This window comes from Podarcis vaucheri (genome assembly GCF_965113315.1).
Source record: "Podarcis vaucheri genome assembly, chromosome: 7".
In the NCBI taxonomy this organism is placed as follows: domain Eukaryota; kingdom Metazoa; phylum Chordata; class Lepidosauria; order Squamata; family Lacertidae; genus Podarcis; species Podarcis vaucheri.
In genome coordinates this window covers 46,421,643-46,493,731 of record NC_138765.1, presented here as the reverse complement: position 1 = coordinate 46,493,731, position 72,089 = coordinate 46,421,643, and the positions used below count along the sequence as shown (strand labels likewise).

The 72,089-nt window shown below is 41.7% G+C and overlaps 1 long non-coding RNA gene across 1 annotated transcript; it reads left to right on the top strand.

The window, feature by feature from the left end:
• Window positions 1–46,458: 46,458 nt before the first annotated feature.
• Window positions 46,459–64,899, top strand: LOC309537522. The gene is made up of 3 exons (XR_014221952.1): window positions 46,459–46,764; window positions 60,213–60,693; window positions 63,358–64,899. It is a non-coding gene; the product is annotated as an uncharacterized lncRNA (long non-coding RNA).
• Window positions 64,900–72,089: the final 7,190 nt, after the last annotated feature.

Genomic DNA, 72,089 nt, shown 5'->3' with positions numbered 1-72,089 from the left:
CATGGAATGATTCATGGGCCATTTTGAACGTACATTGGCAGATAACTGCAGAAGAAAAATCCTGTCATTCAAATGAGAAAAATACATGCTCTATCATATTGAAAAGCCCTTATCTTTGCTGCAAAGCACATCATGTCTGGCACCTCTCAATATACATTCACTGTTGACAGGACAGTGCACACAATTGTCACAAAGTACTCTAAGTACTAAGATCTAAGTGATCCTAATATTCTTGGCAATCATTTATCTGTAAAGCCACTTTCATTTCTACTGAAAAGGAGTGTTCAATTGGTAAAAATTCTGATTAATGTGCAAAAGTGCCCTTTGTTAAATTCATCATCAGCACTATACAGGACCAACAGAATAAGGCTTACAGATGGAAGAACAATGCAGAGTGACTTGGGTACCTCATGTTTCATAAGCAACATATGTTCGGGGAAGTGAAGAACAGATGTGACTTGTTTAATTGAGGAAGCCATAGCCATTTTGACTTACTGTCTCATCACATCAACATTCCTAATTTAGGTTGAATGTAATAGTGTGACCACCCATTTTTTTCCCCTCCTCAAAGCATACTTAGCATACTTAGGGATGCTGTATGTGGTTTTGTGTATGTGTGCGTGCGTGTGATTTCCAATACCATCTGCCCTAATCCACAATTCCTGGACTTTTGTGTTTTCTGTATTCCAGACCTAATAGTGCCACTGAGCAGATTAATGTGGAAATGGAGTTCTAGGTAAATATATGACAAAGTGACAGAAACCAGAAATAGGCAGGTTCTCCCATCCTTAAGCAGATCGCTCCAATCTTGAAACAGCGCCATGAGCTCCCAGTAGATTTGTAATCTACCTGCTGGCTTTGATCTTTATGGCAGGATCAGGAAGCCTCTAGCCCACTGGCCAACTTTGGCGAAGCCCAGGACCCAGTTGGCTTTCAGGCATTTGGAAAGCACAGCACAAACTGTTTTGCAAGTTTGGTGCTCAGCACTGCCCAGGCCCAAAGTATAGGGTTGCCAGAGTCCCTTGCACTGTACTTTCATAGAATCATAGAATGATAGAATCATAGAGTTGGAAGAGACCACAAGGGCCATCGAGTCCAACCCCCTGCCAAGCAGGAAACTTTCCAAGAGCACAACCACCAGCTGACTTTTAGGTGCTAGGGAAGCTCTGCTCAAGGGACTTTCACATGTGGGTTTGCATCCTGTAGTCTCCCACAGAAAATCAATCTTTCTTGCCAGAACGCCAATCCATCTGGAGCCAGGTCTACACCTAGTGTTTGGGTAGAGAATTTTCCATATAGCTTTCTGCCCCATCTCTAAGTTTCTTTCTTCAACATTTTCTTGAATTATGGACTGACAAGACTGAGCCAGCTGAATATACAGTCTTGGCAGAGTTTCAAATGTGAATATCTAAGAAGTTCTATTTCCTTGCTCTCTTCCCTATTATTGATGTGCATAATAATTATATATCTTTTTAAAAAGACAAATCTACCCAAAAGGTCAAAATCATTGATGCTTTTACAGATGGCACCCTGGGGAATTCAGAGTGTAATCTTAGCTCATGTTTGTCTGAAACTGTTACTTGAATGCTTTTTATGAGATTCATCAATTACTTTAAAGGCAACCTTGCTGGACGATGTAGACTTTGAATTGCTTACTAGATTGTAGCTGACTGTGGAAAGCCAACAAGCACCTGCATATATTTAAAAGCATCTCTGTAATTTTGTGGACTAAAAGTTAAGCAAGGATATGGTCAAAAATATTGAATTGTTCAGGGTTATTAAAACAAAAAGAGATTGTGAAGAATCTCTCCAAAGTACAATGACGAACACAATTCAGTGTAAACAAACGTAAAGTGGTGCATATCAGTTCAAAAAGAGAACAATCTGAATTTCACATATACATTCATGGGGTATGAAATAGCCAGGACTGACTCAGGAACAACATCTTGAGCTGATGATAGATAGCTTAATAAATATGTCTACCAAGTGTGTGTCAGCTGTGAAAAATGCAAATTTTGTGCTTGAAATCACTAGGAAAGGAATTGACACTAAAGCCACCAATACCATAATGTCATTAAACAAATCTATAGTGTGACTTCATTTAGAATATTGTGTACAGGTGTAGTCACCCCACCTCAAAAAGGACATTGTCGAATTAGAAAAGGTTAAGAAAGTGGCAACCAAAATGACCAAGGGGATGGAGTGACTCTGCTATGAGGAAAGGTTGCAGAGTTTGAGACTTACAGCTTAGAGAAAAGGCATGTAAGAGGTAACATGATGCAAGTTTATAAAATTATGCATGACATGGAGAAACTGGATGGTGAAAAGTTTGTCTCCCTCTCTCTTTGACACTAGAATGCATGGACACCCAATGCAGCTTAATGTTGGAAGATTCAGGACAGATAAAAGGCAGCATGTATGCTTGCATGGCCCCACATTTCAGCTGCTGCAAAGAACACAGGAGCTTTGGGGGCTTCTAGACAAAGGCAGGAGGCATTGGAACACCTGTAATAAAGCAGCGAAAGGTGGGAAATCTACTCAACACCACATCTAAACTACCACTGAGCTAGAAGGTGCACAATGCTAGTAAATAATGCATGAAAAATAACTTGGGTGATTGTTGGCGAGAGCTAAGTTACATGACTTTAAGTATGTACAGAAACTTGGGGGGGACCCCCACTTTTAATGACTTCATCTTGGTTGATCTTTGGTATCAAATAATTTCTGAGCCTTCTCCTCCCCCCCCCCCCCCGCATATGAAGAGGACTGTTATGGCTTTTTAATGGATACTAATTTATTTTATTTCTCTTAAGTGTTTATTCTCTCTCCCTCTCTGCTTTTAAGGCATGCATGTCTCTAGGGGGAAAGTAGCACAGTACTTTAAATGGTCTGGATTTGCATATGAGCGAGTACAGCTTTTGTGAGCTGCAGAGTACTTTGGATTTAAAATGAAAGTAAATCCACTCATCTAGCTGGGTACTGAATAATGGATGGTATGCTCATCCAGGCTCAGAGCAAAATCCAGACATCAGTGCAGAAGCACTTTGCACCTTACGTCTATGTTCAGTGGCTTCATTTCAACTAGTCTTGGGGGAAAGGTGGCAGTTTCTTTTGTTCCCTCATCTTATTGGCTGTTTGCAGTGGGGACTTGGCTTGGATGGTGACATTCTTTGGACCATGATAGTGACCAAGATCTCAGTTTGGCCATGGGACTCTCCCTAGGCCACATGCCTCACCACCCCTGCTTTACAATTTCCATGCATTTTGAAATCTTATACTACCTCATGTTTGCCTGGATGGAGGATAGAGAGTGGTATGAGCATCTGTAGAAACTAGGCTACTGGACAAAGGTAAAATTTAGATTTGCTGCTCCATCTGCTTTAGCCTCTGGCCACACTCATCACTGACATGTAGTCTATAGAAGGTTGACAATAGAAAATATGACCTTCAGGCTGAAAAGTGTTCCTCACCACTACTTTAGAAGTATTTATATTGCTATCTTCATGCAGTTGCCCAATGCACAAGAGAGTTGTGGGATTGTGATTAATAGTCCAATTTGGCCAATGCTGTACATGCCAAACACAACCCACACTAGCTACATATTTGCTGCCTGAATAAATGAGGTCATATTCAAATAATGTCAGGGCTAGGCTATGAGCAGCAATCTCAGCTGAGCCTCAAGTCAGGGATCAGAAACCATGGAGCAAGCCAGACTGCAGAACAAACCAGCCAGCTGGGTTGAAAAGCAAGCAAGCCATGTCAGGACCAAAGAGCAAGTCAGGCCAGAAGAACTGTCAGAATGAAAGCAAAACACATGTATACACCAATGCTCAAGAAGACCAAAGTGCTTAAGGAAAGCTCAAATGCAAAAGCAAGTCTTTCCTTCCCCTTCCTACCCTGAAGGATCCAGTTGTCAGCTTAGATGGGTAGAGTCAGTCTGGAACATTCTTCCCTAACAAGGCTGTCACCTTCAGTTCAGCGGCTTGCCAGGTGAGGTAGTCACACACATATTGCAGCAGCCACTAAACACTTACAGATGTAAAGCTGCAGCAAAACGAAAGCTGCATAGGCTTTAATCTGGAAATGATTTTGGGGAAATTCTTCTAGTTAACACCAGCATTCATGAATGGTGGAATGCAAAGCAGAGCAAGAGCAGAGAAAAGAAAAAAGAAAAATGAAAGGGATCCACTAATCGTAAATGGAAAAGGATGTGCATTGTGTCTTGTACTTTTCCAACAAGAGCATTTGGCTGCCCTTGCCTATCACTGGGGTTAGAGGTGGGGGGAGGAGGGGAAGAAGGGATATATGAATCACAACAATGGCACAATGGCATTTATTATTTATTTTTCTTTTCATCCATTTTTAATGCTATGTCAAATCAAAGGCTGATGGGGGATTCGATGTGTTCTGTTTTAACATACTGGCTTTGTAATGCTTTCAGTAAAGTAATTATTTATTCCAAGTTTTTACGAGGAGAAGAAAATCAAAGAGGTGGAGGGAATTCAAATCCTATAGTGCATTTCATATACAGTATAAATCTCCCCTTAAAATGTATATACTGAGCAGTATACCTGGGTGTGCTCATTGCTGTCTTTGCTGGTCAGTGATTGACTTGGTGCACTGTCTCCTCACTAGTAGGTTACACCATTTGGGACTTTTTTTCAGTTTAGAGAAAGGCAATCAGTGGAGACATCATAGAGGTATATAAAATTCTGCATGGTATGCAGAAAGCAGCCAGAGAAAAGTTTTTCTGCCTCTCTTTTGTCATGCTAAAACATGGGGTCATCCAACGAAGCAGAATGTTGGAAGATTCAGGACAGACCAAAGAAAGCACTTTTCCACACAGTGCATAGTTAAACTATGTAATTCATAGCGACGGCCACAAACTTTGATGGCTTTGTAAGGTGATTTGACAGATTCATGAAGGATAAAGCTATCGACAGCAACTAGTCACAATGGCTGTGTTCTACCTCAGCTGTTGGAGTTGGTACGCCTCCGAATGCCAGTTGCTGAAAACCATGGGAGGCAAGAGTGCTCTTGTCCTTCTTGTGGATAACATATTGTAATAGGTATGAGTTACTCGTGCGTAAGCTGGTGCCTTTCTCGGTTAATTTGCCTTGTTAAACCTTTCTGACTGCACAGCCCCTTCTCATGGTGGCTGCCTCAGTCACTGGCAGAATCCGTCAGTGGGCGTTTCTTGAACCTCTTCCAACATAAAAGTTGTTTGACACCCAGTCTCCTCCTCCTCTCACTGCACGGGAGTCTTCTGCGCAGGGAAGGCGTGGGTAGCGGAGGACCTGGGCTCTCCTCACTGATGTCCAGTGAAGAGTCCTGGAGCCCTTCTTCCAATTCCCCCGTCTGCCCCCCTTTATCCCTGGTGTTGCGCTGATTGGCTTCCCCCTCTACTGAGCTGTTTCTCCCCCTGCTGCTGGGTCCTTCGCCAGCATCATCTGGGAGCCTCCCCTTCGCCTCTCTCTCCGATGTCAGTTCCCTGACACATATGCTCATCCTTTTTACGATGTTTCTTCTCCTCTCTTCTGTCGAAACATACTGCTTCTCTTAAACCCACTCTTTAACCTTACTTTCCCCTAACTGAAGAAAACTTAATCTAAAAATAGGGTAAGTCTATGTTAAAAAATACTTAACCTCACACAGTAACAGATTTAAGCTACAAGTTTGACCCCAATGTTATAAGGGTTTTGACTGCATTGGTACTATGCTTCACATTTATGGGCATTTGACTTAACAAGCATGACTGGAATAATTTTTTTCACAAAATCAGCTCAGTAACTCTACAAACAATACAAGGCACCCCACAGGTTGCTTTTTAAATCATTTTTCATGGAGAGCAGAAGGACTTCCAACATAAAGAGCTAGTTACTTTTCTTTTGGACCCAGCTCAAAGCTGGAAAAAGTTAGACAATTTGCAAATTCATAACTGGAGACAAAAAGAATGGAAAATTGCATGCATGGAAAAATTCACAAAACAGGTGAAAACATCAAAAGACAACTATCAGATGACAACTTTACTGGTACCCTTTTATAACACATATGAACAAACATAATCAGATTTGCCCCTCATCATCGACACACTTTCATCTTTGGAGCAATGTGCTTCAATAAATCCTTGTTTGGCTTTGGGGCAGAGGGAAATACCTTTGTTGATCTGTGTACTGATGTTTTGTATTTCGGGAACTTATTTATTTATTTATTTATTTATTTATAAACCAGGAGGCAAGGCAACTGATAGAATGTACTGCCTGCTTATATCAGTTAAATTCTGGCCACAGCAACCTCTTAAGGTTTGATGTTTGGCCTTTTGAGGGTGCAAACCCTTTTAGCTGTTAGCTAGAATTATTAAAAGTAAATGATTTGCAGATTAATCTCCATATCAATAATGAAGATGTCCTTTCCAATTTATGTAGGGGATTTTGATGCAGAACCCTTATTTATTTGGTGTCTTATTGTTTAATTAAGTCCAGAGATAAACTTCGCTGCAGAAGAAATCTGTCTAAATCAGGCAAACGAATCTTTTGGTTACCAAATTAATAACTTCATTGATGCCAACGGTCTTCCATTTTCACTCCATTACATTCTGAAATTTATGTTCAAATGGCATAGCAAACAAATGAGATTTTCATTTAGAAAAAATAAGAATGATAAGATTGGAAAGGGGGGGGGAGAGAAGCAATTTAACGTCAATAAATTATTTTTAAAATGATTAAATGACGTATTCCATTAACTATAAAAAGGGAATTAAAGGGCATTGGTTTATGAACAGTCAGTCATCTGGAGACCTTTGTAACTCTGGCCAATTGTACCTGTAATAATTGCATGAGAGAACTTTATGGTGTCTCATTCGATATTTCTTTTCTTCTTCAAAGCTACCACTCTCATCAACGTAATGATTAGAATGTGACAATGAAAAGACTAGAATAAATTATATTTTGTTCCCAGAGTGCACAAGCTAAATGTTTCAAATGGTTATTTTGCTTTGTGTGCCGCATGAATACAGATAGCTGCCTGAACATCACGGAATACCCAACGAGTCTCATTTAAAACAGAATACGAGCCTGCAGAGAGGTGACCAAACTACCACAGAGTAACACAGGTTACAATCCTACACATTCTGCTCTCACTTTAGGAGCATAGGAAGCAAATTATAGCAAATCAGACCATTGGCCAATCTAGCTCAGCATTGTCTATACTGCAGTTCAGGCAGGAGTTCAGGCAGGATTCTCTCCCAGCCCTATAGGAAGCCCTCCAACATTAGAAATGTTGTTATTATTTATTTCATTTATGAATCACTTTCTATGAGGCATAGGAACATATGAAATTGCCTTATACTGGGTCATTGGTTCTTCTTGCTCACTATTGTCTACCAGACTGGCAGTGGCTTTCCAGGGTTTCAGACAAAGGTCTCACCCAACCCTACCTGAAGGTGCCAGGGACTGAAAGCAGGACCTAATATTGGAGGTGATGTTGGACTGAAAGAAAGCTATTGTTGACTATTATATTTAACAACAATTGGAGAATTACCTTGCATCAAAAGAAAGGAATGAACTGGAAAGACCTTGACTGAAGACTGGGAAAATATCACCTAGCAGAATATTAATCTAGATTGAACATTTGACTGTTATGAAAAATTATTGTATCTATAACTGACAGATGGAAAGTTGGAAGTCCTTTTTACCTATTTCTTTTCTTGTTATCTTTCTTTCTTCTTTCTATTATCTCTTATTGTATTTTGGAAAGCACTAATAAATTGTTGGGGTTTTCTTGAAAAAATAAAGAAAGAAACAAGGAACTTTTGTGTACAGAGCAGATGCTGTCCCACTAAGCTATGGCTTTTCTCTATCTCAAAGCGATTTATAATACAGTGAAGAGAATTGTTGGTCTCTCTGTCTTCTGCTCTACCAATCCCAGTAAGCTCCAGTCACACATCTCTCCTCTCTAACACCTAACACACAAACATACATAAGCAAATCAACTTGTGTTCTGTATTAGAATGGCAAAAGAAAAACAACATGTTCCCAAACCAACTGGATATCTCAGCTGGTTACAACATGGTGCTGACAATGCCAAAAGTTTTAGGTTTGCATTGCAGTGGGTTGGACTGGATGATGCTCTCAGGGTTCCTTCCATCTCTACAATTCTCTGATTCTGTGAAACAAGCATTCACTCTCTAAACTCAGTTCTCTTCTGTCATTGGTATTGTTTGACTTCATTATGAACTGCTGGGCTTTTGTGTAATAAAAAGCTTTTTTGGCCAGAATGAATATATGTAATATTTATCCTTTTTTCCATCTATCCCCTTGACCTCCATAGCTTTGAAATCAATTTCAAAATGACTAAGCAGCTCTGTTCATTAAATGTATGCTCCCTTTCTGCATTTAAAAATAAGACTAATCCATAATTACTTTTATTATTTTCATCTACAGTAGAATAAAGATAATTTTTACAAACCCAAAGAAAATATAATCAAACGAAGCACTTGTAATTCCTAACAAAGGAACAAATGTGATTATTATTTTTTTGCTTTTCGGCACTGCTGATTCAATTGAAAAATCCTGCTTTGCAGGGGGTTGGACTAGATGGCCCTTGAGATCCCTTCTAACTCTACAGTTCTTTGATTCTCTGAAATTAATTAAGTGAACTTGGGAAAATATGAAACAAAGATGGTACACCACCACCATCTCATTGAACTTCTTTCTCAGTCAAAGCAAGTGCTAACAGCAGCATCAGCCATATCAAGGCACATTGGGTTGTAATCTTCTGCCCAACAACATCAGGAAAAGAAGCAGCTGCCTTATATCAAATCAAACCATTGGCCCTTCCAGCTCAGCATTGTCTTTTCTGACTGGCAGCCAGGGATTGAACTTGGAACCTTCTGCATGCAAAGCAGATGTTGTATTGCTAAGCCATGGCCCTTCTCACAAGGCTGCTCATAAGCTGTAGCGCAGGGATGGTTGAAGAAAACCAATACACTTCCTAAGGTCCAAGTAAATACAATCTTGTGCCACAGTGCACATTTCCCCCCCCCTTGTGTTCACATGTATAAAGTAGCAGCCATAAGAGTTTGAGCAATACTGGGACCACAGTAATAATAAATAATAATATTTTTTTATTTATACCCCGCCCTTTCCGGTTCAGGAAACCGGGCTCAGGGCAGCTAACAACAAATTTAAAACACTTAATTGATACTACAAAAAAAAAACAGCATAAAATATGGTATAAAGCGTAAAGAACAATAAAATCAAGAATTAAAAATCAATTTAGGGGGGAAATCCATCCAATAAACATTAGATGATCACCAGGGCTAGCTGGCTAAATTAGTCCCACTTGGGCCAGCGAGGAGACCGGGGAGAACCAGCTAGGATCCCAGAGCGGGCAATCTTCACAAAAAGGGGAGGGGGAGGGAAGGAAGGGGAACAAAACATCAGGCCAGGTTCAAATTGAAAGCCAGGTGGAATAGTTCTGTCTTACAGGCCCTGCGGAAGGAAGTTAAATCCTGCAGGGACCTGGTTTCATGCGACAGAGCATTCCACCAGGTCGGAGCCTTCACTGAGAAGGCCCTGGCCCTGGTGGAGGATAATCTAACTTCTTTAGGGCCCGGGACCACTAAACTATGATTACTCATGGACCTTAAGGTCCTCTGCAGGACCTTAAGGTAAATACGAGGGCCCTAAGTCACAAAGGGCTTTAAAGGTCAAAACCAGCACCTTAAACCTGACCCGATACTCCACCGGGAGCCAGTGCAACTGGTAAAGCACTGGGTGAATATGCTCCCATGGCAGGGACCCCTTGAGGAGCCTCGCTGCAGCATTCTGCACCCCCTAGAGCAGGGGTGTCAAACTCAAATTCATCGGGGGCCGCATCAGCAGTTTGGTCACCCTCAAAGGGCCGGTTGTATCTGTAGGACTATGTGTCCACTCTTTATTATCATAAATTATTGTCACTGCATTCAATTATTGATAATAATAAACAGCATCATGAAGCAAAAATATTTCCTGTTTGAAAACAAATATATTTACATCACTAAATTCTGAGCACATTAATTCTACATGATATGTTGTCAAATTATTATAATGGCCACAGATCTTCAAATTCTAAAAACAAAACTTTGATCCAATGCAAGAAAACAAGGTTAGGGCAACTTTAAAACAATTTTAATGTCCAGTCGTTAAAAATATAGCAAATATAGCTTTAATAAATGAAATAAATAATAATAATAATAGTATTGCTACGGGAGTTTCTCTGCACCAAGGCTAAGGGAAGCAGTTGTCAAGAGACTCCAAGGATGAAGATACTGTGGTCCAACATCTGTAGAGCCCCATCACTGACCTAATTGCGCGTGCACAGAACGAAAGCTGTGTTCTGTGGTGCGGCACCATTCAGAAAGTGGGCGGCGAGTGCCTACCCCTTCGTCCACCACTCCGATATGGGATGCCAGTCGCTCACATTCTTACAACGCCGAGAGCGGCCTTCTCTCTCACTGCCCTTGACCGACGAAAGCGTTGCGCGCAGAGTGCACATGCGCACGGAAACCCAGCCCCGCCTCTTCATTCCCTCGCTTTCCTCTGCCATGAATATGGAGAACTTCATGGCCAGCGAGAGGCTCGTGAATGCGGCCTACATGTGGCAGGGGTCGCAGGGGCACCGCGCGCACGAGCTCCGCTTGCAGGCCTTACTGGAGCAGGTAAAAAGCCAGGCTCGTCGTTTCTTTCCCCGCTGAGGGAAAGTGGGAGTGGGGGCGTGGCCTCATCTCCGGAGGCTCCACCCACCCGTCTGCCTGCTTTTCAGGCCGCGCATGCGCTGAAGAGGCGGCTTTCTTGTGTAAAAAAAAAGCGCGAGACTAAAAGGTGAAGGCTGGCGGCCGGCGGCGGCTACACAGGCCACATGATGAGGTCTGTCGGGCCGGATTCGGCCCGCGGGCCTTGTGTTTGACACCCGTGCCCTAGAGTTTCTGGGACAGTTTCAAGGGCAGCCCCGGGTAGAGTGAATTACAGTAGTCAAGCCTGGAGGTGACCGTCACATGGATCACTGTGGCCAGATCAGGACGGGAAAGGTGGGGAGGGATAGCTGCTGCTGCTTTCAGACTGCAAACGATATGTAATGTAATTTATTATGTCACAGCCCCCCCCCCACACATTTTCATTGCATATTCCTTGCATTGAAAAGATTGGGGTGGAATGATGTAATGGCAACATCATTTATGTCATTAAGATTGCATTTAGTGAAACAAATAGGGTGATTTTGGGTGGATGATGAACTGCAGAAGAAAGAAACCACACTGAATTTGATAAATACAGGATGGGGATAGGAAATGGTGCCTTCCTACTTTGCCCAGTGGTGAATCAGTCTTTTCTGGATATAGGATTAGACCTTAAAATAAACGAGCATTTATTTGAAGACACCATGGTTTATTGCTTTCTTCCCCATTAAAACTGTTAACTTCATTGAGCCTTGGGAATAGATGGGACAGACATGTAAAACAGTAGGGCTGCAGTCCCAAACACTTTAACCTGGGAGCAGGGATATAGGAGAAATTCAATTCAGTCCACTTTCCAAAACAATACGTAAACTGCAACACAGCTATACTTTAAAATGTGGACTTCTCTGAATTTTGCAATGTAGCCAAGTATAAAAATTAGGGCAAATTATATTAAAATGCAATTGTTAATGAATAGCATTCAAAATGCACTACATAAGAGGACATTGTTAACTAAAGATGTGTATATTAGGATGTGTATATTAGGCACAATTCCATACAATGATGTGTGTATTCCAATAAATTTGTACTAGAATACTGATGAATTTTGATGATGACTTTGTTTTGAAAAGTGCAAATATATGTAGAAATCCCAAGGATTGAACTGAAGACTAGAAAAAAATGAGAGAAACTAAGATTTAAAGATTTACCTATCCCCACCTAGGACTCAAGGAATTTATTTTTGAGTAGACATATATAAGCTTGTACTATAAAACCATCAATTTGCTGCTGATTTATCAAATTTCTGACACCCTGAGAAAGAATTAAGAACCACATGAGAAAGAAGATGAAAACTTTTTGGTTTTTTAAAGTTTCAGTGAAAGTTGTTTGTTGTTTTGGCTGCGGGTAGAATCTGTGCTTTTTATTTTATAACTTCATAGTTAGGATTTTTATTTTTATTTATAAAACCTTTTGAAGCTCACTGACACACGACCATATGAGTGACTTGTCTGGCATTTTCTTTACAACTTCCTTATCCTTATACTTGGCAAACTAAGCAAAACAAAAGATTTTAAAGAATCATCAAAAATACCCAATGGAGTGAAACTGAACTTTTCTGAAACATCCTAATACTCATTCTGTTCTTTATGTTTGTCCTAAAAATAACCACACTGACTCTCTCTCTCCCTCTCTTCCTCTCTCTCTCTCTATATATATATATTTGTTTTAATTAGAATAAAATATTACTCAGTTTGAAATGCACCAAGCTAAGATTCAGCCCAGAAAGAAGCTTTTATTTTTTTCCCCTTCTCTCTTTGCAAGCTAGGTTACAAACTCTAAAATCCAAGTTAGCAACAAAAAGTGCTGACACTCCTTTCTCCACAGTTTCTTGAACTTTGCTGCTATAAAAACACACAAAATAAGTAGAGAAGGGTGGATAGTAAAAATGTCCTCAAGTAACAAAATGTCCAAGAATGCATAATTACGGATTTCTCAAGGACTTGTACACTCTGCACATATTTCCAGGTTATATTTCACTCTAGAGTAAGCAGCTAGAGGATCTTTTGGCAGCACACTGTCAATGTTAAGAGCTATAAAATGTTTCAGACAACAATAGCCAGAGGCAATTTGTGTAATGTGTACTCTTTTACAAGATGCAAACAATGGCAAAAACCCACAGACAGGAATTGACTTGAAAGCAAAGGAGATTTCATTTTGCTTAGGGCCTCTCTCTCTCTCTCTCTTCAAAGCAGTTGTATCAAAAACAGCAATTTTATTCATTAAACAGGATTTTAACCTACAGCAACTATGCTTCGTCCTGTTAAGGGCCAAAATAACATGAGGACAAACTCAAGAGTTTATTGTAAGAAACAGAAAATTGTTTATTTGGTGCCAACAATAGACTTCTTAAGGTGTTAAATGGAATATAGGCATGCGTTCACATTACCTTAGAGCACAGTGGAATTATTCTTACTATTTTTGGTGTGCTTCGTGGCTGTTTCCCCTCAGCGGTTCACATCAGCACAACTTCATTAGTGTCATATTCATTTCTGTTTGTATGCACAGTTGGGGGGGGGTGTACTGAAGGGGCAGGGATCTATTTACCCTAGGTAAAGGTTTCAACACCTTGGCTAGAGACGAATTAGGAATGGCTTAAGGACTCCAGCCAGTGTGAAACTGATTTGAGAAACAACACATCAAACAGATTGTTTAACAAAATACAGGGTACATATGCATTCTGGATATCCTTTGAACACAGATTAGAAACTCAGCCCTGAAAACACAGTAATTGCACAGTAAATGGGAATGTGAACAGAGCCTGGGGCGGCCTCCTGAGAGCTGCTTTGGACATTCCAAGGAAGTGTGGACCACAAGAAGAGCCCTGCTGGATCAAGACCATAGTCTATCTAGTCCAGCATTCTGTTTTCAAAGTGGGCAGCCTATAGGAAGCCTGCAATCAGGACCTGATTGCAACAGCACTCTCCCTACTTGTGATTCCCAGAAATTAGCATTCATACAGTGGTCATTGAACATTGCCATCATGGCTACAGGCCACCTATAGCCTTAATTTGTCTAATCCTTTTTTAAAGTCATCCACATTGATAGCCGTTACCACAAAGGGAGAATTTAGGAAGCTGCCTTACACTAAGACAGACCCTTGCTTCCCTCTATGTCAGTATTGTCTACACCAGAGCTTTCCAAACTGTGTGTCACAACACATTAGGTGTGTCAGCTGCAGTGTGTAGGTGTGTTGTGTGATTGCTCCCCCCGGGGCTGGAAAGAGGTTCGTTTAACCTCTGGTTTGCTAGTAAAACTGAATTACTGTGTCGCAAAATGGTGCATGTCTAAAAAGTGTGTCAACAGCATGAGAAGTTTGGAGAGTTCTAGTCTACACTGACTGGCAGTGTCTCTCCATGGTTTCAGGCAGGAATCTCTCCCAAGCCTACCTGGAGATGTTGGGAATTGAATCAAAGACTACCTGCAAGAAAAGCAAATATTCTACCACTGAGCAACAGCCCTTTCTCAGCTTCCACCTCTTGAGGAAGCAAATTCCATAGTTTAACCACACACTGTGTGAACAAGTACTTCAATATGTTTGTCCTGAAACTTTCAGCATTCTGCTTCATTATATGGCCCTGATGTCATGTTATGGGAGAGGAAGAAAAATGTTTATTTCTCCACTTTTTCCACATCATGCTTAGAACCTTTCTGCCTTGTTTGGGGACAAGCCCGGCTCAGCGCATGACTCTAAAAATGCAAGGATGCTTCATCCAGAGATGGTCCCAATGGGGTAATTTGAGTATATGTGGTCTTGTACATACATGCTCGTCCCTGGAACATAATCCCACCTCAAGACATGATCATACTGTACTTCCATCTATAGAATAACAGTCATGGTACTGTGTAACCTCAGCACCTGACAAAGGAACAATCAGCACTGATAACAGACACAAACATCAGCCTCACAGTCAAGGTGGCCATAAAGGTCACCATAAACTCATATTGGTAGCCAGTCTGATTTAACCTCCCCTTTTCCACCAGCCTGATTCATTTCTTGCTCCACTGATGACTTGCTGGCTAGCAAACCAGGCTGAGAGCCACAGGACTACAGCCCTTTTGTGTTGGCTTATGCCAAAGGCTCGCACTCTTGCCAGGCAAAAGATTGAAACAGAATACAATACTGTAAATGCCACCCCAATCTCCAAGCGGTGTGAGATTCCAGGGGTTCCAGGTGCCTACCCAGGGCTTGGTTTCCTCCGAATGAAGAACAGCAGAGACTGTAGTGTCTTTAGGATATATGGTTTATTTGCATATATTTACAACCTGAGCCTACAAAGGAGGAGCTCACAGCATTAAGGGCCATTACCCAAAACCTGACCTGGCTATTCTAGCAATTGCTGGATCCATGGATTAGAAGGGACACATGCATACAGCCTAACACCTCTCTCCCCCCCAAAAAAAAAAAAATCCTCACAACAATACAGTACCTGGGGATGTGGGGGAGAAGGGGGAAAAGACAGTTTTCAGTCATTAGTCCAAGTGAATCTTCTTCCATTCACATACCAGCCCCCCCATCCCTAGAATTTGAAACATCCCTGGAAGTTGATAATGAAGGGTGGTATATAAACATTTCAATTAAATAAATAAATAACATTTTTATTAATGTGCGCAATATTTTAACCATTTTGCACCCAAAACCATTTTCTATGGTCTTGTAATATCATTCTATATCAAATGAAAGCTAAGGAAATTACACAGGTTTACGTAGGTGTTAAGACTACACCTACGTAAACCTGTGTTAGGCTGGCCAGACGATTTCCCACAAGAATCTACAGAGCAGAAATGAACTGAATTCCTCTTGCAAGTCTTATACATGACTAGAAAGTGGCAAGACAGTTTGCAAATGAGCAGGTGTTTGTAACATGTAACCTTAATTGATTATTCTCTCGGGCCCTTTGTGCAATGGAGGCAGACTAATCTGTGTTTTTGCTTTGATTATTTATATTGGAAATGGGTGTAAATGGCAGGCTAATGTGTATTTCAAAGGGAGAGCAAATAAGGACAGAAACATTAATCATTTCAAGACACACCAAAGGGTCACTCTCCCTCTCTGACTTCCACACCGTGTCAGTATGAAAACAACAAATGGAAATGGGCAATATATTCTCATCTTGAATGCCTGAGTCATAAAGCCTTAGGGACCACTTTTTCTCTATAGATCTGCTCATGTTAAATCTGTGTAGAAATCAATCCATGGGGAGAGGAGCAGTTGGAATGCATTGTTAGCTGATTGGGCCTGATGGAACAGCCTGTGGCCAAGGAGGTGGGGCCAATAAGGTCACATGGGCAGGAACCAATGAGGTCAATTAGTTCTGGCTTTATTCCCACCCTCCTTCCTTGCAAATGTGGGGATGCTAAAGCATTGCCGATGTATAAGTACCTAGTCACTAACTAAACTGGAAAATATCTAACCTTGGTTTAAGAGGGATCCCTGCTGACATAATTTCTAGTGTGGCTTAATGTCGCAATAGCTATACATTACTCAAAAAAAAAAAAAAAGCACCACTAAACTCCATGGGGAAGCTCCCAGCTAGGTACTGGGGCCTGAATTAGCTAGAGTTAAAGGTGTCACACAGAACTGTCACACAGAACTGTTAACAAGATCTGCAGATCTCCAGTCCTATGGGGAAAAGTTACCCCCACCCAATTTATACATTTCTATGCCTTCTTTCCATAATGTGGAGGGATATTAAATGATTTGTTTGCATGAGTTCATTTATTTTCCAGGCAGAAGACACTTCAGTTCTAAATGAAGCACTTGCAACAGTCCTGTTCCTGTTTCTGCACTAGAACATTGTCACAAGAGTCTTACGGCGATCACCAAAAGTGAGATCGCATGGCTTCCTTTGAATAAACGAATACAAAATTATAATCTTCTAGATGCTGCCCCAAATATTGCTAAGCCCAAGTCAAGAGGATACTTGTTAGATATGGATAAAACATTCTGTACACTCCCAGATTGCTCAGATGCTCCTCTGTGATTATTGCAGCTGATCCTAAGCACATTGTTAAGATTTATTAGCTACCGGCAGGTTTTGTTTCTAAGGGGGTGATATTTCAGAATCTATATATCAGGATTTTGCAGGAACGGAAATTGTGCAAGCATTTTAAATCCAAAGGGGCCCTGGAAATAGAATCACACTAATAATGCCAGTATTAGTTGTAGCTGATGTTTCTTCAAACTCCAAAAGCTTTTCCAGTCTTTTTATAGGTTGTAACTTTACCTACAGCATCTCTCACTTGCCACCACAAATAAAAGATAATTTGGGACACTGTTTTATTTATTCCAAATTGGTAATGCTATCCTAACATTGCAAAAAAAAAGGTTAATAAAAACAAGCACCAGAACTTGGTGCCCAATTGACATTGCTGGGGCAGAAAGCAAGGAGGCCAACACTAGGTGGAGCCAGAGTCAACTACAGTGGTACCTCGGGTCACAGACACTTCAAGTTACAGACCCCGCTAACCCAGAAATAGTACCTCGGATTAAGAACTTTGCTTCAGGATGAGAACAGAAATCATATGGCGGTGATGCGGCAGCAGCGGGAGGCCCCATTAGCTAAAGTGGTACCTCAGGTTAAGAACAGTTTCAGATTAAGAACGGGCCCCTGGAATGAATTAAGTTCTTAACCCGAGGTACCACTGTACTTCTAGTTGTGTCTCTAACCTCTCCCTGGCTGTGTTTTCCAAGGGGAAAACTGATAGACAGTGCTACCCCTGTTAATTGTTGCAATTAAGAAGCCAGGAAGCCGGGGGAGGGGCTGGCTGAGGGTAGAAGGAGGTTGTTTGGGCAGTGCGCCACTTGCCCTAATAGTACCGCTTCCACTGAAAACAAGCCAACCAATTATTCTCTCAGATATTATATGTGTGTGTGTGTGTGTGTGTGTGTGTGTGTGTGTGTGTCTGGATGAATAATTTCCGTTCACTCAGTACTGAAAAACAGAGCAAAATAGATTTTCAGAACATACAAGTACCAGGGATGTGATTTTACTCAGCAATGATAATCTTGTCAGAGCTGTCAGTACACTCTTTTATCCATGTGACATTTTAATAGGCAGGAAAGCCACGTTAGGCTAAGTAAGCTATAAAGCACTCAGTCCGAAAATGACTGACAACAGCAGGCTCATACAGGGAGAGCAGACCATTTACACATTCCAGAAAACATGGTTCACCAGTTACAAAGATTTGGCTGACCCTTCCCAAATCATGAGTGCAGCATTTCTGTTTTATCTAAGGAACAATGAGTGGAAATATAACTTAAAATTATGATACAGCTGAAATCCTATTATCTCATTCACCATAATCCACTTTTTCTTCCACCCTGCTTTTTAGCCTAAGTTAATGCCACTGTATATAGCACTTTCACATACAATAAGTTCTTTTATCTTCATGTCTCTATAGCTCCCCTTATATCTAAATAGGATCCTTGATGAAACAGACAACTTTTCCCATTGAAATATTTGGATAACTTGAACAATCCAATTTTGAAAATTACTTGAATTGTGAATGCACCAATGTTAATGTTCAATCCACTGATTCTTGGTTAATGATTACAAAGTATGCAATGCAGTATAGCCCCAAGTAAAGCATGGGCCAGGGATTTCCCACTGACAGTTTGACCCTACAGAACCCCCCCCCCCAATTTATCTTCCTCAAAATGTGAGGTGAGTGAGTTCACATTAAGGGTGTTAATTCATTTGAAATGCAACCTGGGGAGGGGGTGAATGAATGAGTGTTGTTGGTTTCATTCATTTTTTATATTGAAAATGAATGGGAATTAAAATGAATGAGAAGCCAATGAAAACCCCAATCCTTTCTCATTCATTTCCAAACACTTTGCATTGGAGACATAATCTGGAACTGCCAGCTCAGTTCACAGAGAGGTCATATGGATGAGAACAGTGAACTTGACATATACAAAATAGGGTCTTTAGAATGGAGTACCTTTGTTGTGTGTGTGTGTGTGTGTGTGTGTGTGTGTGTGTGTGTGTTGCAGAATTTATCCTTTGGAAGAGGAGAAGGATGCTTGGTTTCAAAAAATTCATTTAAATGAACACAAAGAAATTACAAGCACCATAATTGCAATTGGGTCTCCCATTTAAATCAAACGGAAGCTTATAGGATGTGTGCCTTTTTATATAGCTTGTAAAATGAGAACTCATTCCACAATCTATCTGGACATTTGGCAAATCTTTCCCTTGGTGGGTAGCAGAATGACTTCTAAAAACTGTCATTTGGAAAGCAAACTCTGGAGTTTCTGGCAGCATAATACTGGCTGGGCGTCCCAATGAAACCAAATGGGGAGAAATAGAAATGAATGGGAAAAGGTTAAAGCACATGAACTCATAACAAATGTGGCGGGGTGGGGAGGAGAAAAATGGATTTTTAAGAATGTAAATGAATGGAGGTATGAAAATAAAAACTTCCACACCTCTAGATCACATGAGGAGGACCTTCCTGGGATTAGACATTGTCTTAGGCATCCCTGTACATTTGCCACTTCCTCTCCAGGGCTGGCCCTGCCATTAAGTAGAGTCAGCTATCTGTTTCAGGCACCAGATACTAAGAGGACAGCATTCCCCCAAACTAGACTGTTGCTGTCATTATGTCCTCTGAACAGCTCTCTAAACTAGCCTGTGTCCCTCAGGTGCTAAGGAGGATGCTATGTCATTGTCAGTTTCGGAGTAGCTGCCATTTTAGTCAGCTTTGGTATGTGGAAGGGGGGGGCCATCTTGTCCTTTGCCTCAGGCAACAAAAAGTTCCTGGCTGGTTCCAGTCTCCTTTCCTTTCTCTCACTTGTTTTGTGAGAGAAAAGTTTCAACATGTAAATTAAGACTAAGGTTCTGGTTGTGTTGGTGTAAAAGAGCTCCACAGTTGTAGGGCAGTCCCCAAACAATTCTACTCTACAAGCAAGCTCCACACGAGTCTCTTTCACCCAGATAGGAAAGGGTTCCTAAGCTCTGGGAAGCTTCTAATCATGTTTAGCTAAATTATTCTGAAGCCTCCTTCAGGACCTCTAGATCAGCATGAGACAGTTGGGATAACTTTTTCAATGGCTGTTCTCACATTGGCTAAGCAGATGCCTGTGGGAAACCCACAGGCAGGATTCAAGCACCGCTCTCTCCTCTTGTGGCTTCCAGCAACTGGTATTCAGAAGCATGACTGCTTCCAACTGTTGAGGCAGAGCATAGCCCTCTCCTCCATGAATTTGTCTAATCCTCTTTTGCAGCCATTGAAGGTCGACCTGCCTGGCTGCCTAGACACAGAGTGTTTTTAAAATGTTTTTTAAAAATTTCTCTGGATTTTTTGTATGTGGGGGGTGGGGGTGGGATGGATGTTTGGTTGGGCTTGGGGAATTATTATTTTTTTATTTTGATGTTTTTTGTAATTTTTACATTTTTTGTTTCTATTGTTTTACTGGTTTTGTTTGTTTGTTTAAGGTGTTATTTTGTTTTTAGGGGGAGGGGTCAGGGCTGCCGGGGAGTGGGCCCCAGCCCACAAAATGGCTGGGGCATGTTCCACAGGGGGGGATGCACTGGGACAACCGATCTCAGTGATCACGGGTAGGAGGAGGAGTTACGCTAAGACCAGACCATGTCATTACAGAGGAGGCAGGTTTAGTTGTTGTCTGAGGACTATCCCTGCCTCCGGGTCTGGTCCTGACCGGACGGATACTAGAATCAGCAAGGGATACCCACATGACCTGAAGGTGCTGCTGTGCAATGCCAGGTCAATGATTCATAAGACCACTGCCATCCATGACTTGATCATGGGTGGAGGATTTGACCTGGCATGTGTAACAGAGACTTGGTTGGATGAAGCAGATGGGCCTGTCCTTGCCACTGCTTGTCCACCAGGTTTCTCTTACACACAGCAACCCAGGTCATGTGGGCGGGGAGGGGGGGTTGCAGTGATTTTTAGGAAGTCATTAGTTTGCACCAGGCGTCCTATTGGGAAGACCCAGTTCTCTGAGTGCATGTTCTGGAAGTTGGGCAATAGGGGCAGTACAGGATTCCTATTGGTGCACCGACCTCCCCGCTGCACCAAGGATTCCCTGCCCAAGCTGCTTCAGGTCGTGGCGGATGTTCTCCTGGAGACACCTAGCTTGGTCGTCCTAGGGGATTTTAACATCCATGCTGACAGGACCTTACAAGGGGCCGCTCGGGACTTCGTGGAAAGCATGGCCTCCATGGGGCTGTCCCTGAATAAGTCTGGCCCAACCCATAGCCATGGACATGCCTTGGACCTGGTGTTTACCTCTATGGATGTTGGTGATCTGACACTAAGTAAAAGCGAAACGAAAGAAGTGCCATGGTCAGATCACTTCCTGGTGCAACTGGACTTCTCTGCGACCCATCCCCTCTGCAGGGAGGTGGGACCAATTCGGATGGTCTGCCCCCGCCACTTAATGGATCCAAATGGTTTCCAGAGAGTGGTAGGGGATGCTTTATCCCATGTTGATGGCCTTTCAGCTGATTCCCTGGTGGCCCGCTGGAATGTGGAGTTAACCAGGGCTATTGACTGTTTGGCTCCGAAGCGCCCTCTCCGATTGCATGGAGCCTGGACAGCCCCGTGGTTTTCCACGGATCTGAGGGCAATGAAACAATCGTTGAGACGGCTAGAGCGCCGGTGGCGGATAACTCATTCCGAATCTGACCGGACACAGGTTAGAGCTCAACGTCGAGCCTACCAAGTGGCAATAGCGACAGCAAAGAAGAATTTCTTCACCGCCTCTATTGCATCTGCAGAAAACAGCAGCAGGAGACTTTTTCAGGTGGTTCACAATTTAGCGGAACCACCTGCGACATCGGGGCCCAGTACGGGCCACATGTTCTCCTGCAATGATTTTACAAAGTTTTTTGCAGATAAAATCGCTCAGATTCGGGAAGAAGTAGACTCCACCGTGGGAGCAGGGCCGGGGCGGGAGAGTGCTAGAGTTCTGTCTAGTCAAGTTGAGTGGGATCAATTCCAATCTGTTACCTCCGAGGATGTGGACAGGCTGCTTGGACGAGTGAAACCAACCACCTGTCTCCTGGATCCTTGCCCATCCTGGCTTATAAAAGCTAGCCGGGAAGGACTGGGCGATGGGCTTCGTGGGGTGGTGAATGCTTCCCTCCATGAGGGAGCCTTCCCAGACCCGCTGAAAGAGGCGGTTATTAAACCGCTTCTTAAAAAACCACGATGGCCAACTATCGCCCAGTCTCAAATCTTCCATTCCTGGGCAAGGTGATTGAGCGAGCGGTTGCCGAACAACTCCAGGCACGCCTGGAAGAAGCGGACCATTTGGATCCCTTCCAGTCGGGATTCAGGCCTCATCATGGGACTGAAACTGCCTTGGTCGCACTGGTTGATGATCTCCAGCGGGCTAGGGACAAAGGTGAGAGCTGTTTCCTAGTTCTGCTGGATCTCTCAGCGGCATTTGATACCATCGACCATAGCATCCTTCTGGACCGTCTTGAGGGGCTGGGAGCTGGGGGCACTGTTATACAGTGGTTCCGCTCCTTCCTCCTGGGCCGTGTTCAGAAAGTGGTGGGGGGGATGAGTGTTCAGACCCCTGGGCTCTCACTTTTGGGGTGCCTCAGGGTTCTGTCCTCTCCCCCATGCTTTTCAACATTTACATGCAGCCGCTGGGAGAGATCATCAGGAGGTTTGGGCTGGGTGTTCATCAGTATGCGGATGATACCCAGCTCTATCTCTCTTTTAAATCAGAACCAGTGAAGGCGGTGAAGGTCCTGTGTGAGTGTCTGGAGGCGGTTGGAGGATGGATGGCAGCTAAAAGATTGAGGTTGAATCCTGACAAGACAGAAGTACTGTTTCTGGGGGACAGGAGGCGGGCAGGTGTGGAGGATTCCATGCTCCTGAATGGGGTAACTGTGCCCCTGAAGGACCAGGTGTGCAGCCTGGGAGTCATTTTGGACTCACAGCTGTCCATGGAGGCACAGGTCAAATCTGTGTCCAGGGCAGCTGTTTACCAGCTCCATCTGGTACGTAGGCTGAGACCCTATCTGCCTGCGGACTGTCTCGCCAGAGTGGTGCATGCTCTGGTTATCTCCCGCTTGGACTACTGCAATGCACTCTACGTGGGGCTACCTTTGAAGGTGACTCGGAAACTACAACTAATCCAGAATGCGGCAGCTAGACTGGTGACTGGGAGCGGCCGCCGAGACCATATAACACCGGTCTTGAAAGACCTGCATTTGCTCCCAGTACGTTTCCGAGCACAATTCAAAGTGTTGGTGCTGACCTTTAAAGCCCTAAACGGCCTCGGTCCAGTATACCTGAAGGAGCGGCTCCACCCCCATCATTCAGCCCGGACGCTGAGGTCCAGCGCCGAGGGCCTTCTGGCGGTTCCCTCATTGCGAGAAGCAAAGCTACAGGGAACCAGGCAGAGGGCCTTCTCGGTAGTGGCGCCTGCCCTGTGAAACGCCCTTCCAGCAGATGTCAAAGTGATAAACAACTACCTGACATTCAGGAGACATCTTAAGGCAGCCCTGTTCAGGGAAGTTTTTAACGTGTGATATTTTATTGCATTTTTGGTTTTTATGGAAGCCGCCCAGAGTGGCTGGGGAGGCCCAGCCAGATGGGCGAGGTATAAATAATAAATTATTATTATTATTATTATTTGCCCTTGCAAGAGCACATCGGTAGAAATGTTAGCCCATGTATTTTTTAAAGAGGATTATAACTTCATGATTTTATATTGGTATGTATATTCTTATATCCCCAGTATTTTCTCTACAATATGCAGACTTATTCTACGTTTAAATTTAAATGGTAAACCCCAATATTACAGAAATTATAGCTGGAGTAGTCATCAAAACATAGCAAAATGGTTTATTATTAAAGGGATGATGAGTTCTGAATCAAAGTTGTCTACATTTTTAAATGATTTGGGGTCATTTTTGGATTTTGTTATTCTCTATTTCTAAAGGCACAATTTCTGGGAAACTATATTGTTGTTCTCTGTTGCGGTTGTCTTTGATAACCCTATATGGTATTTGATGTTTATGGTCTGTAGGCCGATTAAATGGGGTGAGCAACTCCAGACATATTTTTCATTGAACATTAATGAAGATTTGTACTCTTGATGACATAAAGGCAGTCACACCAGCCCACTTTCAGTAATGTGTGTGCCTGCAAATGTTTTGGGGTGGTCACACTGTGACTTCCTGCGGTGGTCCTGTAACTTCCTACTGAAGTCCCATAACCTTTTTATACCATACATGTCTGGTTGACACAGGGCAAAATTAACTGGTTTGACTAGTAACCTTAGCAGGGAGCCAAGCATGTCCTTTTCTGTGATTGGCCTGCAGAAGGATCCCCCCCCATCTACTCCATACTGCTGTGTTGGGTAATTAGATTGGTTGGTTAAATTGCCCTTGTTAACTTGGCACATTTAAGGTGAATAGTAATGCCACAATCTTGCACACTGAACTCTGCAACCCATGGGGCAGAGCATGGATCACTTTTGAGGTTAACTAGTGTTATTCACTTGGTGTTTTGCTGTCCCAAGGAACATGATTCAGGAAAACCACCCTCCCTACCTTGAGGGGCAACTTTATTCCCTGCACGGCAGTATCTCCTAGTTAACAGGCTTAGGAACCTGATAAAATTTGGGGTCATATCCTACATATCGGATCCTCTTCAAGGAGGGTATGTGTTGCGCTCGGGTCCCCAGGCATCTCCCACCTCCTGGTGTGGGCAGAGCTATGCCCTGCTCCACTCTGGTTGGTCGTTTCGCTGTCACTTGGTCCCTAAAGCCAATGGCTTGGCTTGGGGGGTGGCCGCAAAACATTATTTAATCCCTGTGCAATGCTTGCTGGACTTTTTGCCTTTGCGCAGCGGATCACCCGCCCACCAACCCCCTTTATCTGCTGCGTTGGCCTTGCTATGGATGCTGTTGGTCGCCTGTTTTGCAATGGGGGCCTGGTAGGAATTTTTCATCTGGCAGACTGGCAGAGCCATTTGGTTTTCACCGATCACGTAGCAACGCCAAAACTTTGTAAGGTTAGGTGGTTAGGCATTGGATCAGCAATGTATGGGGAGGGGAGGTGTGGCCATCACCTGCCCCTCCAAGCTCAAGGGTATTCCGTTAAAGGAATCAGGGGTTGGCCTGAGTCTTGTCCGAAACCCCACGGTAGGGGCTAGGGCCATACCAGGACCCCACAGGGGCACCAGAAGAAGTTTGTCGGTTCGCATTGGCAGGGCTCCCTCTGGCAGTGTTTTACCCTTTTATCAGAATCCCCGCAATGTGGGTGGGAGTCTGATATAGTTTGGATGATTCCAGTGCCTAAGCCAATATCACTTACATTCTGTATTCAATAAAGTTGTGGCCTAAATTTTGCCCAATCACTTAAACTAAAATCCTGCGTCACTGTGTCTTCATTTTTTGGGGGTGGTTGGGGTCTCAAAGCACAAATGGTTTAATTTCCTGCCCCCTATGCATAAGTTCACTGTGGTCTTATGTTATACATTTACTCAATTTTTGTGTCTTATCTCATTATTTCTGGTTTCCCAATGCAAAACAGAATCAAGTATGTCTGAATGCAGCCACAATGTATAAGGACATTTATTTACCTACATCTATCCTTTAAAATGCCTTTAATTTTATGTTCCCAATTTGTAGCTCCAGATCTATCAAAATATGTAATTTCCTTTCACAGTTGGCTCCTTGATGAGCTATTCTTCAGTGTTACAGTTTAAAGCATAATGCCATTTGATGAGATCAGCATTCTCCTGTGGTATACAAACCATTCATTACCTTTGGACAAGACATTTTTATTTGAGAAGTAACTTGAAATTGGAAAAAATAGGCATAGGGCATTTTTGATAAGGGAAAATGGGAGAACACAAACTCAAGAGAAATTATTAAAAAGTGGTGCATGCATGCAAGTCAGTGTGCACATGCTCTGGAAAGCAAAGCTAGCATTATTAATTTGGGGGGGGGGGGAATCCAACCTAGACTACTTCTAGACTTTAATGCTGCATTTTGAGGAATTCTACTACCCATTTGAGAAATTGATTGTATTCTAGAGCTTTGGACATGTGCTTTATTTTCTTCTATTTATTAATCATTTCCCATAAAATATCTCAATGATTTCACAATAAAAACATCAGCAAGAAAAACAATGACATGATTCCATTCATGATAGTAATTTTAGCAATGGGGGGAGAATTCATATGTAAAAACAGATTTCTATGCTTTTCTATTCATTCAAATGGAGGGAAATGTTAAATGAATGTTAATCAGATGTCCATGCAGGCTGCTTCCTTTGTTGTAATCAATGGGACAGCCCTTGTGAGCATATAAGAGTTGACGCAGGAGTTCTGGAATCTTAAACCCTCTTAAGATTCCCATAGTACAAAGAATAATTATAAGAGGGTTAAATAACAGGAGTCTGAGGAAGAAGGGAAAGAATGCTTGATAACATTTGAAGCATAAAGAATATTTTCTGAACCTCTTAACAGCATAGCAGACACATAGATTTTATTGATTTTTTTTAAAGCCTGCTAACTAGTTGCAGTTGAGATGAAGCTGAAACTTTTGAAATACATAATGCTAAAAGAAATCAGATGTTGCTACAAAGTTCTTCACTTCATATCTCTTTGCATTCTCACCAGCACATGTTCACCTCTGCTGTCTATGCATTAGACAGAACCTCCTGCAAACTTCATTAGGATTTTCTCCTCTGTTGGTCTCACAATAAGGAGTCCTGAGTTCTCACACAGATATGATCAGAAAAAAATGTTAGCAAGGTAAGAATCCCTCTCTCTTATTTCTCTCATTGTGCATCTAGAAATCCTTATACAACTCAGTGGCCCTGAAGTCAGGCAGAATTATTGCTCAGTTGGCAGCTAGCTGGCTGCCTTTGATAGGATTATGTATGTAAAATAATGATGTGCTTTACTGCCTGGGATTAAAAAAAAGTGATAATGGCTTTTCCATAAGCATAGCAAGATGGAAATATGCATGATTGCACTGGAAGTACTGTGTAGGTTTTGAATTAGAAGATGCTGAATGCACACCTGCTTACTCTTGCCTTCGACACTTGAGGTGTGTGTTTTCAGGAAACCTTCCCCTTGCACATTCATGTGACTGCAATTTGTTTTAGCTGTTTTTAATGCTAATTTTTAATTTGTTGTAACCCACTGGTGACAGACAGGTAAATGATGATGAAGATCCGCATTTCCCCCATCCCTGTCACAAAGGATCAATTCACACATTGCCTTTTTAGGCATGCTGATAAAAAGGTAAGATAAGATTGCAGTTTCTTCCCTCCTCCCCTCAAAATGTCAGATACCTATCTGACATGTGTTTGCAAACTTATTGAAGAAGGACCATATATCCGCAGTGCAGCTTCTGTTTACATGCGGAAGGCTCCAGGCAGGGCTAGGAAAAACCTCAGTCTGAAACTGCAGTGAATCCCTGCCAATCAGTATAGGAAATATTGGCTAGATGGACCAATAGCCTGACTCAGTATGAGGCAGCTTCTTATGTTCAACACACCAGTAAATTGTATGGGAGCTGTGATGGGTTGTAACTCCCTGTTGCGTCTAGTAATTGGCAACTGCTTCCCCTGATGTTTGGTAGGCAACTAAATGTGGCAAATCTATTTGCCTGTTGTTGTTGTTTTAAGTCAGAAATAGTTCAGTTTATTCTAAGCCACTTACAAACCCAAATCAGATCCAAAACATCACCAAGAGTGCAACTGATTCTTCCAAACACCATCACCTGGCACATTTCCTTCCCTTCTGCTCTACTCTCTCCAGACAAATAACATGTATAAGGCAAGCATTATGAATCACTTAGGTTCAAATTATAAACCAAACAAGTTATCATGAACTTTGGTGGCTATTGCCAGTGGAGGGCTTACCTACACTTCACTCTTTCCAGGCATTGCCTGTGCACCCCCACCTTTTCACCCCTGTTCTGGTGCTTTCCCTGTGAAAATCTGTTCTTTAAAGCTCAACCAGAGCAAACAACAACCCACTTAAAACCTTTTTTGCCATTTGCTCTGATTGAGTGCTGAAGAGCAGGTTTTCACAGGGAAAGCTCCAGGGCAAAACAAAAACAAAAAAACCCTCTTGGACACAGAGCTCTTAAGCACAGACCTGTGCCTGGAAAAAGCTGGGGAAAAGTTAAATGTGCCCTGAGTTTACAACTAGTGGCAAACTTGTTTGCTTTCCTGTAGCATGAAATGGCATTTGTTTAGAAATTAATCCATACGTTCACAGGAAAGCACCATCTGCATGATATATTTAAAGCAATATCATACCACTTAAAACAGTCATATTTTCTCCCAAAGAATCCCGAGAACTGTAGTCCAAAGGTACTGAGAGTTCATAGGAGAACCTATTGCCCACAGAGCTACAGGAAAGAGGGATTGATCACTCTGGGAATAGTATGGGTTATAGTCTATGCTCGTCTACTCAGAGGAGAGTTAACAGACATGATTAACCTAGGTTCATTAATTTCAGTGGGTCTACTCTGAGTAGGATTTGGTTGAATCCAGCCCTATGTTTCCACTGGGCATCTATTGGAAAATGAAGGCACCTGAGTAGGCTCCCACTACCCAAGCTGGTGACAAAGGTGTGGGTGGGTCAAAGAACCAGAGAAGAAATTGACCCTTTCCTACTTCATCTGTAAGGTAAGCCCTTTGACAAATTCTCTACATTTGGCACCCTCAAAAAATGTAAAAAGTGCTTCCCTATGGTCACAGCCAGGGTGCAATCCTAGAAGGCACTTTGAGCTTTATCTGATTCTGGTATTGAATTTTCATGTTCAGATACAAAAAACGTTATACTACAGAGAAGAAACAGGGGTGAGGAGAAAACCCTAAAAAGAACTCTCCTGTGACAATCCTAAAAGACTTTAATTGCCTCTGGGCATAGTTAGAAAGGTCTGTTATTGCAAAAAATCTGTGTAAATTTTTCCCCAAAGGAGTATGATTATCCTTAGCAACTGAAGGGTCCAAATGGTTGCCAGCCCATCCATGACGGCAGCAGCTACAAAGGCTAGATTTATTAATGACTTCAAACCCAAATTACTGCATTTTGTTACACTTGATTTCAAATAGTGTGGATCATTATTTTGCAAATTATTATTAATAGAGTTCACCCTGAGTTTTGAAAGGCTGGAGCGCTACAGCAAAGTACTAATTGAAATTCGACTTGCAATTTTGCAGAAAAGAGCTGTTCAGTCTGGAGTGGCTTGTGGTCACAGAAATTCAGATGGAAGCCATCACAGCTTGTGTCTCAGTTCTACTTCATATGCTGAATGGAGATAAGTGAAGTAGTTCAGGTGCCTTTTTAATTCTTTGTTCTGGGCTCCTGGAGGACGTAACTGCAAGACATTTTTATTATTATTATTATTTTATAGAACAGCGGTGAGCAAACGTTTGAGTGCCAAGGTTATCATTCCTTTAGGGCAGCAGTTCTCAACCTGTGGGTCCCCAGATGTTGTTGGACTACAACTTCCATCATCCCTGAGCTCTGGCCTTGCTAGCCAGGGATGATGGGAGTTGTAGTCCAACAACATCTGTGGACCCACAGGTTGAGTACTGCTGTTTTAGGGCAGGAATTGAGGATACCCTGCCTGTGGGCCTAATCAGGTCTGGCAAGAATCCCAATTTGAGCCCTTGAGGCAATTTTTCCTAAACCACATCCACTTGGACAGCCAGAAATGATGTCAGGTAGAAGGCAAGTAAAGGCATGGCTTCCACTCTGGAGTGCCTTTCCAGGATGATTCAATAAATGCAGACATTTGTTAAATTTGCCTTACAGGGCTTGTAGATACAAGTTTCTGGCCTGTCAAGCTTCAAAGGTTCCCCTACCCTGTCATGGGCTACATATTAGTGACCACCAGAGACTGAAAAAAGGGGATAGGAAGATCCCTCTCTCTTCTCCTGCCTCTGCATTTATTATTCATTCATATTTCCGCTGTGCCCCCCTCCCTTTTCACACAGATGGGGAGAGGAATTTGATTCAGTTTGCATTTAGAGGTGCTACCTAATTAACACTTTCTACATGAACCAAAGGATGGGGCGTGGGTGGCGCTGTGGTCTAAACCACTGAGCCCCTTGGGCTTGCCAATCAGAAGACCGGTGATTCGAATCCCCGCAACGGGGTGAGCTCCTGTTGCTCTGTCCCAGCTCCTGCCAACCTAGCAGTTCAAAAGCATGACAAAAAGTGCAAGTACAGTAGCTAAATAGGTACTGGTCCAGCGGAAAGGTAAACAGCGTTTCCATGCGCTGCTCTGGTTTCAGTGTTCCGTTGCACCAGAAGTGGCTCAGTCATACTGGCCACATGACCTGGAAAAACTCTGCAGACAAAAGCTGGCTCCCTCGGCCTATAAAGCGAGATAAGCACTGCAACCCCAGAGTCATCTGCAACTGAACTTTACCTTAATCTTTTACATGAACCAAAACAAACATCCTCCACAAATCACATTTCTCCAAATTTTGAGATGCAGTTCTTCAGCCAAGTAAAGTATACAAAAATGTGCAATCCAGGATAAATTGTCCATAGAAATGCATATAGTAGTGAAAATAACTGTCCTGAACTCCGGGTGCACCTAGCGGCAAGTCCCACTGAGGTATACAGTAGGTCAAGATCAAAGTTCAATGGTCAGGAAACATTGTCTGGAGTCAAACCACATAAGCCAAGTCCAACAGCCCAGATGTACAGTCCCATAGAGGTCCTGGAGAATCCAAGCCAATGTCCATCACCTTGGGCAGTTGAGTAGACACAGAACCAAAGCTCTGCTCTCCTTTTACTTGCTTGTCTTGATTGTAGCACCTGGGCTTGATGAGGCATGTGATCCTCACCTGTCCTGAGCCTAATCCAGCTGAAGAATCACACACCTCTTCCCAGAGCTAATGAGCCCCACCTGGCCAGCTAGTGAACTAGACTGTGTGTTCTTGCCTCCTTCAACCTCCCAGAGCGTATCTCCAGCTGCTCCATATGCCTCAGAGCCCATCTTATTCATGGAGACAGTGGCCTCCCTGGCTCTGATGAAGGGTCCTGCCCTTCTGGTCCCTGCACACTGAGCCCCATCCCCTTGCTATCCTGTTAGTGCTTTTCACAATCCCAACCTCTCCTTTCCCATCCCCAGCTTGTCCCGGTGGGTCCCAGTCACAGCTGCACCCCTTGCCAGGATCCTCTTCCTCCTCCCTGTTGTCCTGCCAGTTCATGACAATAGCATACATTCAACATGCATTGCGTTGCAAAAATGTGTGTATTAGGCAAAATTGCATACAGATGTGACTAGGGAAAATCCACACCAAAATGCTGATGAATTTACATGGTTACTTTTTTATGCAAATTAATGTGGAAATGTGGAGAATTGAAATTAAAATTATGAAGAGAAGAAATTGAGAAAACCCAATTTGTGGATAGATTCATCTATTCTCCCCTCCCCTCTCTCTCACACACAGTTCATCCATAATATCTGGGAAGAAGAGAAACACAGGCTAAAAAGGGACATCTCTTCCTGCTCTCATTCTGTCATGCCATCTTCTTTCACTTCCTTCTGTCTCCCTTGCCTCTTCTCTCTCTTTCACAGCCACCCACATCCCCATATTCACACAGTCCTCATTCCCACAAATCCCTTCCATCAGCAGCCTCCCATTCACATACTTCCCTTCTGTAAAGTTTTACACTCACATTCTCTTTTAAGGAAAGAAGGAAGGAAGGAAGGAAGGAAGGAAGGAAGGAAGGAAGGAAGGAAGGAAGGATAGTTCTAGGGCAGGAACAGAATGATCTCCTTTTTCACTGACAGTTCACTTTTCCTTCCATGTTGGGTGGCACTTGACCCAAATTGAGGTTTAGAAGAGGTTGTGGGGTTGTCCAAAGCAATGCAGCTTGTGGGCAATAAATTACACAGATCTGTTCTAGGGTAGAGAGACTTAAATGCAACAACCAATCCACATAAAATGTTGCTAGTCAAAAGAAGGTAGTTGTTAATAGATGTGAACAATAAATCTTTGGGAACCGATACTGTCTCATTCAGTATACATCAGGTCCTATATCCCTAGTGGTATTTTCAACTCCCTTAAGGCTGCAAATCCAACTCAGCCCAGTTGGGCTTATTTCTGAGTAGATAAGCACAGGATTGCTCTGTCGGACTTCCAAAAAACCCAGTCAGGAACATGGGTGCTAGTTGCTAGTTAGCAACCAAATTGAGAAGGCAAATTTGGGATTAAGGACTGGGATTAAGGAATGGACTAAAAGGGAAAGCATTAGAGGGCAAATTGTTGTGATTCTTCTGTTCAGAGCATCTATTTAACTGCCACCAGGTTTTAGAATTGCTGTGGCTAATTTCTTTGAGACACCCTGCTGATGAGACTAATCACCTTTTAAGGCAAGCTTTATGCTACTTAAAGCTGATTGCCAGCAGTTTTATTATTCATCTTCAAACTGCTTCAAAGGAGGATATAAAAATGTTGCTTGATGAAATTGATAGAGCTATTGAGTGTTGCAATTTGCTTTGCTAAACACCTTTCCGATACATGCATTCCACAATCTGCATATACAACAGCTTGGGAATGCTTTCCCACACGTTAACAATTGGGTCAATGAGCAGAAGTACTACTATGGAAGGGGTATATTAGGCAAAATGCCCACCTTTAAAACAAATGACTGCTTCACCTGTCTCTGGCTGCTTCTTCTCCAGCTCTCACTTAAAAGGAAAGTGAATAAAACAACCAATAAATGAGAAACTGGGAACTCCTCTGTACCATGTTGCAGCATTTGCACTAGCTTTAGCTGACCTATCAGGAGCTGCAAGTGCTAGAATTTGGACCCTATTCCTCTGTGTACTCCACGAGTACCATCTTTGTGAGGGAGCACCCTATTTCAACAGAACCCAAATCACACCAGATGCCCTATGAACCATCACCAGTGGACCTCTAATCTTGGTTCCACTGACCCATGAAATGACAACTCATAAGAGTGTAAGAAGAGCCTGCTTGATCAATGGCCCATCCAGTCTAGCATCCTGTACTCACAGTAGCCAACCAGATGCCTATGTGAAGCCCGCAAGAAGTACCTGAGTACAGCATCACACTCCTCATTTGTGATTCCCATTGCCTGGCATTCAGAGGTATAGTGCCTCAAAAAGTAGAGTCCAGAAACTGAGGAAAAGCCCCAAACACTCGCCTTTTTAACAATCCTGTTTTGTTTTTTTCTAATTCTGGTTTGCTGACAATGTACCATTTTATGATGTCCTGGAGATCCAGCACCCTGTTTGTTGGTTTGTTGCTGTTTATATCCAGTCTTTTTCCTGGACTGGGACTTAGGGTGGCTTCCACAGATTAAAACATGACAGATGCAATACAAAAAGCTAAAAACATGTAAAAGATTATCATAAAAAACTGTAATATAATTAAGACAATATAAAAATTCATCCTTTCCTTTTAAAAAAAAGTTCCTAAAGGCCTGTCAGCAGAAGGACAACAGAGAGTGAGCCAGTCTAGCTTCTCTAGAAAGAGAATTCCAGTGCAGCCACTGAGAAGGCCCTCTTCCATGTCCACACCAAGTGTGAGGGTGGTGGGACTGAGAGAAGGGTGTCTCTTGAAGATCTCAGAGCCTGGGCAGGTTCATGTGAGAGAATACAGTCTTTCAGGTAGCCTAGGCCTAATCTGTATATGGTTTTTTTTAAGGTCATAACATAACCAAAACTTTGAATTTTTCCTGGAAACAAACTGGTGGCCAGTGGAGCAGTTTGTAACAAGAAACCCCTGCCAGTAATATAACTTCTGCATTTTGGGCCTGTTGAATTTTCTAATTCTATCATATCCTTCACGTATGGACAGAATCTCCCCCACTCACCTCCTCCTATTTAACCTCCAACGTTGCTTTTAGGTGAGATTCTTTGACAGTTCTGCTTCAGTGATTTGCACAGGAGAGCAGTCCTCTTGCTCAGAAAAAAATAATAATGCAGAGGCAATTCCTTCTATGAAATAAATAGTTGCTGATAACACCTTGCAGGACCTCATCAGTTGTTTTGCCTAATTATCATAGAATTATTAAATCGGTTGTCAGCAGCTAAAACATTGCTTTTCTTCTAGTATGGATTTTCCCCTGAAGTGCACTGAATTAGCTTTCTTGTTCTCTAATACAAAAGAACACAAAATCTATACTCTAATTTATGAGCAATGGATAACAATAATAAGACTTACTTGTTATTTATAAAGAGGCATTGTGTCTCTAGGCCAAAAAGTTCTTTTGCAGCTGTAGTCATTTTATCCCCAGAGATGTCAATTCAAGATTGCACTTAAGCATAGTTTATTAGTCCAATTCCCTACCTAAACGTCAGAGAATTTTCATGTGAAAGAGCACACCCATGGCATGGCAATATTACCATGTGTTTCCTAACTCTTTGTTGATGCTCACAATGACAGATATTCAGCCCTCCAACCAACACTTCCGATTCATTCATTCCTGGACATAATGGGAGTCTTCAGCAACATCAAAGACTTAATGGTATTATCCTTGTGATGCCTTTTATCACACTGCTGAGAATGACCTAATTAATTGTACTGCCTAAGAGAGTTTGAATTTGGCTAGTTTTACTAGAATCTCAGCATGCAGAACAGCAACACAGAGAATTGTGGCTTAGCCCCACTGAATGTGGGCCAATTTACATCGGTGTGGCAGATCTCCTACCTTTCTAATATAGTAGATAAATATTCCCATACAAATGCTTCTTTATGCCTTTGATTTTCTTGGTGACCTTAATATGTCTTGCTGCCATAATGTAAAGAAGCACCCAGCATAAATGCACCTATTACTTCTGTATTAACATTCACAGAGGTATATACATTTAAATATGTTTTAATAGTGTAAACATTTATCGCGCTTATCTACGCAGACCATCAAGCTCCTGAATAGTTTGGATCCAACTCAATATAAAGTTAGGTACATTTATTTCTCTCTGAAATTCAGTTTTTCGCACCAATGGGGATGACATCTATGGGGACTAACAATATGTTTGGTTGGATCTTGGATTGTCAGGAAGTAGCTCATACGTCTCAAGGTGGCGCTAGAGATTATTCTATATCCTAAAGAATCATCTGAAAACTGGTTTCAGAAAACCACAGAGGACAGAGATCACTACATAAACTCAAGCCCAGGTCTTGAAGCACGGCTGGGTTCAAATTAGAAGGGATTGCCTCTCACTGGGAAATGTACAGCATAAGGGGGGGGGTATCTGTTTTAAATTGATTTATACATGCAGTTTGGTTGTTCCAGTCCAAAGGCATTTGCCTACAACCAACTGCCTCTTGCATCAAGCTACAAGAGGTACACTACAGTAGTACCTCTAGATACGAACGGGATCCGTTCCGGAGCCCCGTTCGCATCTAGAGGCAAATGTATCTAGCGATGGCACATCTGCGCACACACGCGTCGCTTTTCGCCGCTTCTGCGCATACGCATGGCATCATTTTGAGCATCTGCGCATGCACAAGCGGCAAAACCCAGAAGTAACGTGCTCCGTTACTTCCGGATTGCCGCGGAGCGCAACTCAAACGCGCTCAACTCGAAGCGTATTTAACCCGAGGTATGACTGTATCAGTTAAAAAAAGAACCACCAACTAATTATATGCATTTTTTTATTCAAAAATACACATTGCACATTATACCTATAACATGCATAAAAGCCTCAAGTTCTGTGCCGTATATTTCTGCAACATAATTTTGTAAGTATTAATCATATTTGTATTCATGAATATGCAATATTATAATATCTGTTTATGTGCAGGCTACTTTAGGAAATCTGGAGTGCATCAATGTATAACCTGGTTGGCCATGGTGAGAACAAGATGCTGGACTAGATGGGTCTTACACTCATAGAAACATAAAGGTGTAGAGTTGGAAGGGGCCCAAGAACCATCTAGTCCAGGATCCTGTTCTCATAGTGGTCAACCAGATTGGGGTTGTTCCTGTGAGATTTGCAGTTTGGCAGGGGGTTGGACTCGATGGCCCTTGTGGTCTCTTCCAACTCTACGATTCTATGATTCTATGATTCTATGATTCACTGTGAAAAGAAAAATTGCAGTTGAATATGAATATGAATATGTGACTGAAGAAGACAGATGCTCCATCTTAAATCTATGTGACACATTGCAGCCAGGTATGCAGGCCTTCAGAAGGGAAGAAGGTTCTTCTTTGTGTTCACATTTCCAGCTGCAGCTGCAGTGATTTTCAGTAAAAGAAATAAGTACTTAGGAGCAGGAAACTAAACACTGTCCTCTCCTATCGAGTCCTGACATAGGGCAGATTTTTAGTATTGCGTACAACAGATGAGTTAACCTTTCTGTGATAAGAGTGTCAATAAGAGAAAGAGTATCAATAAGAGTATCAATAAGGCCTTCTAGTTGATCCAGCTGTTGGACTACGGTGTCCATCACCCCTGCCAACTGGCCAAAGAGCGAGGATAGGTAATATAACTGTGAAGGAGGTTGCGTGCTGTGCATCTCAATCCAAAAATTAATGAAAGGGACCATCTTTCTATAAATTTATCTTAATGTTAGTTCTTAGCCAGTATATCAGGGTGGGTGATTTGTTTGTTTTCCATCCTTGTGCCCATCAGAAGAATTAATTACTGTAGATCTGTGTTCCTCACTTCAGACTAAGATACAGTGTCTGTGTATTTAGAGTTTAAATGCAATTTAATAGCTCCATCCAGTGTTTGCTAATGGCATATTCTTATCAACAAATGTAACATGAGGAAGGGTAGGGATGGGAAAATGAACTTGACCATGAAAAGAAGCAGCGTCATATATTTAGTTGCTGGGAGGTGCAGGGGACTCAAATGAAATGAGGTATCTATTGATCTGTCTGCATACAAAGTCACACAGCAGAGATAGAGAATTTAATCATGGCACCATTCTTTGGAATGCGATTAAGCTCCAAATGCTTAGAAGTATCGATCTCCCTACAATATCCATATTTAAGCTGTACCAGCAAACATATAATTCCCTCTGATTTACAATCCCCTATCACATTTGCTTGAATGCACCCTCTATTCTCTAGTCATCATGTTCAGTGCTATAAACCCTTTACAAGGGTGTTTTGGGGTTTCTTGCATACTGAATTTTGTGCTTTCCAAGTCAAAACACAGCTGACATCTTTAAAATCATTTTATTTGGCAAATCATCAACTTCTGATCATTGAAAAGTAAATAAAATGAGCATTAACCTAATAAAACCAATAAAACAACCAAGTAATCAAATTCATATTAAGAGATGGGAATGATTCAGAATTCTGTTTACAGAGTTACCATGGCTGAAAAGACATAATTTTCACATACTAGGGGACTGGTCTCTTCCCAAGGCAAGGTAGGGGAATGGGAACCCTTTTGAGCCAGAAGGCCATACTGACTTTATTGCCAATCTTCTGAGGCTGGATGCCAGGGGTAGAAGAGGTGAAATTTAAGTGGAGCAATGAATGTGCAGCACATGATATTCTGGTCATACAAATGTTAGGAGGCTTCTAAGTGCAAATTCATATAAATCTCTTGAGGAGGGTGCCAAGCAGATGGCCCCTCATTGACAAATGGAGTGTTCTGAGAGCAAAACGGAGGCTACATCAACATTCCCCCACCCCTAGGCTTCTACCATGGGCTGTGTCCCAAGCTTAACCATGCCAGATATGATTATGCACAGCTTTGTACCAGCCTAAACATGAGAACATAAGAAGAGCTCTCCTGTGTCAGGCCAAAGGCTCGTCTAGTCCAATATCCTACTTTCAAAGTGGTCCTCCAGATGCTTATTGGAAGCCCATAAGCAGGATGTGAGTGTAATGGCACTCTCCTCACTTAGGATTTCCAACAACTGGTTTTCAGACAAGGGGTGGTTGGATCCATCAATTTCAGTTCTCTCAGTTTCTCATTTTTGCAATCATATATTCTGGTCTCCACAATTTTGCTGCAATTTGCAGGTTTTTTTAAAAAAATAAAAGTGCTCATGAAAGTATGTCAGCATTTTATTGCATATTCATACTAATAAACCCATTTTTGTATGCATTTTTGCCTAATATACATTTTTTAAAAGTGACTTTCCATACTGTAACAAGTTTTTGCATGTCATTTGCACTTATGCAATTTTTAGGCACACTTTAGTGAGCGCTTTTGTATTCATTACTTGGCTGGGGAATTGCACTACAAAATTCAGAGATGTATGAATTTTGAAGGATGGCTGTGTTTTGGTTTCGTATATCGCCTTATAATGTGTAAATATGGTAGGTTCATTGTTACATGTGAACATAATCAAATTTTCCCCTCATCCTGAGTTCAGTATCATTTCCCCTCTGACAGTGGAGGTAGAATACAGCCATTGTAATTCATATCCACTGGTAGCCTTTTCCTCCATGAATTTGTCTAAACTCCTTTTGAAGCAATCCAAGTTAGTAGCCATCACTTACTACATATTGGTGAAGTGAATTCTGTAGATTAACCGCAGCAGAGGTACTTTATTTTGTCTGTCCTGAATCTTCCAACAACTGATTCTTTACAATTCAGCCTATGATCACTGAAGTAGTCCATCTTCCTGCCACTCGAGGGCTCTAACTATTAACTTTGGAGTCAGCTTTACTGTTTTCATTTTTAGGGGAGGGGTATTTGAATTCCCATGAATGGAAACAAAAATCTCAACACAAAATAAATAGCACCCATCCGCTTTAGTCTGTCTCCAGAAGTTGCCATTCTGTTAAAAATGAGTAAGAGCAAATGAAGTCATGATGAACTTTCTCAAATAGTGGAATTCTGTATAGTTGAGACTATGCTTGGGTGTGTGTGTGGAATATGAGCTTTAATTATCCAAGTATCAAATTTTAAATATCTGATTTGACCAACTATGAATATGCATTACAAGCTGTGATACTGCAAAGTTCCAATTAGTTTGTGTTTGAAATTCAAATTCTTTCAAAATAATTTTTTACATTCTGTACTAAATAATCATAACAGAATTATCAAAGCCATCAATGGCAAATGTTAAAGGTGTTGCCAATGAATGGGGACATCAAATTATCAATGTGACATGCTTGTCACCTGAAACCAAGTAGCTTTACATGGGCCTCTGAGTTATCAAAGTTATTTAAAAAATCAAATGTCATATTAAACAACAGATTAACATATCAAACAAATTTTAATACAAGAAAATAACCAGCTCTCCTCCACAAGCATGATTTAAATCATTTCTTTAAAGAAAATGAAATTATACTCAAGAAACGAAGCATACAAACTGATCTTATGCATGCATTCAGGAGTAAATCCCACAGGCTTCAATTTGGCTCCTACCCTATAGAATCATAGAACAACAGAACAATAGAGTTGGAAGAGACCTTACGGTTAACTAGTCCAACTCCCTGCAATGCAACACCTCAAGTTAATCATGCATAGAACTGAACGCTTTGTGCATAAGGTGTCTTGGACCATACTTGGATACAATAGTAGAGACAGGCCCAGGGCCAAATGTGTCCTCCAAGACTTTTTTGTCGGGCTCTCAGGACTCTCCCTAAGCCACATGCCCTTGCTGCTGCAGCTTCCCAGCATTTTAGACACAGAGTCTCTCCCAATTATAACTGGAGGTGCTAGGAATTCAACATGGGACCTTCCACATGCAAAGTAGATGCTATTCAACTGGGCCAAAGCCCTTCCCCATAAGGATGTTGAATTTCTCAATGGATCTGAACCTGGAATTTTCTGCTTGCAAAGCAGATTCTCTTTAAGATGGGTCCATCCCTACACAGTCACCTGAACCAGTGCACAGTTTCAACATGGGACTTTCGGCATCCAATATACAGTGTACCATTAGCCTGTAAACATTCTCTATATTTCTTCAAACTAATAAAGATAGACCACATTATTCTCATCGGTGCTTTTTTTCTAGAAAAAGAGGTGCTGGAACTCACCATGAACACCTCCCTCTTTCTCTCAGAATGGCAATGGCGCCCACCTGAGAGGTGCCAGAACTGAATTCCAGTGAGTTCCAGCTGAAAAGGCTGCTGGAAAATGTACACCTTCTACATAGACCAAGTGCAGTATGTCTTGCTGAATCTGAGACTTGGTTAGTGGATGTGTCTGTCATCTGTTATGACAGATGGCAATTGGATGTGACACCTTGCACAATAGGCCATCACTCAGCACAATTTAAGAAGGGAATTTCACACAAAATGTAGGCGTTCTAAGAAGCCATTTGTTCAAATGGGAACTGCTATGAGTTCTTGATCTAGTGAATTGTACTGCCCAGGCCACCGTGCACTTGCCACGCACAGCAGCTCTTTTCTGGACTTCAGAGTGGAGGTTATTTTCTGCCTTTGGGGCTGTGGATGAAACATATGCCTTGATATAATAACCTAGGCAGCTCTCCTAAAATCCATGGTGATTGATCCTCTGAGAGATCAATACTAGTTCAACAGAACTGATGAAACTTCCAGACAGCACCTGAGCTGAGATGACTCCATTGAAATATTATTTAGAGCTGAGCTACACTCAATATTCTCTACTTTTGCTCTTTGGATAGAAACTGAAGGTGCATACTCAATCATTTGCATCCCCCCCCCCCAAAAAAAAAGCATTTAGATTGTGTAGACATTCACTTAAAAAGAAAAAATCTTCTTCAGTTTCATTCTTCTCCTGGTCCTGGATGCCTTTTCCTCCTTCCTGGATTGAATACACAGCTGATCCCACCCAGATAGGGATCACAGAAAATGTGGTGATGCTCTAACACTGGGTAGCACTGTTTAGCAGGAATGGATGCATCAGGGATGGGGAGCCCTTGAACATCAAGATGCTGCTATACTCCAGCTCCCATCATCACTGACCATTGGCTCTGATGGCTAGGGCTGATGAGAGTTGGAGTCCAGCAATATTTGGAGGGCCACAGGTTAGCCATCCCTGTCCTACCTGATAGCTCACCATAGCTGTCAACTTTCAGATTTGAAAATAAGGGATCGGCAGCATCAAAAATAAGGGATCAGCAGCCTCACCTGTCCTGGGAACAGTCTATGGGATATCTAACAATCTGGGATAGCAATGGGAAGCAGCGGGAAGCAGCGCTGGAAAAAGGGAATTTCCCACAAAAAAGGGGAAGTTTGACAGCTATGTAGCTCACCATCTTAAAGGGAGAATTACATGAGTTAAATTTGCAGCCTCCCTAACTGGAAATACAAACAAAAGTTTGCATGGGACTGCAAGAATATCGGTCCTTTCTAGTATAAGGAAAAGTTTAAAAATTCCCTCCCCCATTTTGCTCCCTTTCTTCTGAAAACATTGATTCAGGACACCCTACAGGTAGAAATAATTATTTTGTTTCCTGATGACTCTTCAGGTATTCCACAACAAAAGAGATATTTTAGAAACAGCAAGACTAATGCTTTCAGATGGGAACAAGTCTATCAATAAAGGTCAGTGTGACAATGTGATTTATTGAAAGACTCTGCTGCTCCAAGCTGTTAGTATTTCAACATTCCATAATACATGGCAGGAATTTGTTTATTTGTATTTAAGTTCCCTGCTGAACCCTTGTTCAAATTCAAAAAACATTTCATTATTTATTGCTGCCTTTTAGAGATGTGGGAGGTGACATTATTCAGCTTTCATAACTATTCCTAACCGGTATAGAGCAGTGAGGATCTGTAAGGGGGCAGGGGGAATAAATTAGCTAATAAAATAGCTACTTGACTAAATGCTTCGTCCAACAGCCTAAGAGCAAAAGAACAGCGTTTTAATCAGAAAAGCTAATCCCTCCATGAAATATTTCAATGCACAAAGGGTTGAAGTGCACAAAAGGGTATGAACTGAGAGTTAAGGAGTGATGGCACATAGATCAGGGACTGGAGGCTAGTGAGGCAGGCAGGGCCGGATTTAGGTTTGATGAGGCCCTCAGCTACTGCAGGTAATGGGGCCGTTTATATGTCCAGCTGTCCTTTGTCAACAACAAATTGTCGCTGTTTTTTGTGTTGAATATATGCTATATGGTAATTTATGGACCTAATAGATATCTAAAGCCATTTACCACTGTTGCTGTATGTAGGTTTTATTTCATTTGTTTTTTATCTTATATTTTGTAAATGTACATCCAGATGTGGTACATCCAGGTACATCCAGAGTGGGGCCCTAAGCTATAGCTTGTTTAGTTTATATGTAAATCCAGCACTGGAGGCAAGGGATGACATCTTCTCAGTGACAAGGTGGAACATGGGTGGGCCTCTTATCCATGATGTGGTATGGCCTGTAGATAGTCTCAAGGACCACACAGAGAGGTCTAGAGGGCTACATTTTCCCCTCGGACCCAAGGTTCCCTACCTCTGATTTAATATATTAATATTTATACAATTTCAAGCATATATTTATAGGAGAGCCTCTCTGAGCAGAGATCTATATTTTGCTTCCCTTTCTAAAGTTATACGCACATTGGCACAATATATTATTTTACTATGATTTCATTGATTTTATTACATCGGTAAGAAATGTTGCTAGCAATTTAATGAATTAACTTAATAAAGGTAGCAATAAATGAATATTGTAAATTTATGATGCCAACGCACTTGAACACGTCACAGATAAAACGTCCCTGTCCAGAAGAGCTTATATTTTAAATCTATTAATATCAGGCCATCTGTGGCTTGTGCTGCCTGATGAAGAAGAAACTGCTAATTTCAACTTGTTGTGTTTGCTCTACAGAAGAAAGCAGCTTTTGAGTCTTTGGTTAGTGATTTACTCAGTCCTTCAGCAAGTGCAGCATCATGATAGAGGGCAATGTGTGAAGTCCTTACATCCCTGAGTAACTCATATTGGCTTTTCTTTGACACTGAAGCAGAGGGTGCAAGGAAGGTGACTTTCATTAAAAGCCAAGTGCTGCACTGGAACTCCAAATTATGTAGGAGATAAGAGTTCGATAGAGAGGCTGCCTTGGTTTGCTGTTAATTATAGGATTGTTCAAAGTTCCAAAGCTATCTGATTACATTAATTTATCAAAATCTTTCTGCTCCCTAATTAAAACATAAACATGTAGTGTGTGTAATTCAAGTTGTGGGTTTTAAAAAAACCAAGCTGCTGAGGTCTCATTTCCCATCCATTCTGTGTTCAAACATTTGCTTCTTTCTGCAATTCCTTACATGTTGCGGTATTTATTTTGCATATTATTTAAAGCACTTCTGTGCTGCCCTTCTTGCATCATGAAACTCAATACAGTGTGCATAAGAAAAGCCTTGCTTGATCTGACGAAAGACCCATCTAGTCCAGCGTCCTGTATTTGGAAGCCGACTGTCTTGGACACTGAGGATAGCACACAAAACCATCATGGGTGGGAGCTATTAATGCTCCATTAATTTGCTTAATTTTAATAATAGCTTAATGTGGCAGAACCTATACTTTGGAACTTCCTCCCAATTGATATCAAGGCAGGTGCTTTCACTGTATTCTTTTTAGAGCCTGCTGAAGAAGAAGAAGAAGAAGAAGAAGAAGAAGAAGAAGAAGAAGAAGAAGAAGAAGAATTAGCTATGCTAATTATCCAACCATTATTGCTTCAGGATGAGAACAGAAATTGTGCTCCAGCGGTGCAGCGGCAGCAGGAGGCCCCATTAGCTAAAGTGGTGCTTCAGGTTAAGAACAGTTTCAGGTTAAGAACGGACCTCTGGAAGAAGAAGAAGAAGAGTTTGGATTTGATATCCTGCCTTTCACTCCCCTTCAGGAGTCTCAAAGCGGCTAACAATCTCCTTTCCCTTCCTCCCCCACAACAAACACTCTGTGAGGTGAGTGGGGCTGAGAGACTTCAAAGAAGTGTGACTGGCCCAAGGTCACACAGCAGCTGCATGTGGAGGAGCGGAGACGCGAACCCGGTTACCCAGATTACGTGACTACCGCTCTTAACCACTACACCACACTGGCTCTCAATGAAACACTGGCTCTCAATGAAACAAGAAAACATTCTTGTTTGGAAAAGGCTGTCCAGATGTTTAGAAATGCTGTTGTGAATTTTAATCTGTTTTGGTATTATGACTTCTTGTATGTTTTAATGTATTGGATCCCTCTGCCCCAATTTTATGCTTTTATTTTGTGTTTGTTTTTACAATCATGCAGTATATAAATTTTATGAAATAAATAAATGTGTAACATAAAAAAGTGGATTGCATGGGCTTCCCACTTCCTAGGCCAGGTGGGCAACCTCAGTCCTGGGGTCAAATGTGGTCCTCTAGGTCTCTCTAACTGGCCATTAGGACTCTATTCAGGCCATAACATCCCACCCTAGACCAAATTCTGACTGGTGCTGCTCCACACTGTTCTGAGTGTACAAAGATAAGAATCACATCAATTGCTCTGTTCACTTTTACTTGCAGCTCTGTGCATCACTGGCACGAGACCTCCAAAAGGTTGCCCATTAGGGAATGTAGGGAATGCAAAATGTTTCAGTCTTGTCACCCATCCAAGCATGAGCCAGCCTTTGACATTCTTAACTTTAGCAAAGTGGCTGCATCACACAGCCTCATATAAAACCCTGAAACAGATATAGGGTTGTATTGCAACCAGTAACATCTGCAGACAGTGTTATAGTTGATGCAAGTGGAATCCTTGATCTGCAACTTGTCCAGAGTAGAAACGAATTTGCTTTCCACCACCAGAATGAGTTTCAAAGCTTTACTAGAAACAGTCTTAAAATAGTTACAAATAAATGTTACAAAATACAAAATAACACATTGCTCTTTAACAAGCAAGCAATGCAGTCCATTCCTCTTGTAAGTCCTTATGGCAGTCTCCTCTCTCTGGTCCCAGATAATGACTCTTGCTTGCCTGGATGGAGGATAATAGAGAGGGCTGTGTGAGTGTGTGCAGAGTGCTGTATAAAGATAACATTTACATGTGTTGCTCCACTGAGTTTTGTTTCTGGACCCACCCACCACTGGCACACAGCCCTCAGAAGTTTTGTTTCTGGACCCACCCACCACTGCCACACAGCCCTCAGAAGGTTGCTGAGAAGGGAGGGCAGCATTCAAGTTAAAAAATGTTCCCCACCTCTGTGATACAAGTGTCATAATCAAGCATACCTCCCTTGGGATGGCATTCCACTGTTGGGGTGCCACCACAGAGAAGGTCCTCTTTTTTGTACATATACAATGCACCATGACTACCAACAGAGCATGGGAAAGGGCATCTTCTAAGGAGTGGTTCCGCAGTTTCAATGGGTCTACCAACTTGGTTGAATATGCCCTGAATTTAAATCAAGAATCTTAATGCATAGGCATATCAGTTTAATGGAAAGTTACCCAATTTGCACTTCCTGAGCAGTATTTCATGAACTGAAATACTGAAATTCACACTTTTCTAAATTTTGTGTTGCAATTCTCCAAACAAAGACTGCAGATAAATATGTGCATCTTAGTGAAAATAACACAAAAATGCATTCTGTTAGGAGAATATTTCTTTTTAAAATGCATATGCTAGGCAAAGTTGCTATGGAAAAAAAATTTATTAGAAGAAATGTGCACAAAACAGAATTTGAATTTTCATATAGATCTGCTCACCTCAAAAAGATTGCAAATATATGTGGAAAGTGTGTAACTTAAATACTTAAATAGGGATGGCTGGGAAACTGAAATTGATAGATTTATCCGTACCTGCTCCACTATGGCTTACTGTTGGGCATTCATTATGTCAGGAGCATAACACCTCTTTTATTTCTTAAGGATTTTAACCCACTACTATATATAATAGCAGCAGCAACTGTGTTGGCAGCCTGATCACGATTTTGCATCACTTCACAATGCCTCGGAGTTGGCACAATCCTGGGGCATACAGGTAAGGTAGAAGAATGACAACCACCACTAAAATAGTGGAGAAAATTCCACAGAGTGCTGTTCTTTTTCTCTTTTCTTTTTTGCTGGATGGGTGGGCAGCAAAGAGAAAGCAAAAAACAGAAATCAGGAAAATGTCTTCTGAGAAATTTCTGTTCAGCTTTAGTCCAAACAGTGCATTCTAGCAGAGAAGGAGCATCGACAACAATAATAACTTCATGTTACACGCTGGATTAATTGTCTCAAGTGCATAGGTTTGGGATAAGCGGTGCCTGATTCCTGAAAGGCAGCAAAAGGATCAGTGGTGCTTTTTCAGTTCAGTGAGCCGCTTCTCTGATACCCCCCCTTTTTTTCCCTCCCCAGCAATTCGCCTTTCAAAGCAAAAGTCTTAATCCCAGTTTCTGCAGTCTATCATCATATGTAAGCCCTCCATATGTCTAACTGGCACTACAGTGGATAATTCTCAGTGAATAATTCATCAGACAAACTCAGCTTTTGTTTTGGCTTTTTGGTTTTATTCCCCTGCTGGTAGCCTAAACCCTCCAAAAGGCCAGAGTTGCTTAACACAGTAGTGCTTGGTTTTTATTTTTGGTGGCTAACACTTTTTCTGTGGAACTTGCAGATAAGTTAGACCAAAGTGTCTACCCATTGCTTTTTATTAATTTATTAAGAATCATTCAAAAACAATCTCAAAATTCATATAAAACATGCAATGAGCAGAGAGAAATTCATCCACACAATTTTCAAGTCCCAGTAGATAGCTTTAAGTGAAAGTACAGGCTCTTTCTAGACATGTTTACACAGAAGTAAATTTGAATTCTTGACTTTTAGATCAGCAGAATTGTAGTGTCCAGATCATTCCATTCCATTGCAATCAGGAGAGGCTGAAGGTGTTGGACGCGTATCTGGAAATAGTGATGGGCTTGATGGGGAATAATAACCTGAGGCTGAATAAGGCAGATGTGGGATGGGTGGATCCTGAGTCCTGGAATTAGTTGTTCAACTGTTATTGGAGAGGCTACACTCTCCCTGAAGGAACAGGTTCATAGTCTTGTTTCGTATAAGGCAGCTTCCTAGGTTCCTATGAAACCTTTTTAAGAAGGAGCATTTCTCCAATACGTCTGCTTCAGGAGCTGGTGCAAAACAGACTATTGCAAAGTGAACATCAGGCAGAGAAAAGCCTTAAGTATTAGTAGGTAAGCTATCAACGTGGCCCTAGGACTGGTTCAAGTACACAAAATTACCTTCATGTTCAGCTATTGGTGAAGTGTTAGAGGATATGCCAGCCTCATTACAGGTCAACCAACACACCTGTTCACCTTTTGTATAAAAGTATCTATCAGTCTGAAACAGCACTCAGCACGTGTATGCTGCTGAGACTGAAAGTTGGACTAAAAGCTGCAAGTGCCTCTCCCACATTGTCATGTTGCAAAAACTGAAACTGATCCCACAAAAATGAACCAGATGGTGTGTTGGACCATGGTGTTCTAGTAATTGTGAAGATCAGAAATTTTATACCTTCCTATTCCATAAATAGCCCAGGGCCTCAAAAAGATTGTAAGCTGTGTCCACTGAGAGATCCCCCTGAGCATTCAGGAATACTATGAATTCCATATGTCTCAGCAATGTACACCATATAAATGGGTTCACCACCCCATAAGAGGTGATTGACACCAGGAAATGATCTGCCCATTATAACTGAGTTATCTCAATCCCCCTCTTATATGCAAAGTATTCTTCATACACCACTGGGGCAGAGACCAAATCAAGGATGTGTCCCACTCTATGTATAGAATGGGTGTCGAACTGAGATAGCCTGATAGTTAATTTGGAGGCCAGGAAGTCCCCTTAAGAGTGATTTTGGTGTGGATGCTGAAATCCCTCTTGGGACTAACTTCATCAGGGGGGCTTTTTTTTTTTTTTTGGTTCCCTAATCAAGCTTTGAATTTGCTCATTAGCAACCCAGTGGGACAGCTCAGTGATTAAAAGCCACAGATGCAATATTAATAATTCATCATAGGTCATTCATTTTAACCCAAAGCTTTGCTACCGGCTCTGATCCTCTATTAGGATACTGCGATATATATTTTGATAGCTTCATATAACTGATCGACAAATGCCATATATGCATAAGGATTCTTATCAGGTTGTCAATGCACAAATTCAAACCCTGAGTAAAGGAAACAATTAGCATTGGTCTAGGACTTGGCCAGGTAGACCAGCTGGAGCCAAATGTTAGCAGCTGCTGGGCAGCAGGGTGGGTGGTACACCAGCAGCTTCCCCAATCTGTTTCTTTGGCCCAACACCAGATGCAGACCCTCATAGCCTCCACTCCAAAGTGAGAGGTTTTCACATGAGAAAAACGGAACATTTCTGAGGTGCAGCAAGTTCAGTAACTTCCAACACTCTGGCTTGGACTGATGCTTTATGGAGTACCTGGATAGACACAGCTGGGTGAGATCCACCCCAACCAGCTTACCCACCTAGGTCTTGGTGATACACGACAGGTTTGAACCCTCCTCCAAAATAAAATTGTGGATAAGTGAAGTGTTATATACCAACCAGGTGTTCAATAACAGCACCACCAGAGTGAAAGACTATGGGGCATATCTATCAGGCAGAGATAAGGAGAGAAGATCTGAAGAAGGGGTGGTCCATAAATACCTACACCAGTTTTCTTATCAGATGATACCCTCTGCCCTCAATGCCATATTTCCCCCTGCCAAGCACAACCAGAACACGATACACACCACCAATACAAACCATTCACTAGGAATCTGACTTACTGATTTTGCCTTATTTGAATTGTTAGGTTTTGAAATGAAGTAGGCTTGTAAGTAAGTAAATAAGTAAGTAAATAAGTGTGTTGTCATTTGATATTTGTCTGTTGTTAGCTGCTTTGGGTACAATCCACCATGGAAGAAGCTAAGTTTTAGAAACTAAGCTAAAACTGAAAGCAGGAAGCAAACTGCTTGTTCATTCTAGAATTGGTGCTTGAAATTTTCCTAATTAACCCAGAATTCAAGAGGAATTCAAGAGGAGCAAAATGCAGGGCAGAATGAATCAGATGAACAGTACAGGAATAAAACAAGGAAAATGGCCTCTCCTGTTAGCTGCAGGCTAAATGTGGGTACAACCTATTTTTTAAAATGCACTTCTTCAGCCCAAATACATCAATATGACTGCCTTATTTAGACCTGTTTCTACTATTGGCAATATCGACAAGAATCACAGTACTATTTATTTCTATTTACACAATGCTTTGCCCGCAGTGGTATTGAATAATCTATCAAAGCCCCAAACAAGGTTTTCTGATCTTTGTTTTGAAATAATGCATTTTGAAATAACGAGTTTGGTGGGTGGGTGCGTATTATGAGAGAATTCTATAAAAGTGCCCTCCAGGAACTGATATGCTTAAAAAAAACCCAAACAAAAAACAAAAACAAAAAACCTAAATCATACAACTCTAATTGTAAAGCAGCTCGTTGTAGGTGGTACATAAATAATAATAAAATCTTGAAAAATTCCTGTGAGCTGTGTTTCTATTAAATGACAAGTAGCTTGACTTATGATGATTAATTTCTGCAGGACCAAAAGAGCTTGTCTACATTTTTGTTCTTGCGCATGGAAAAGGGGGATAAGCACAGGATAGATGGAAAGCAAGTTGGATGAAGAGGGGTAATGAAAATAAAACCATTCATCTGAAATGGAAAACTGTTTTCAGCTGTGCTGGAACACTGGCTGCCCCGGTTAAGAGAATTAGTTTAATAAGCAGAAAATGCAATGAAATGTCAAAAATATGCTAATACAGAGTCCATTTGTAAAAGGTCTACTTTATATCAGCTTATGAGAGGCTATTATCCTGCCTACTCTTTGTAATGATGCAAAACACTAAATCATAATATGTCTAGGCACCATTTGGAGATCTTAGTATATACAGAGGCATGATAGTATAGCTGCAGCATCCCGGGGAATGGTCTAAATCGGGGGGGGACCTGTGGCCCTCCACATGTTGTTGGACTTCAATGCCCTTCAGTCCCGGTCAACATGACTACTGTTCAGCATTGCTGGAAGCTGGAGTCCAGGAATATCCAGTGGGCCTGGTCTATTCAGTAAGACTGAACCATCGGCTCAGGGGCGAGAGGGGAAAAGCCGGATGGATTACAGAGAGCCCCCAAAGATCATGGGAAGCAGCACCTCCTCAGCGGAGGAGAGTAACCACGCCTCCAGTGGAGAGGAGCTTCAGGGCTCGGAGGAGGCGAGGTGGTGCCAGGACACCTTGCCTGGGCAAAGCGGGGAGGAGAGAGGTCCTCCGTTACCCACGCCCTCCCTGTGCAGTAGGTTTCCGCGCCGAGAGGGGAGGCTCAGATTGGGTGTCAAGCAACTACTCTGCTGGGGAAGGTTTAAGGACCGCCCACACACGGATTCTGCCAGTGAATGAGCCAGCCACGGCAGAGTGGCGCTGTGCACAGAGAAAGTTATTTTGGCATCAAAAGCAAGGCTTCACAGCCGAGCAGGGAGGCATTTGCCTACTTGCTCTTTAGCAACCCCTTGGTACCTTAACACAACCCCATGCACATCTACTCAGATATGAGTTCTCTTTGGTTCAATGTATTTTATTCCTAGCTCAGTGTGTTTAGGATTGCAGTCTTATTTAATTACAAATATATGCTTTGAAATATGCATTTTATCACTCAATTTGCATGTAAATATGTATTATAGTGATAGCATGAAACTCTTAATCTCAGGGTTATGGGTTCAAGCCTCATGTTGGGCAAAAAGATCCGTGCATCACAGGGGGTTGGACAAGATGACCCTTGTGGTCCCTCCCAACTCCAGAATTCTATTATTCTATATCATTGTATGCAGTTTTATGCATTTTGGTATATTTGAGCCAAAAAAATGTATCATAAAATGCAGAGAAATAAGAAATAAAATTAAGTCCTGTCAATTTAAAAAACAAGGCTGAATGACCAGCTGGACTCACACTGCATACTGGGATGGAGGGCTGGGCACCATGTTTCAAAAGATGAGGAAGAAGAGGAGAAGGGTGATAGGGGCTTCAAATACCCTTCTGCTTGGTGAAACCAGAAATACCATCTGCCTTTCTGCTAAGCCAGGAAAATCCAGCTCTGGGAGACGAACCTGTGCGGTAGGTTAGACTGAGAAATAATGAATGTCCCAAGGTTAATTTGCAAGCTATGTGGTTGATTCAAGATTTCAACTGGGATTTTCACAGTGTAGCAATCTGAACCAGGATGAGGAACCTTTGCTCCTCCAGATGTTGCTGGATACCAACTCCCATTTTAACTGATCATTGCCTATACTGCTTTGGGCTTATGGAAACCCAACATCTTCTGGAGGGCCAAATGCTAGTCACCCCCCACTGTAAACCATCAGCAGACAACATGGTGCCTGCCAGATATTGCTGGAATCCAATTCTTATAGGATCCAGTCAGAATGGCCAGTGAGCAGGGATTATGGGAGCTGGAGTCCAAAATACATGGGCAGCACCACATTAGTTACTACTGTTCTAATCACTACAGCCTACTGGCTCTCAAGAAAAGAATAGAGATCATTGTTACATCTGTGTTGCATTATACTGTATGCTGTATTCCTTTGGTGTCTTCTGGTTAGGAACATAAGAGGCTCATGTGAATTCACTCTTCACATAGCAGATTGTTCTTAATGATACAATTAACTTGTTTATTATTGTTGTTTATTAAATTTGTATACTGCTTTTCATCCAAATATCACAAGGCAATAACAACATAAACCAGGTTTAAATCACACTATGGTTAAGGATATACAGAAACAGCTGGATATTTTTTGGCATGTTCTGGCAGTTTGCCTTGTAATTTTGTAGATGTTTTGCCTGTATAAGTACCTCCAGATTTGTTTTGCAGTTCTGCTTTAGACAAAATCTAGATAAAATTTTGATGCAGGAATTTTAAAACTCCAGATATTTCCTTATACAGTACTGGTTGGAACATTTTTGGCTTCCTTCAAAATTTATCAGCTGTTTCACCAGGGAAGAACCCCCCCCCCCAAAAAAAAAAAAATTGCTTTGAATTATCTGTTAGGGAAAATGTTGGTGGTAACTCACTTGGTGATTAAACGATTAGTGGAGAGGGAAAGTTAATTAACCACTGTATCTTAGGAGCATGTAACTTGATACACAGTTGCTTAAGTAATAACCTTGATAGGTATCCTTCACGGAAGCATCATCCTTGTGTTTGGTTTTGTAGAGCGACTTCCTTGCTACATCCTCTTAAACTTCTCAATCCCATGAGATTGCTTACACAGTGTCCTTTAAATTAATGTGATGCTGCACTGCATGACATTATAGCTGAAGTGGATGAATGAGTATGTTGGATTTTTATTTGGAAGTGAACAGAAAAATCAATCTACAGTACAAACAGGGAGGCATTATCTCACTCTCAGAACAAACCTAGCCTTAACTGCCTGTGGTTGAAGGATGTGCCACCAGTCTTTGTCGGCTAGATGAATGCCGGCTCTCCTATCATTTGCAAACACCCCATTCAACAAAGCAGTCAGTCCCAAACTCTTAGATTTAAACAGGTTGAAGGTGCTTCTGTAGGCTGCTTCTACAAGTGATTCATTTTGTTCCATTTATACCCCAGTCTTTGTATAAATCCCAGGACAGGTAACAACAATATCAATGCTGTCAAAATAAAATTGAACATCTAAGAAAACCAATAAAACACCCAATAATAAGGATAGATAAGCAACAGTAAACCATATTCTTCTGTTGTAGCAGCAAGCAGCTAATCATTCATAAATGTGCAGGCAAACTGGTGGTCTTACCCTGGTGTCAGAATGTCAACAAAGTTGGTGCCAGATGCATATTTTGGGACAGGGCACTCCAACATCAAAGGGCCACAACAGAGTAGGTCCTTTGTCCTGGCTTCACTGATGTGCTTCCCTTGGAGTTGAAACAAGACAGAATTCTCCCATAGGATTAAGGGTACAGGCAATCTAGTACAGAGGGGAAAAGCACTCCTTCGGGGTCACAAGTCATGTTGTTGTTGTTACATTTTTCTACCGGCCTTCACTTAAAGACCACGGGGCAGTTCACAACATAAAAATACAAAATGAGAATACAAAATACATTTTTTAAAGAAATCAAACCAATAAACTCCCTCCCACAAAAACATTTAAGAGGCCAACGTTTCCCTCAGCCAGCTCCCTTTTTGTGGGCAAGGGAGAAAATGTATGACAAAGCCTCATGCTTAGTGACTAGAAAAAGCTTCCCCTCAGCCTCCCCAACATTGAGTTCACTCTGGAGTTACTTTTATATTCATCCACCAACTCATCCATCCATTCAGTTAATATCCCACCTGCCTTCCATCAAGAAACTCAAGGCAGTGTACATGGGATTGCCTTGTGGTGTCCTATTCAGTCACCAAACTGACCCAAAGTTGCTTAGTTTCAGAAAGGGAGCTGCCATCAGACCATGCCTTTGGACCAGGTTAGGCATAGGCCTAGACTTATATAGAGGGAGGGAAAACTGAACTTCTGGATCTACACACTGGATGTATTAATGCCACATGGCCTCATGATGGATGACAGTGAAAATATCACAAGGCATTAGCAAATGAAGCCCTTCTCAAAACATTAACAGCAACAGAAGTTTAAACATTTTGCCATATAAATGAGATCTGTTTTGTTAATCACAGTCACACACACACATTTTTTTAGTGATTATCAGAATCCCCCCAAAAATCTAAATGCTTTTATATATGGATGAGACAAGGATACAATTATTAATCCACCAAATAAATATCAGGGTTCACATTCAGTTGTTAGCAACTGATTTAGTCTTTGCACTTCCCATGTTTCCATCCATTTTGTAGCTCCTTTCCTATTTTCATAGAAATACAGTACATTTGAGCTTCTTCTTAGACCTACAATGAGTGATGTGGATATTCACATACCTTTGTTGTTATACCAGGGTTGCTTTGATCTGTTGCACATTTGGTTCTCTACTGCCATGCTGAGTCATTAGGAAAGTAATGGCCAGGACTTTAGGCAAGAAGTCCAGGGAGCTGATCAACTGAATAAACAGGAGCTCCAATGCAGCAGTGTGGCTTACATTAGCATCTAGAGTGGACAGGCTATAGCTCAGTGGCAGAGCCTTGTATGCAGAGGGCCCCAACTTCAGTCCCTGTTACTTCCAGATAGGGCTGGTAGTATGGCATGCCTGAAACCCTGGAGAGATGCTGCCAGTCAGTGTAGAGAATCCTGAGCTGGATGGATAAATGGTCCGACTCAGTATTAGGCAGCATATGACCATTAAGTCTAATGATATGATAATTTGGAATCTAGAATTACCTAACTGCCTCACTGCCCTCCAGAAAAAAAAAATTACCTCTTGATCCTGACAATTGATATAAAATGGCTCTGTGAGCAGATAGCCCAACTTCTCATGGTAACAACATGCATGAGGTTTCATACTGTTGTATTCTTGAGGAGAATACTGTAGAAAGAATTTTATAAAGATCATTGTCATTTTGTCCTCTGCATTGGCAGGCATCCCACCCATTATGTTAAGTCTCCTAGTTATCTCTCATGCTAAATTCATAAACAACATAGCAAAGAAAGTCAGCTGAAATAAATGGGTTTGGGTGTGATCCTGCGCCTAATGACGTTGATGGCAACAGTCCCATTGATTATAATAGAGGGGCTTGCAATCTTTTGCCAACCACCAAACTTAATGTTCTTTGCTGCCATTGGTATTCACTGTCGCCAGATATTTTACCCTGAATAATCACTGATGGACATTGATTTTTGTCTGTGCTCTTCACAGCACAGCAAAATTAATGTGAAAGTCAGAGTCAAATGAGTCCCAGCGGTGTCCTCCACTCTCTGCTGAGAAGCGCATTTTCAAATACTAAAGGACTGGCATCCAATGCAAAGCCCACAGTAGCTTGTATTGCAACAATTAATAGGCATGAATAGTTCTCTCCAGGGGATTCAGGTTACCTTGATATCATCTTTAGAGGTTAGAATCTTGAAACAGTTGAATGAGGTTAATATATATGGTAGTTTATGAACCGCTTAATTCTTTGCCTTCGAATTCAATTACATCATATGGCTTCTTTTTATCGTCTTCTTTTAAAGCAGTAATTCCTCAGAGGCATTTGTACGTTGTCAAGTATCAACAAGGGGGACGTAATCATTATAAGGTTTAGTGGGAGGAAAACATTATTGTACAGTAAACAGCCTAGCCCAAAATTCATGATCTGGTGGTAAACACATGTACCCTGATAATTTGGAAGATTCCTGATATTTCCATTACATAGTTTTGGTTGAAATTTCATAAACAATGCAGTTTGGTTTATTTACAGCAGGAGTGGGAAAACTATGGCTCTCCTGATACTGTTGGACTCCTATCAGATTCACCCAGCATGGTCAGTGAACAGGGATGGTGGGAAATGTCAATGTTCAATAATTGCAGTTCAGTGTCTGGAGGGACACAGGTACCCAATCCTTGTTTAGTGAATGTGGCTTTATCAATCCAGTCTCAACTCATGCTGCCTGTACCAATTGCTTGCAAACAACAGTTGAAGAGGCTAGTACCCTTATGACCTGCTTGTGGGCATTTGGATGGCAATAGTGGAAGCATGTGGCATCATTTGATGTGATGCATTAATGTTCTTGAATCCTTATGGTCATTTTGATATGGGAAGCCTTGTCCCATATCACATATCACAAAATGTGAAATGAAACTAGTTCATCTGTTACAAGCTACTCCAAAGTGAAACTCATGTCGCTGCAGACAGTATGTTTTGAAGACAGATTGATTAATTATGACAGGAAGTCTAATTCACAGAACTCACAGCTGTTTCTGAAGCATGACAACTTGGCAAAGATACCTTGGATGTGACATTCATTTATTTCACTTGTCAAGCTCCCCAATAAGCAAGTCCTTGGAAAGTAAACAAGACGTGTGAGAATACCTATTCTTCCACCACATACCTCCATTAGTACACCTTCCTTATATACTGCAACAGTTTTCTCTGGTGTATGCGCCAAATAAACTGAAAATGGCTTAGAGAGGGAAAGAGAGTCCTCTGTGATAGCATAAGTACATGGATCTACTTCTTGAGCTTTTCCATGTCTGTCCCACATGGAGCCCAGTCACCAATGCCTGTGTCTTCTTCCCTAAACCCTGATGTGATATATCTGCTACCAGACTCTAATGACTGGGCCACAGACTCCTCAAAGGTTAAAGTCAGCTTTGAGGAAATATTTTCAGAGTTTGAAACCCCAGGGCCTCAGAAAGCATCAATGGCTGCAGAGGAAGGCAACATACCTTTTACTCACTTGATGCAGCATTCAGAGGATGGGGACTCCAGTCAATGAATACCTACTCCAGGCGATATATAGATAGATGATAGATGACAGATAGATAGATAGATAGATAGATAGATAGATAGATAGATAGCGATAAATGATAGATAGATGATAGAGATAGATGATAGATAGATGATAGATAGATAGATGATGATGATAGATAGATAGATAGATGATAGATAGATAGATGATAGATAGATAGATAGATAGATAGATAGATAGATGATAGATAGATAGATAGATAATAATGATGACAGATAGATAGATGATAGATAGATGATAGATAGAGTCTTTCAGTTGATCCATAGCATTGCTGACACAACTTGTAAGTTCTGCCTTAACTGCATGATCACTAACTGTGGCCCACAAACTCACACCTCCAAGGTGCTGCTGCTATCATCTCATCTCACCCCATCTTGCCTTCCTGTTTACCTGAAACCCTGGGATGTCTGACCCTCACCCATGCTTGGGCCACCAGTATCTGAGGTGGTGGGTATTACCATGGGTCACAAGCATTGGTATTGGGATTGGTGCTTTTTATCTTGTTCATAAATGATCTGGAGTTAGGGATGAGCTGTGAGGTGGCCAAGTTTGTTGGTGACATCAACAGAAACAAAAAAGAGTTATGAGGATTATGAGGATCTCCAAAAGGATATTTTCAAATAAGGCAAAGGACATTAAGCAGTGTAAAAAAAAAATTGTGTGTGTGTGTGTGTGTTTCAAGGTATTAATAAGATATATAGCTCTTTTAAGATTTTATTTTGGCAGCTGAGCCAATGCACAGCTGCTGATTGGAGCTGGAAATGTTGGTAGATGAGAAGGCAGTGTCCTTCAAGAGATAAAAGGTCAGTGTCAGAGAGCAAGGATGAGGGGGACTGGAGTGATGGAGTGGAAATACCAGGGTGGAGAGAGACCTATGAGGGAAGAAGGAGTTGCCTGAGCAAGGACAAGGAAGAGCAGAAAGGCGAAGAGGGGTTAGAGAGAAGTGTCTAGGGGTGCCATCCCTACTGGCAAGTAAGAAAGAGGGAAGGGGTGGAAAAACTGGCAGGGCACCATACAAGGGCTGGATAAGGGAAGGCAGAAGAGAAGACAGTGTATGTAGAAACAAAACAGAGTGAAGTAATGTGGTGAAGGGGGACAATGAAATTCTTAGTGTATGTTTCCCACTAGGGAGTGCTCTGAGTACATCAGGCAACCTGTGCTTCTTATGACTCCTTTGGCCAGAGGCAGGGACAGAGCTCACACCCAGAGCCCTAACTGCAGACAATGATTCTACATCACCTCAGATGTAACATTTCTAACACGGTCATGTGATTTCTTATGTTGCCTGCCAACTGGTGTAACTGATTATTTATTGCATAGATGTGTAAGTTTACTCTTGCTAGAATCCATTTTGCATTCTCCAGCTTGACCCCACAGGAGTCCAGACAAATTTTAAAATAAAGCGTGTTCTCCTTCATGGAGAGCACGTGTTGCGGTGGGGGCCGCCAGGACACTCCAAAGTTGGGGGGGGCGGGCTAATTGATTGTTGGCCACTGATGCGATTGGGGCTTCCCTTGTTGTTGGGAAGACGTTAATGTTGCCATTTATTGATTGACAGCCAGAAATACTAAAACTCCTTGCACGAGGCTAGGACTTCCTCTTTTCGCCCGTGCATCGGATTGCCCGTCCCTCCCTCCCTAGAATAGGGTTGTTCGCTTTGACCTTGCTATGCCTGTCATGGGGTCATCTGCTTTAGAGTGGGGGCCTGGTAGGAATTTTGTCCATCTGGCTGATTGGCTGGGGCCATTTGGTTTTTGCCTACTGCAAAGCAAATTGTCACAACTTGTAAGGTTCACGGTTAGGCATTGGTTTATGGTTTGGTTGGTTGAGGGGCATGGATTGGCTGTGCCTGCCCCTCTAATGCTGCTGCTGCAAGGGATTCCGTTAAAGGAATTGGGGGCTAACTATTGCTTGTCCACTCTGTCAAAGGGGCTCGGGCCATAGCAATGAGCTTCTGGTTGCATTTGGGGTGAGGGCAGGTTCCCTGCTCCGTTGCTACTCCCAAGTGTATTCCCCTATTCTGACTTTTGCATCGTGCGGAATGTCAGTCTGTCCCCCATGGTGGGGGCAGATAGTCGCAACCAATGCCTACGCAACCACTTACAAATTTCTATTTTAATAAAGATGTGGCCAAAATTATGCCAAAATTCTTAAACAAAAATTTCTGTGTGATGTGTGAGTTATTGGGGTGGACCTGGGGACCTCGACACGCAAAAGAAAAGAAAATAAGAATGAGAACGAGAGGGTTATGGGAATTCTTCAGAGACACTGATGTAGCAGGAAACAATACTTAAAAAAACTAACAATTATCATGTCATTGATATGAAATATACAAAGGAGTTTTTCAAATATTCTCATCTGCCTCCTGGGATCTGTCCAACCACTAAAATAGCCTGAAACTAAGGACAAACTGAGGCAATTACATTCCAGGAATAAAATCTTCATTGTTCAAAGTACTGGGGTGATATGCACAGGAACACTGAACACGTTCCTTTGCATCAATATTTCAAAGACTCCTTCCATAACAATAAGCTTACCCTGCAACCCAAACAAAAGAGTGTTAAAAGATAAAAATAGCAACATGCCTCTTGATAGGCGAACAATGTGTGTGTTTTTGTGTGTGTGAATATTGGAAGTGATAACAAAATATTTCCCCAAAGCATAGGCAGCTCTCATATATTGAGATCATTGGTCCATCTAAAGCAGTAGTGACCATACTGGCTAGCAATGACTCTCTTGGGTTTTCCCAGACCTACATGGAGATTCTAAGGACTGAAACTGGGAACACTTGCATACAAAGCATGCATGCAAAACTTGCGCACATGTACCACTGACCTGCAGCCCATTCGCATAAGAGAAAGAGTGTCAGCCTTTGCAAGGCAAGACTATTAAGATTCCTTTTCCTTTTCAAGGCAAGACTATTAAGATTCCTTTTCCTTTTCAAGGCAAGACTATTAAGATTCCATTTTTTATATAATTATTTTTTGCATTTTCAATACGTACAATAAGCAAAAGAAAAATAAACTAACACAATAAAAACATGGAATCCACTTTGACTTCCCTCCCTCCCCCATTTGTGGATCATCATATAATGATTTTCCCTCTGCATCTGTTCCGTAACTCTATTGTTATAAATTCTTTGTCAATCCATAGTTCAAATTTTTCCTATTAATATTCTTGCTGCCCATCTATAGAGTCCATGTCATATGATGAGATAGAAACAGATTTAATAAAGGTTTATCTCTTTTCTTTTTCTTCTAAACGATGCTTGCTGATGATTACAAAACACGATCCACAAATAACAAGAAGTTTATGTATTATTGTGTTTATTTAGTATTTCAGAGTATTAGTGTTCTATTATGAGTTCAGTATGTCTTAACACAACTTTACTTTGCCCTGGGTTTTAAGCTGCATGTGCTTTGTAATAACACTGTGAGTAGACTGCTTGCTGTATTCTTCTGAAAAAATTTAAAATCATAAAAAAGGTTCCAAAGTGGCTTTCCATATTCAACTTGTATAAAGGCAACAAAGCAATTCCAATATCAAGTTTAAGTGTTGTCATGTTAAGGGACAATAGGTGCATATGGCAATACATTGTCATAAAGCTGATCCTTTATGATCACTTTAACAGCATAAAGTGAACATGCCCATCTTAGAATATATTAATGATTATTAGCAGTATTCTTGTTATTATTATGTTTATGTGGCTGCTGGCTAAACACAATAAATCAAACTGAATGGACTGAATGGATGATTTTCCTAATTAAGTGGCTCCTCGTTTGTGGAATGCTCTTTCCAGGGAGGTTTGTCTGGTACCCTCATTACATATCTTTAGGCGTGAGGCAAAAACATTCCTTTTCTCCCAGGCCTTTGGCTTGTTAAACTATCTATGGCCTTTTAAACTGTGGGTGGGCGGGTGGGGTGGGGTATTGCTTTTGTTACTACGGTAGGTATTTCTCTGTTTTTATATGACATTTTATATTACATTATATTTGATTCTCGGATGAAAGGTGGTATAGTAAATCAATCAACCTTAGGATTCTACTTTGTAGAACACATAGTTGTTTCTTGATGCTGCAGTGACAGTAAGAATAATAGTGACACTTTGTAGAGGGTAATTTCTGATTTTTGCTGTAGCTTGTTAGCTTAAAACATAAATGGAATCCAGTTCCAGAGACTAGGCTCAAAATTTTAATTATGTTTTAATTTATGTTTTCTGTAGGCTACTTCGGATAAAATCAATCAACATTGAAAAAGGAAAGAAAACTCATGTTGAGAAATAAGTAAGGGGAAAGGGAAATGACTCTCCTGCCTCTCCATCAGTGAGAAGAAGCTGTAACAGAGAGGGAATGGGGAGGGGAGAAAAAATGGGAAATGTTGAGACAGGTTGATGTTTCTATTGCTATGATTACTAAAAAGGATGCACCGTTACTGCTTAGTCCTTGCTTATGATCTCTTGCCAAAACCAGCTGATTTTTGGGAAATGGAGGATAAGAGAGAGTGGCAGCTGTGCCCTGTATGGAAACCACCAAACTGCTTCACATCTTGTCAGCTTGCCATGTGGCTTGAGGCCAAGCAGGCTATCAGTGACACGTATAATGAGACACTGACAGAACAAGTGGGTATTGTGGATCCAAAGGAGAGCCAGCAGAGTAGCAGAGATGGTCACGTGCTCCTGGCAAGCACTACCTGGCAATAAAAAGGTGTGTGGTGGTTGTTATTTAAAACATTATAGCTATTTACATGTGAAGACAAAGCATTATTCGCCCAGAGTCTTGTTTGCTTATTTATTTCAAATTGTAAGGCGGGGGTGGGAAGAGAAGGTATATAAAAAAGAAATTCCAATTGTAAGGCGGGGGTGGGAAGAGAAGGTAAATAAAAAGAAATAACAATGATACCACCGCCAGCTGACATTGTGTGATCAGCAAACTTTTTCAGCAGGGGGCCAGTCCACTGTCCCTCAGACCTTGTGAGGGGCCAGACTTAATTTTTTTGGGGAAATGAATGAATCCCTATGACCCACAAATAACCCAGAGATGCATTTTAAATAAAAGCACACATCCTACTCATGTAAAAACACCAGGCAGGCCCCACAAATAACCCAAAGATGCATTTTAATTAAAAGGACACATCCTACTCATGTAAAAACACGCTGATTCCCGAACCGTCCGTAGGCAGGATTTAGAAGTTGATTGGGCCAGATCCGGCCCCCGGGCCTTCGTTTACCTACCCATGAGCCATACCTTCAAACACAGAAAGGGCACTGAACTCTCCCAACCACTGGGTGATAATTGGTAGGTGTTTGTCCTTCTAACCTTGCAGTGTAAGTCTCTTAGTTCCAAAAACAGTACTTCTGTCTAAAAATCTTTATCCACTTTCTCCATGCCATACATAGTTTTATATCATGTTACCTCTTACTCGCCTTTTCTCTAAACTAAAAAAACTGAAATGCTGCAACTTTTCTTCATAAAGGCTTCTCCCCTGGAATACTTTGGTTGCCCCTTTCTGAAGCTTTGCGTGTGGAGGTTCCCAATCCACCCCCCAAAATAACTCACAACGGACACGTAATTTTTTGTTTAAGATTTTTGGCATGATTTTGGCCACAACTTTATTAAAATACAAACCGTGAGTGGTTGTTTAGGCATTGGTTAAGACTATCTGTCCCCCCGCCTGGGGACAGAACTGACTTCCGAGCACCACCGAAAGCCAGTGTGGGAAAACAAGTCAGGGAAGAATTGGAGCTGAGTCACAGACCTCAATTCTCACCCGCCTGCTCCCTGAAGGCTTGCCGGCCCTAGTACCATTCCAGGGATTGGACAAAAAGATGGCAAGCCCTAGGATTCCTTTAACGGAATTCCCTTTCCGCAGCAACCATGGAGGGGCAGGCCCAGCCTATCCTAACCCCTCCTCTACCAGATTTATAACCAATGCCTAACCACAACCTTACAAGTTGTGACTATTTGGTACGCAGTAGGCAAAAACCACCCACCCAGCCAATTTGCCAGGTGGAAAAATTCCTACCAGGCCCCTGCTCAAAGGCAGACGACCCCACGACAGGCATAGCAAGGTCAACGCAACAACCCCTTACTTTAGGGCGGGTGGGCGGGTGATCCGTTGCACGCAGCAAAAGAGAAAGTACAAGGCTGCATGCAGAGTATTTAAACCTTTTACCCCTCCCACCAAAATTGCAACATAACTTTCCCCCTAGCAACTCAGCAATCCAATCACTGCCCCCTGGCCATCTTGGAGAACTTACCCAGCAACAAAGGGGGTGGCTCAGTAGACCCCACCGCAACACATGCTCTCCCTGAAGGAGAACACGCTTTTCCAAATCTACAAGATTCTTTTTAGGGGCTTTGGCAACCAGAACTGTACACAATATTCCAAGAGCTCTCACCCCAATAGCATTATAACAGCATTGTCTGCATGGGCCTGGCTGCGTCTATAAGTAACCAGTAATGTATGGGGGCTCTAGTAAAACCCTGCACTAAAAGAATCTTGCTGTAACCATAGGTACAAGTAGGGCACAACATTTTACAGGGTTAAACTTGTTTCTTGCAATTCCTTCAGTAAGGGGTCCTAAAAATATGGTTTTGTATGTGAGAAATTTAGGTGTGCTAACATTTTGGACAAGATTTATCTTGGTAAGTCTATGTTTGTTGAAGAAGCACATCAAATGCTTTTGGAAAAACCAAATAATTTAAATTTTACCTTCTGAAAAATTCAGGTAATTCGAAACAACAACAATTGCAAGTACTTTTTGCAAGTCATTTTTAAAAGCTTCTGTGCAATTTTGCACACATTTTACTTACTGAGCAAGACAAAATTATATTAATGTAAACAATATATTTTGAATGTGCAAGTCATGTTACAACTTTTTAGCATTTCTCATTTTTAGAATTTGAAAAGTTGAAAGGTTCAGCATACTCTGAAGTACAAGTGCACAAAGGTTGCCTTTTCAGCTTTGTTTTGTCAATGCACAAGTGCACATCAGTAAAAGAATGCTAAAAGTGTAAATGATTAGAAGATACTGAACACTGCAACAACCAATTATGAAATTTCAGAAATTCTCCTGATTAAATAAGATTTCAGGAGAGTTGAATGCATGACAGAGTGAACCCATGGAACAATTAAAAAGAAAATATCAGAATAACTTAAGTCCATAATTCCTACTTCTCTGCTTCCAACCGCAGCATGCTCTTCAGGCCCATTTCATGAGACAGGAACACTTACAGTTTGAAACCTTTGGGGAATAGAAAAAGAGTGTTGCTTTTCCTCCTCCCAGAAAAACAGTACAGTCCCAGGGCTTTAATCTGCCTCTTTGAAGGAAGTACTAAATGATTTTTTTTTCCCATGTACATACACAGGTGCAATGAACATTTTGAGATGAATCTTGAACCCCACTGACAACTGGATGAAATTAAATGAAGTTAACATTGCCAAACAGATGGCAATTAACAGCAGAACTGGACAACTGAGCCAAAACAAATTATAAATGTACTCCAGAAGCTGGGATTGATTCACACTGGATCCACACAGAGACTTCCCCAGCCATAAGGCATATTCACATTAGCAAGGAGTGCTGTGGCTGCATTTTGTGTCAGATGATGCAATTATCCCTCCCCTTGGAGACTCACCAAAGCCTGAACATATTTTGGAAATGCCACAATACCTTTCTAGTGAGGTTAGTTTGGGGAGACTAGATTAAAATGGACAGAGGGCTGCAGGTTATAACTAGTCCTGGGGCTTTTGTACTTTGCCCTTGGGTCTGTAAGGTTCGCAGATGTCAGGTCTCTCCCCTATTCTACATAAATATGGATTGAAGGAAGGCAACATAATGCTGTGCTGAAAGAATGGTTCAGCTATTTATGTAATAATCCTGTTTGGAACAGGCACACAGCTCAGTGGCAAAGCATATGCTTTGTGTGGGAAAAGATGCAAGGTTCAATCCTTGGCACCCGCAGGTATCAGAGCAGAGAAAGAGTGAAAATGGAGAGAAGCTGCCAGTCAGTGCAGACAATATTGAGCCACATTTTGTGGCTTTCTTGGTACAAAACTCCTTCATATGTTTCTAAGTCACCATGCACTAAAGGTGAAATGTGAATTCCAGGAGCATTTCTTTGACCTCTCACGGATGTTGGAGGAATGTGAGGCAATCAGTGCACATAACTATGCAGATGGGTGATTAATAGGCGCTCATATTATATATCTTTGTTGCAAGAAGCACTGGTGCAATAATGGTACACCATTGGCAAACCAGATTATTGTTTGTAACATGTAGAGCTGCTCACATTCCAAATGAAGGGGAGGGCTGTGGCTCAGTGGTAGAGCATGGTTTGGATGCAAAGAGTCCCAGGATCAATGCCTGGCATCACCAGGGAGGGCTGGGGGAGACCCCCAAACACACCTGAAAACCCAGAGAGCCACCACCAGTCGGTGAAGACAGACCGATGAACCAACAGCCTGACTTGTTATAAGGCAGCTTAGTATCAGAGTTAAAGATGTGAGCAGTCCAGTTACTGAAAGTAACAGCAGGAAGACTTCAGGATTGACTGACATGAGAAGTGAACATGGTCTGGTCAAGCTACCTCCAAGGACACTTTTGAGTGTCTCTTTGGCCTACTATTAATCTTCCTCATTAGCAGTGAATATAGGAGCAATGGCTACTGCCGACCCCTTATTTGCTGGATTTGCTTGGCAAGTGGACAGGTGATAGCAACAGTAGGAACTAGGGTGGCTATGTGTCTTACTTTACACACCCCTGTTTGAAGAACTGCCTAACCCAAGTGCAATTTAAAATTAAAGAGCCATATGAAGGGAAAACAGGTGTGTTGAAATGTCCTCTCAACAGTGAGCAGCTGGAGAACAGAGTGAGCAGGAACACAGATCACCTGGTTCCTACTATAGTAATATGTAATGCATATCTGTTTAAATTTTAGTCATTATTTCAAAATATATGTCTAAAAATATATATTAAGGTTGTATACTAGATCCAGCCAGATCTTGGATTCCAAACCAAATCAGGCTGCTTCAGGTCAACCTGGGATTTCAATAAATAAATAATATTGTAACTAGTGTTTGATGGGTGAGTCTTGTTTATGGCCAGTGTCATTTTCACATATGTTATTGCATAAATCCATCCCATGTCCACATTGATCTGCCTTTCTTCTTTTTCTACAACAGCAACAATTCCCCTAAAATAATCATTGTACCACAAATTCCTCTTCTAAACATTTTGGTATATTTTCTGAGCAGAGAACTGTGTTGCAAAATTCGAAAAGGGAAAATCTGAAATGCAATTGTGTTCCAATCTGCACACTAGCTTTGGAGGTATGGGAAGGGTCAGTTGACACTGAGGTGCACAGGAGCGAAATTTCTCAAACATCTCCAGGTGAGAGGGGCACTGCTCTAACTGCCCAGTGAGTGGGTGGATGTTCCTTCCTGGGAGAGGAAGGAGCATTGCATTGACCCTTACCTTATCCCCCTTGGTAAAAAATGGCAACCCACCTGGCAAGATGCTAGCATAGTGATTCTGCACCACCCAATGAGCCGCTTCTGCCTGTGTCTTTTGCTATATTGTAAGCTAAGTCTTAAGAACGGGATCTATCAAATTTGTTTTATACAGAGCATTACAACCTCCCTCTTATCTTTCTGCTGTTATGGGTGGTGCTCTGAAATAAATTTATCAGTCAGTCAATGAAGGACATTAAAGAATTCAGTCTGAAATTGCTACAGAAGTATATTGGAAATGGTGCCAACCTTGAAGTTTTCTCCACTCATTCTGAAAAACGGATAAAAGTTAGCTACGCTGATCAAGTATAGATGTCATGGCAGAGATCTTGGCATTTGTGCAGAGACCTTCATTTTAATCTGTTCACAGCCTGAACATGGTAATAAGGTAGCTTGATAAGGTGGCAAAGGTTAGCTGCAATGTGCTGCTTCTCAGGGATTTTTTTTTATAAAAAGAGCATTGAAGTGTCTGACCGACCCATCGTGTGCCGCCAACAGAGATGGCAATGTGGGAGTCATCGCTGAACAGGTGGTGAGAGCTAAGCAGAAAGACCTCTGACTTACGAGAATTAAATCTGTGAAAGTTAGAGGACACCTATAATTGAACCTTCCATAGTCATTTACCTGCTCAGAGAATAGTCTCCTTAAGGCCAGCTGCTGCCAGGGAGCTTAACATGTGTGCAATTTCCCACTGTAATTAATGTTCTGATTAAAATATGAATAGAAAGAAAGTCATGGCAGTTAGTGTGTCTTGGAGATGTGAAACAAAGCCAATGTCAATTTGCGGTTGACGAATTTTTGGGTTTGCATGCCACATATTCAGTTGAAATTATTCTTTGAATTACTTATCAAGTATTAATATATCTGAGACTACAAATTATGCTTATCATGTGGGGGGACGGTACAAATACAGCACAGATCTGACATTTTAAAACTTTGAAGTCTCTCTTCTGACAGGCAAGGAGAACCTGAAAGACTCATAGGAGCCAGCTCCTAGGCACCCACGAAAAATATTTGAGGTTGCTGGGCCTCCCCCAAGTTGATGGGCATTACCATTCAAATTGGGTGTGTGCACCATGTCTTGTGATCGATTATATGGGGCAGGGCTTACCTGCCCCCTCCAATATTTTATTAAAGTTGGCACCCCTGGAAGGGCTTAATAGGATATTGTCAGGGAAAGATTAGCTGGTGGTGGTGCTGGACAGAACTTTCAACATGGTGAGAGGCTGGCCAAAACAACAACAACAACAATAAAGGGAAGGGGTTGGTGCAGTAGCAGTCAGAGGGGCAGGGCAGCATTGTTCACTGGCCTTCCTAATGCTGAGTTTTTCCTGCCAGTTCCCAAGTGGGTGACAGATGAGGGGCAGGGAGTTCAGTATAATGCAAATGTGGAGGCAGGGGTGTCAGACTGGTTTCACTCCTCACCTGCAGCCTGTACCTCACTGCTGTCCCTCTCAGGAACTGCCGGCGATGCTCAGCATTGGGAAGGCAGGTGAGCAATGCATCCCTGTCTGTGCCACCACACCAAATGCTACTGGTGGGTGGCAAAACTGCTATGTTTGTAGGATGCAAAAGCTGCAAGCTTACTTTCCCAGATTAAATTGGTTCACCCGTTCCACACCAGCATATTTCTTTTGTTTTTGGCCTTCAAATGCCTTTCTTTACCTATTTTAAGTGAGTTCTCAGTGACAATTATGCGGTTCAAAGCATTTATGAAAGTATTTATTACTACAGGTAATTCTCCTTTTGGAGGGATGCTGTTAGTTTTTCTCAGTGCTGGGCAGACTGTTACAATAAGATTTTGAAAAATAAAACATCCATCTTGTTCTGTTTCGTTTTGCAACCGGAAATATACTGCCAACTGCCAAAGAAGGACTTATAATTGACATACCATTCCTTTTACTCTAGCAGAGGCAACAGGTGATATAAAAGGAAAACGGAACACAAAATTTATCATTTTGCTATAAAACAGCCAGAATAATAGATAAGATCATTTGTGGTCCTATTTTAGTGCACGCGAGCTTTTTTCTTCTTTCTCTTCCTGGCTGCTTTCATCCTAATAGCATTCCCAGTGGGGTAAAGGTGTATTTTTCATCATTGGGCTGCTTTAAGGAAAAATGAAAAGTCATTGTTTATAAGTAAGAGCTGCCATATCTTTCAATTTTAAATGCAATGGATAGAATTGATAAACATCAAATGAAAATAAGGGCCTCGTCTTCTTTCAGCTCAAGCTGGATAGTAGATTTCTGGCTGAATTCAAAGGGTTTCAAAGATTTCTGGCTTCCCACAATTCCTATCGCATTTCCCAAGGTTAAATGTTTTGCCTGAAGGCAGCTGCTTAGAATGATAAAAGGGGCACTCTACGAGAGTGGTGCTCTTTGTAATGTTAATAAATCTTGATTTTGATATTAGATGCAACCAAGGGAAAACCTGCCAGTTTTTTACTTAAAAAATAAAAAACCACTAGGTTTTTTTTTTTAGTAAAAGTTAGGGGGAAAGTATTAGTTTGGGAGTGATGCAAAGCAAAGTTGAGTGACATATTAAAGAGATTCAGGAAGTCTCTTGCGTTGCTCATCTAGTCTTACTGCTGTCTAAGAAGAACAAAAGGAATTGCTTGATCGTTTAATTAAGTGGAGTTCCCAATTAAAATGCATTGTGGCATGTCTTACATTAGAGGAAGCTGGAGGGTTGAATTTCTTCTAGATACTTTGGAGAAACATTGTACATCCTATGGAAGACAGCCTGGAAGTCAGTGGTCAACTCAGGAGCTTCATCTGACACTGACCCTCCCCCCCCAAAAAAAATAGTTTTCTCCCACTTCTTGTGGGACAGTGAATGAACTTGTAATATGTATCTCCCACCTTTCATTTGTATTCACAGAGATGAGGGCAGCTAACTATTTAAAACAAAAAAAAAATACAAAAAAGTTTAAAAATTCAATTAAACAACCCAAGAAATAATAACAATGGGAAGAAATATAAAAGCTTAAAACAATTTAAAAACAAGAGGACCAGTCACTAAAAACACTTTCAGTCTCAAAGATCAAATGCCTGCCAGAATAACCAGAGCTTTCTTCTTCCTAGCTGGGACTCACCAGAACTCAGTTCCGGCACCTCTCAGTTGGGCGCCATTGCCATTCTAAGAGGGAGTTGTTCATAGTGAGTTCCAGCACCTCTTTTTCTAGAAAAATAGCACTGCAGAATACTAATAATGGCTTGGTTGGGCACAGAGAACAAGAAGAGAGGGGGCATAGGAAGATGCCTTATACTGAACCAGACCATTGGTTCATCTGGCTTAGTATTATCTACAGTAATTAGCAGAGGCTCTCCAGAATTTGGGATAGAATGAATCATAGAACTGTAGAGTTAGCCTAGTCCCCTGCAATGCAGGAATCCTTTGTCTAACGTGGGGCTCGAACCCACAACCCTGAGATCAAGATTTTCCTGCTCTTCCGACTGAGCTATCCCAGGCCTACCTGGAGCTGTTAGGCACTGAATCTTCTGCACACAAAGTGTGCTCCACCACTAAAGTATGACCCTTCTTCACAACCACCATCTTGAATAATCCAGGCATCCACAAAATGAAACAAACAAATGCATCCTAGTTAGTCACGCTTCCAGGACTCAGGACTTCTACCACTGAAGTTGAAATGCATTTTTCTTTTCTTTTCAATTTTGCTGGTGCCCAGGGCAAAAGAAGCTAAGTGCTTTTTTTTTTTTTTGGATGAATTGTGTGAATTGACCTTTATAATATTTGAAAGGAAGGTCAACAGGAAACCCAAATTGTACTTTGAATGGAACTTCAGAGGAGGAAAACTGCACTCCAATATAGCTGGCCTTCTCAAAATATATTTGCTTATCCAAATAAACCCTCCTCTAATGAATCTGCTTCAACCAAAGCTTAGAAGATAGTTCTATTTATGCTGAAAGCTGACCATGTGTTGCCCTTATTAGAAATATGATGAACATCTTTTGTACAACTGTGCTTTATGAAATGACCTTTGAAGTATCCATGGCATTATTACAAAGGGTAATAGCCTTCGCTCTATGCAGGCAATTCTGAAAAATAAAGCAAAAGGTCAAGACAATTATCTGCAACTCAACAATCATTATCCATCTGCAAATACAAAACAGGGGAAAGCAATCATTATGCATGCTGGTGATATACAGGCACCAGGGTCAACAAAAAAAGAACTCATATTGGGTGGCTGGGGGGATTTAAGGCAGGAGAGGCTCAGAAGGCTGCATGTGACTAAGTCCTACTTAGAGAAGACCCACTGAAGCTGATGGGAGATAAATTAGTTGTGGCTAACTTAAGTCTATTGGTTTTAATGGACCTACTCTGATTTAGTCAGATACAATGCAGAACAATTTATGTCCAGCTTAGTTTGTAATATCAAACATCAAATAAAATCCAAGTCAAATAAGGATTCCTGCCTTACCTCCTTGGACTTCCTGAGCTCCAAACATGCAACCTACCATCTCTGTCCCCTCAGCACCTCTCCCACCCTTTGGGAAGAGCAGGAATGAGGGAGTTGACCAATGGGTAGGGATGGTAGAGAAAATTGATTCAGCGCTCACCCACCCTTCAAAATTTGCAATTATCCAAATTTTGTGGTGCAGTTCTCTAACCAAACAGTGTTTAGAAAAGTGCAAATATTAGGGGAAAGTGAGCACAGCAAATGAATATAACATATAAAAAGTATTATATTAGGAGACATTGCTTGCAAAACTGTGTACGTTATTTAATTGTTGTTTTGTTGTTTAGTCGTTTAGTCGTGTCCAACTCTTCGTGACCCCATGGACCAGAGCACGCCAGGCACTTCTGTCCTCCACTGCCTCCCGCAGTTTGATCAAACTCATGCTAGTAGCTTCAAGAACACCATCCAACCATCTCATTCTCTGTCGTCCCCTTCTCCTTGTGCCCTCCATCTTTCCCAACATCAGGGTCTTTTCCAGGGAGTCTTCTCTTCTCATGAGGTGGCCAAAGTATTGGAGCCTCAGCTTCACGATCTGTCCTTCCAGTGAGCACTCAGGGCTGATTTCCTTCAGAATGGAGAGGTTTGATCTTCTTGCAGTCCATGGGACTCTCAAGAGTCTCCTCCAGCACCATAATTCAAAAGCATCAATTCTTCGGCGATCAGCCTTCTTTATGGTCCAGCTCTCACTTCCATACATCACTACTGGGAAAACCATGGCTTTTACTATACGGACCTTTGTTGGCAAGGTGATGTCTCTGCTTTTTAAGATGTTGTCTAGGTTTGCCATCGCCCTTCTCCTAAGGAGCAGGCGTCTTTTAATTTCGTGACTGCTGTCACCATCTGCACTGATCATGGAGCCCAAGAAAGTAAAATCTCTCACTGCCTCCATTTCTTCCCCATCTATTTGCCAGGAGGTGATGGGCCCAGTGGCCATGATCTTCGTTTTTTTGATGTTGAGCTTCAGACCATATTTTGCGCTCTCCTCTTTCACCCTCATTAAAAGGTTCTTTAATTCCTCTTCACTTTCTGCCATCAAGGTTGTGTCATCTGCATATCTGAGGTTGTTGATATTTCTTCCGGCAATCTTAATTCCGGCTTGGGATTCATCCAGCCCAGCCTTTCGCATGATGAATTCTGCATATAAGTTAAATAAGCAGGGAGACAATATACAGCCTTGCCGTACTCCTTTCCCAATTTGGAACCAATCAGTTGTTCCATATCCAGTTCTAACTGTAGCTTCTTGTCCCACATAGAGATTTCGCAGGAGACAGATGAGGTGATCAGGCACTCCCATTTCTTTAAGAACTTGCCATAGTTTGCTGTGGTCAACACAGTCAAAGGCTTTTGCATAGTCAATGAAGCAGAAGTAGATGTCTTTCTGGAACTCTCTAGCTTTCTCCATAATCCAGCGCATGTTTGCAATTTGGTCTCTGGTTTCTCTGCCTCTTCTAAATCCAGCTTGCACTTCTGGGAGTTCTCGGTCCACATACTGCTTGAGCCTTCCTTGTAGAATTTTAAGCATAACCTTGCTAGCGTGTGAAATGAGTGCAATTGTGCGGTAGTTGGAGCATTCTTTGGTACTGCCCTTCTTTGGGATTGGGATGTAGACTGATCTTCTCCAATCCTCTGGCCACTGCTGAGTTTTCCAAACTTGCTGGCATATTGAGTGTAGCACCATAACAGCATCATCTTTTAAAATTTTAAACAGTTCAGCTGGAATACCATCACTTCCACTGGCCTTGTTATTTGCAGTGCTTTCTAAGGCCCATTTGACTTCACTCTCCAGGATGTCTGGCTCAAGGTCAGCAACCACACTACCTGGGGTGTACGAGACATCCATATCTTTCTGGTATAATTCCTCTGTGTATTCTTGCCACCTCTTCTTGATGCCTTCTGCTTCAGTTAGATCTTTACCACTTTTGTCCTTTATTATGGTAATCTTTGTACGAAATGTTCCTTTCATATTTCCGATTTTCTTGAACAGATCTCTGGTTCTTCCCATTCTGTTGCTTTCCTCTATTTCTTTGCATTGCTCGTTTAAGAAGGCCTTCTTGTCTCTCCTTGCTGTTCTTTGGAAATCTGCATTCAATTTCCTGTATCTTTCACTAT